The 72089-nt window shown below is 45.0% G+C and overlaps 1 pseudogene; it reads right to left on the bottom strand.

Annotated features, from left to right (window-relative positions):
- Positions 1-54756: 54756 nt before the first annotated feature.
- On the bottom strand, positions 54757-54865 carry LOC138251330 (5S ribosomal RNA; annotated as a pseudogene).
- Positions 54866-72089: the final 17224 nt, after the last annotated feature.

The raw sequence follows: 72089 nt of genomic DNA, 5'->3' as shown, positions 1-72089 counted from the left end.
GCGACAGAAATGTGAGGAACATGTGTTTTTTTAGCCAAATTTTGAGGTTTGCAAAGGCTTCTGGGTAACAGAACCTGGTCCGAGCCCCACAAGTCACCCCTCCTTGGATTCCCCTTGGTCTCTAGTTTTCAATAATGCACAGGTTTGGTAGGTTTCCCTTGGTGCCAGCTGAGCTAGTGGTCAAAATTTACAGGTAGGCACTTCGCAAAAAACACCTCTGTTTTCTTCCAAATATTTGGATGAGTCCACGTTGCGCTTTGGGGTGTTTCCTGTCGCGGGCGCTAGGCCTACCCACACAAGTGAGGTATCATTTTTATCGGGAGACTTGGGGGAACGCTGGGTGGAAGGAAATTTGTGGCTCCTCTCAGATTCCAGAACTTTCTGCCACAGAAATGTGAGGAACATGTGTTTTTTTAGCCAAATTTTGAGGTTTGCAAAGGATTCTGGGTAACAGAACCTGGTCCGAGCCCCGCAAGTCACCCCTCCTTGCATTCCCCTAGGTCTTTAGTTTTCAGAAATGCACAGGTTTGGTAGTTTTCCCTAGGTCCCGGCTGAGCTGGAGGCCAAAATCTACAGGTAAGCACTTCGCAAAAAACACCTCTGTTTTCTCCCAAAAATTTGGATGTGTCCACGTTGCGCTTTGGGGCGTTTCCTGTCGCGGGCGCTAGGACTACCCACACAAGTGAGGTATCATTTTTATCGGGAGACTTGGGGGAACGCTGGGTGGAAGGGAATTTGTGGCTCCTCTCAGATTCCAGAACTTTCTGCCACAGAAATATGAGGAACATGTGTTTTTTTAGCCAAATTTTGAGGTTTTCAAAGGATTCTGGGCAACAGAACCTGGTCCGAGCCCCGCAAGTCACCCCATCTTGGATTCCCCTAGGTCTCTAGTTTTCAGAAATGTACAGGTTTGGTAGGTTTCCCTAGGTGCCGGCTGAGCTAGAGGCCAAAATCTACAGGTAGGCACTTCGTAAAAAACACCTCTGTTTTCTTCCAAAAATGTGGATGTGTCCACTTTGCGCTTTAGGGCGTTTCCTGTTGCGGGCGCTAGGCCTACCCACACAAGTGAGGTATCATTTTTATCGGGAGACTTGGGGGAACGCTGGGTGGAAGGAAATTTGTGGCTCCTCTCAGATTCCAGAACTTTCTGCCACAGAAATATGAGGAACATGTGTTTTTTTAGTCAAATTTTGAGGTTTGCAAAGGATTCTGGGTAACAGAACCTGGTCCGAGCCCCGCAAGTCACCCCATCTTGGATTCCCCTAGGTCTCTAGTTTTCAGAAATGCAAAGGTTTGGTAGGTTTCCCTAGGTGCCGGCTGAGCTAGAGGCCAAAATCTACAGGTAGGCACTTCGCAAAAAACACCTCTGTTTTCTTCCAAAAATGTGGATGTGTCCACGTTGCGCTTTGGGGCGTTTCCTGTCGCGGGCACTAGGCCTACCCACACAAGTGAGGTATCATTTTTATCGGCAGACTTGGGGAAACGCTGGGTGGAAGGAAATTTGTGGCTCCTCTCAGATTCCAGAACTTTCTACCACAGAAATGTGAGGAACATGTGTTTTTTTAGCCAAATTTTGAGGTTTGCAAAGGATTCTGGGTAACAGAGCCTGGTCCGAGCCCAGCAAGTCACCCCTCCTTGGATTCCCCTAGGTCTCTAGTTTTCAGAAATGCACAGGTTTGGTAAAACACCTCTGTTTTCTTCCAAAAATTTGGATGTGTCCACGTTGCGCTTTGGGGCGTTTCCTGTCGCGGGCGCTAGGCCTACCAACACAAGTGAGGTATCATTTTTATAGGGAGACTTGGGGGAACGCGGGGTGGAAGGAAATTTGTGGCTCCTCTCAGATTCCAGAACTTTCTGCCACAGAAATGTTAGGAACATGTGTTTTTTTAGCCAAATTTTGAGGTTTGCAAAGGATTCTGGGTAACAGAACCTGGTCCGAGCCCCGCAAGTCACCCCTCCTTGGATTCCCCTAGGTCTCTAGTTTTCAGAAATGCACAGGTTTGGTAGGTTTTCCTAGGTGCCGGCTGAGCTAGAGGCCAAAATCTACAGGTAGTCACTTCGCAAAAAACACCTCTGCATTCTTCCAAAAATTTGGATGTGTCCACGTTGCGCTTTAGGGCGTTTCCTGTTGCGGGCGCTAGGCCTACCCACACAAGTGAGGTATCATTTTTATCGGGAGACTTGGGGGAACGCTGGGTGGAAGGAAATTTGTGGCTCCTCTCAGATTCCAGAACTTTCTGCCACAGAAATATGAGGAACATGTGTTTTTTTAGTCAAATTTTGAGGTTTGCAAAGGATTCTGGGTAACAGAACCTGGTCCGAGCCCCGCAAGTCACCCCATCTTGGATTCCCCTAGGTCTCTAGTTTTCAGAAATGCAAAGGTTTGGTAGGTTTCCCTAGGTGCCGGCTGAGCTAGAGGCCAAAATCTACAGGTAGGCACTTCGCAAAAAACACCTCTGTTTTCTTCCAAAAATGTGGATGTGTCCACGTTGCGCTTTGGGGCGTTTCCTGTCGCGGGCACTAGGCCTACCCACACAAGTGAGGTATCATTTTTATCGGCAGACTTGGGGAAACGCTGGGTGGAAGGAAATTTGTGGCTCCTCTCAGATTCCAGAACTTTCTACCACAGAAATGTGAGGAACATGTGTTTTTTTAGCCAAATTTTGAGGTTTGCAAAGGATTCTGGGTAACAGAGCCTGGTCCGAGCCCAGCAAGTCACCCCTCCTTGGATTCCCCTAGGTCTCTAGTTTTCAGAAATGCACAGGTTTGGTAAAACACCTCTGTTTTCTTCCAAAAATTTGGATGTGTCCACGTTGCGCTTTGGGGCGTTTCCTGTCGCGGGCGCTAGGCCTACCAACACAAGTGAGGTATCATTTTTATAGGGAGACTTGGGGGAACGCGGGGTGGAAGGAAATTTGTGGCTCCTCTCAGATTCCAGAACTTTCTGCCACAGAAATGTTAGGAACATGTGTTTTTTTAGCCAAATTTTGAGGTTTGCAAAGGATTCTGGGTAACAGAACCTGGTCCGAGCCCCGCAAGTTACCCCTCCTTGGATTCCCCTAGGTCTCTAGTTTTCAGAAATGCACAGGTTTGGTAGGTTTTCCTAGGTGCCGGCTGAGCTAGAGGCCAAAATCTACAGGTAGTCACTTCGCAAAAAACACCTCTGCATTCTTCCAAAAATTTGGATGTGTCCACGTTGCGCTTTGAGGCGTTTCCTGTAGCGGGCGCTAGGCCTACCCACACAAGTGAGGTATCATTTTTATCGGGAGACTTGCGGGAACGCTGGGTGGAAGGAAATTTGTGGCTCCTCTCAGATTCCAGATCTTTCTGCCACAGAAATGTGAGGAACATGTGTTTTTTTAGCCAAATTTTGAGGTTTGCAAAGGATTGTGGGTAACAGAACCTGGTCCGAGCCCCGCAAGTCACCCCTCCTTGGATTCCCCTAGGTCTCTAGTTTTCAGAAATGCACAGGTTTGGTAGGTTTTCCTAGGTGCCGGCTGAGCTAGAGGCCAAAATCTACAGGTAGTCACTTCGCAAAAAACACCTCTGCATTCTTCCAAAAATTTGGATGTGTCCACGTTGCGCTTTGAGGCGTTTCCTGTAGCGGGCGCTAGGCCTACCCACACAAGTGAGGTATCATTTTTATCGGGAGACTTGGGGGAACGCTGGGTGGAAGGAAATTTGTGGCTCCTCTCAGATTCCAGAACTTTCTGCCACAGAAATGTGAGGAACATGTGTTTTTTTAGCCAAATTTTGAGGTTTGCAAAGGCTTCTGGGTAACAGAACCTGGTCCGAGCCCCACAAGTCACCCCTCCTTGGATTCCCCTAGGTCTCTAGTTTTCAGTAATGCACAGGTTTGGTAGGTTTCCCTAGGTGCCAGCTGAGCTAGAGGTCAAAATCTACAGGTAGGCACTTCGCAAAAAACACCTCTGTTTTCTTCCAAATATTTGGATGTGTCCACGTTGCGCTTTGGGGTGTTTCCTGTCGCGGGCGCTAGGCCTACCCACACAAGTGAGGTATCATTTTTATCGGGAGACTTGGGGGAACGCTGGGTGGAAGGAAATTTGTGGCTCCTCTCAGATTCCAGAACTTTCTGCCACAGAAATGTGAGGAACATGTGTTTTTTTAGCCAAATTTTGAGGTTTGCAAAGGATTCTGGGTAACAGAACCTGGTCCGAGCCCCGCAAGTCACCCCTCCTTGCATTCCCCTAGGTCTCTAGTTTTCAGAAATGCACAGGTTTGGTAGTTTTCCCTAGGTCCCGGCTGAGCTGGAGGCCAAAATCTACAGGTAAGCACTTCGCAAAAAACTCCTCTGTTTTCTCTCAAAAATTTGGATGTGTCCACGTTGCGCTTTGGGGTGTTTCCTGTCGCGGGCGCTAGGCCTACCCACACAAGTGAGGTATCATTTTTATCGGGAGACTTGGGGGAACGCTGGGTGGAAGGGAATTTGTGGCTCCTCTCAGATTCCAGAACTTTCTGCCACAGAAATATGAGGAACATGTGTTTTTTTAGCCAAATTTTGAGGTTTGCAAAGGATTCTGGGCAACAGAACCTGGTCCGAGCCCCGCAAGTCACTCCATCTTGGATTCCCCTAGGTCTCTAGTTTTCAGAAATGCACAGGTTTGGTAGGTTTCCCTAGGTGCCGGCTGAGCTAGAGGCCAAAATCTACAGGTAGGCACTTCGTAAAAAACACCTCTGTTTTCTTCCAAAAATTTGGATGTGTCCACGTTGCGCTTTGGGGCGTTTCCTGTTGCGGGCGCTAGGCCTACCCACACAAGTGAGGTATCATTTTTATCGGGAGACTTGGGGGAACGATGGGTGGAAGGAAATTTGTGGCTCCTCTCAGATTCCAGAACTTTCTACCACAGAAATGTGAGGGACATGTGTTTTTTAGTCAAATTTTGAGGTTTGCAAAGGATTCTGGGTAACAGAACCTGGTCCGAACCCCGCAAGTCACCCCTCCTTGGATTCCCCTAGGTCTCTAGTTTTCAGAAATGCACAGGTTTGGTAAAACACCTCTGTTTTCTTCCAAAAATTTGGATGTGTCCACGTTGCGCTTTGGGCGTTTCCTGTCGCGGGCGCTCGGCCTACCCACACAAGTGAGGTATCATTTTTATAGGGAGACTTGGGGGAACGCGGGGTGGAAGGAAATTTGTGGCTCCTCTCAGATTCCAGAACTTTCAGCCACACAAATGTGAGGAACATGTGTTTTTTTAGCCAAATTTTGAGGTTTGCAAAGGATTCTGGTTAACAGAACCTGGTCCGAGCCCCGCAAGTCACCCCATCTTGGATTTTCCTAGGTCTCTAGTTTTCAGAAATGCACAGGTTTGGTAGGTTTCCCTAGGTGCCGGTTGAGCTAGAGGCCAAAATCTACAGGTAGGCACTTCGCAAAAAACACCTCTGTTTTCTTCCAAAAATTTGGATGTGTCCACGTTGCGCTTTGGGGCGTTTCCTGTCGCGGGCGCTAGGCCTACCCACACAAGTGAGGTATCATTTTTATCGGGAGACTTGGGGGAACGCTGGGTGGAAGGAAATTTGTGGCTCCTCTCAGATTCCAGAACTTTCTGCCACAGAAATGTAAGGAACATGTGTTTTTTTAGCCAAATTTTGAGGTTTGCAAAGGATTCTGGGTAACAGAACCTAGTCCGAGCCCCGCAAGTCACCCCTCCTTGGATTCCCCTAGGTCTCTAGTTTTCAGAAATGCACAGGTTTGGTAGGTTTCCCTAGGTGCCGGCTGAGCTAGAGGCCAAAATCTACAGGTAGGCACTTCGCAAAAAACACCTCTGTTTTCTCCCAAAAATTTGGATGTGTCCACGTTGCGCTTTGGGGCGTTTCCTGTCGCGGGCGCTAGGCCTACCCACACAAGTGAGGTATAATTTCTATCGGGAGACTTGGGGGAACGCTGGGTGGAACGAAATTTGTGGCTCCTCTCAGATTCCAGAACTTTCTGCCACAGAAATGTGAGGAACATGTGTTTTTTTAGCCATATTTTGAGGTTTGCAAAGGATTCTGGGTAACAGAACCTGGTCCGAGCCCCGCAAGTCACCCCTCCTTGGATTCCCCTAGGTCTCTAGTTTTCAGAAATGCAAAGGTTTAGTAGGTTTCTCTAGGTGCCGGCTGAGCTAGAGGCCAAAATCTACAGGTAGGCACTTCGCAAAAAACACCTGTTTTCTTCCAAAAATTTGGATGTGTCCACGTTGCGCTTTGGGGCGTTTCCTGTTGCGGGCGCTAGGCCTACCCACACAGGTGAGGTATCATTTTTATCGGGAGACTTGGGGGAACGCTGGGTGGAAGGAAATTTGTGGCTCCTCTCAGATTCCACAACTTTCTGCCACAGAAATATGAGGAACATGTGTTTTTTTAGCCAAATTTTGAGGTTTGCAAAGGATTCTGGGTAACAGAACCTGGTCCGAGCCCCGCAAGTCACCCCTCCTTGGATTCCCCTACGTCTCTAGTTTTCAGAAATGCACAGGTTTGGTAGGTTTCCCTAGGTGCCGGCTGAGCTAGAGGCCAACATCTACAGGTAGGCACTTTGCAAAAAACACCTCTGTTTTCTTCCAAAAATTTGGATGTGTCCACGTTGCGCTTTGGGGCGTTTCCTGTCGCGGGCGCTAGGCCTACCCACACAAGTGAGGTATCATTTTTATCGGGAGACTTGGGGGAACATAGATTAGCAAAACAAGTGTTATTGCCCCTTGTCTTTCTCTACATTTTTTCCTTCCAAATATAGGAGAGTGTGTAAAAAAGACATCTATTTGAGAAATGCCCTGTAATTCACATGCTAGTATGGTCACACCGGAATTCAGAGATGTGCAAATAACCACTGCTCCTCAACACCTTATCTTGTGCCCTTTTTGGAAATACAACGGTTTTCTTGATAGCAATTTTTTACTCTTTATATTTCAGCAAATGAATTGCTGTGTACCCGGTATAGAATGAAAACGCACTGCAGGGTGCAGCTCATTTATTGGCTCTGGGTTCCTTGGGTTCTTGATGAACAAGCCCTATATATCCCTGCAACCAGAGGAATCCAGCAGACGTAACAGTATATTGCTTTCGATAATCTGACATTGCAGGGAAAAGTTACAGAGTAAAACGTAGAGAAACATTTATGTTTTTTTCACCTCAATTTCAATATTTTTCTTTTTCAGTTGTAATTTTTTGTAGGAAACCCTTCTAGGATCTACACAAATGATCCCTTGCTGAATTCAGAATTTTGTCTACTTTTCAGAAATGTTTAGGTTTCTGGGATCCAGCATTGGTTTCATGCCCATTTCTGTCACTGACTGGAAGGAGGTTGAAAGCACCAAAAATTGCAAAAATGGGGTATGTCCCAGTAAAATGCCAAAATTGTGTTGAAAAATTGGGTTTTCTGATTCAAGTCTGCCTGTTCCTGAAAGCTGGGAAGCCGCTGAGTTTAGCACCGCAAACCCTTTGTTGATGCCATTTTCAGGTGAAAAACCACAAGCCTTCTTCTGCAGCCACTTTTTCCAATTTTTTTGAAAAAAACGAAAATTTCACTGTATTTTGGCCAATTTCTTGGCCTCCTTCTTGGGAACCCACAAAGTCTGGGTACCTCTAGAATCCCTACGATGTTGGAAAAAAAGGACGCAAATTTGGCTTGGTTAGCTTATGTGGACAAAAAGTTATGAGGGCCTAAGCGCAAACTGCCCCAAATAGGCAAAAAAAGGCCTGGCACAGGAGGGGGAAAAGGCCTGGCAGCGAAGGGGTTAACTTGAAATCAACCCTCATGCCAAATAGATAAAGGTTTTGGCACAAAAATAACATGTGCATAATATCACTGTTGGGATGATCACCTGACCAGCAGTTATGACTGTTGTCTTTAGAAAATTTCGTAAAAAGGAAAAGAGTAACTTAAACTCTTAAGAAAGAAAAAATATTTGTTTTGTAGTGGCTGTTCTAGAAACTCTATGCACTACAAGGCATATCTTGTTCCAAAATGAAATAAACCAGGTACATTGCAAATCCAACTTCCACAGAAGTTCCACTTTGACTTTAGACCTTGAATGGTTCATAAGGAAATAAATGTTAATATATAAGGAAGTGTTTGGAAGTGGCAGACAATGTGCCAGATAATCCCAAACTATTAGAATGAGTCAATGTATCCTACAATGAATAAAGAACATTCAACACAATATTTATAATGTGTGCAACTTTTGCTTGAAAGCCATCAGGACAGTTAAAGGGCTTCTGAAGTTAGGGAAAATACATTCGGGCAACTTTGTAAAACAATATCTTTCTCTCTTTAAGATTTCCAACCGGCTAGTTAATATTAGTTTGTTATACCACAAAGATGAATGCAAAATGATGATGTGTTATATGGATGAGATAGCAGATTTTCAGCAACCTACATGTGTGTTTGAAAAGTGGAAAATATCTAAGAGATGAATGGGTAGAAAAATAAATCATCCCAGGGAGAAAAGTGTTTCATTAGTAATTTCCTAATATCAAACCATAAAGGTAAACCTGGGGAAAAATCTTGATCACCCATAAGGAGGTGAACTGCAGACAAAAGACTTAATGGTAGAAGCAACAGTCTGGAAAATATGCAACATCTTATTATTATTTAGTTTTCTTGAGATTTGATAAAGAAACTCTAGATTTATTCTTCCTCAATAAAAATGTAGAAAGGATAAAATCAGTCTTTTAAAAATAAGAGCAAGGAATATTTACAAGGAGCATGGATAGAATATATATTAAAATGGCAGTAACCATCAATGTAAGTGAATGATGATGAACCCACCAAGAGAATAAGGTCACAAGGGATTCCAAGAGGAAAACAGTGATTTAACTTTAGGCTGATCTTTCTTAAGATTAATGTCAACTGCTTTTCTGATAGAGTGCGTAATCCAGATTCCCGGATATTTAATTCTAGAAGAATTCTATTGAAACCAAGAGGAAACAAAGGAGTTGTTGAGATAAAGTTTATTGAGAAGAAGATTTTCAGTCATACCAGGATCCATTTTGTACCAAGAAATAGAACAAAACACATGCAATTTCAGGAAATAAGGCTGGTATGGAACTGTCTGGCTACTAAATGAAAAAGAGAACATCATCAGCATATGCTGCTAGTTGTAACTGACAATCTACATGATATAAACATGGGTTATTATGAACTCAATAAATAAACTTTTCAAACACCAGATCCAAATAATAATTGGGAAAAAGAGCATACTTGAGAACATCTCATTGAAGACTGAAGTAGTTAGAGGCACTCCAATTAACCAAGACCAATGCTTTTGAAGAAATATATAAAAAGAAGAAATGTGAGAAGTCATTTTAGGGTTAAAGCCATGCCAGGCTAAGGGTGTATGCAAAAAGAACAAGCAATGGACAGAAAGTTTAACAATGTCAAGCATTCACCCCCAGTACAGAGATCTGGGCCAAAAATCCATTGTTTGTTTGCTACTCTTGACATTACAGTTTGGACCCAGCCATATGCAAAGGAGTTTTGACTCTGCTTCCCATGTTAACAGTCCAGCCAGAACTGCCAGGCCAGGTCATTCCTAGACTGGAAACAAGCATCCTGGGACCAGTTTCAGAATATCACCCCTCATCAGTCAGGCTAGCCTGACTCCAGAGGCATGGGGACCACAGGAACTACGTCTGGGCATATTCGTCCCACTTGTGGCAACAAATGCAAAAAAAAAAAAATGATGGAGGGAATGCTGAACAATGTCAAACATTCACCCCCAGTACAGAGACCTGGGCTCAAATCCATTGTTTGTTTGCTACCCATGCCATTCCAGTTTGGATCAAGCCATATGCAAAATAGTCTTGACCCTGCTCCGCATGGGAACAGTCCAGCCCAAACTTCCAGGCCAAGTCCTTCCTGGAACAAAAACAAGCATTCTGGGACTATTTTCAGGATATCACCTCAGCAACCAGGTTAGCTTGACTCCAGTGGCCTGGGGAGCATGGGACCATGTCTGGGCATACCCGCACCTACTTTATTTTGTGCTGAGGCTAAGGGTTTAAGCATAACATTCCAATCAATCATACCAAAAGTTTATTTTCCATATTAAGAGATATTGTTCCAATGGTATTGAACTATGGAAGACTTGTTTAAGACTAAAAAATAATCTTGTATTATCCGAAGTTAATTTGCCTTTTATAGAACCTGATTGCTCTTTTCCAATTATTGTTGACAAAAAGGGGTAAAGATAGTATTTTGTCAAAATGTTATAGTAAACATTCACAAGAGAAACTGGCTTATATTTTTTACAACAGGCAGGAACTTTAAGAATGAGACAAATTGTAACTTGTGTGCCCGGAGTCCTAAAAGTAATGGAGAAAAATCTGAAAAATTGCAAAAGTCTCTACAATAACATGTCAGAGAAAAAGAGAAAGATTTCTACCATAAATCTGTCAGGTCCAGGAGTTTTACCTTTCTTAAGTGAGATACGTTTGTTGAATATTTCTTCTACAGAAATGTCTTTATCAAGAAGAAAAAACTCAAGATCATCATTGACAGATTTTTGTATAAATCTGGTAAAGAACAATCACAATTAGATGGTCATGTAATAAATTCTGGAGAATTAAGATTGAGATAGTTAGCTAATAGTTTCCTTATGTCATTACAACCAAAATAATAAAGAGCACTCCTTTTAAGTAAAATGTGTGAGGCATTATTTGTAGAGGTTTCATTAAAATTAAATGTGACCTTAATAAAATCCTTTAAGGCAACTTCAGATTTAGATGAGTAATATTGATGTTCCTGATATTTGATAGTGGAAAATAAGTGCTTTTATTCTTTATCAAAATGATTCCTCTTTGTAAACATATAATCAATATTGAACCCACAGGCAGTAACTTTAAACATTTCCCAAAGAAGGTAAGGCAGCATATGAAAATCAAGTGTTAGAAATGGGGTCTTTGGTTGGCAGTCAGGTTACCCCCTGTCCAAGCAAGGACCCTCACTCTAGTCAGGGTAAATAAGAATCACCCTCAGCTAACCCCTGCTTACCCCCTTGGTAGCTTGTCACGAGCAGTAGGCTTAACTTCAGAGTGCTAGTTGTAAAGTATTTGTACTAGCACACACACTAACTTAATGAAAACACTACAAAATGACACAACACAGGTTTAGAAAAAATAGAGAATATTTATCTAAACAAAACAAGATCAAAACGACAAAAATCCACAATACACAAGTCAAGTTATCAATTAAAAGGCAAAAAGAGTATGCATGTAGATTTAAACACACACTAACACCGTTAGCGTGAAAATGTACCTTGGGTGCATCAAAAATAACCCCACACGGGCAAGTATGCGTCAAAAAGGGCTTGTGATGCGTTGCTTTCACTCACAAGCGATACCTTTCGCTGTTTCTCCTTTCGTCGGGTTGGGCGCGTCGTTTCTTCTCTTCGCATGTTTTTACACATCCAGTGGTACTTAATTAGGAAATCCAGCCGCACGATGATCCGAAAACCAGGCAGCGCGGGTTGCGATCTCACCAGCCTCCATCAGCGATGCTGTGCATCATTTCTCCAGCCCCCGGTGTCGATCTTTGGGTCACATTGCAGGCAAGCATCAATTTTCAGCTGCAAAGCCGGCGGTGCGTCGATTTTCCAGCCGCAAATAGGAGTCGCATGTATCTTTTCCCCACACCTTGTTCTGTGCGTGGATTTCTCACTCTTGGGCTGCCAGCTTCTCCTTTCAGGGTCCCAGGAACTGGACGGGCACCACTTGGCAGGGTAGGAGTCTCTCCAGAGACTCCAGTTGCTGGCAGAGAGAAGTCTTTGCTGTTCCTAAGACTTCAAACAACAGGAGGCAAGCTCTAAATCAAGCCCTGGGAGATCTTCACAAGATGGTAGGCACACAAAGTCCAGTCTTTACCCTCTTACTCTGGCAGAAGCAGCAGCTGCAGGATAGCTCCACAAAGCACAGTCACAGGCAGGGTAGCTCTTCTTTCTCAGCTCTTCAGCTCTTCTCCAGGTAGAAGTTCCTCTTGGTTTCCAGAAGTGTTCTAAAGTCTTTGGTTTTGGGTGCCCTTCTTATACCCATTTTCAACTTTGAAGTAGGCCTACTTCAAAGCAAAGTCTCTCTTGACTGTGAAATCCTGCCTTGCCCAGGCCAGGCCCCAGACACTCACCAGGGGGTTGGAGACTGCATTGTGTGAGGACAGGCACAGCCCTTTCAGGTATAAGTGACCACTCCTCCCCTCCCTCCTGGCACAGATGGCTCATCAGGAAATGCAGACTACACCCCAGCTCCCTTTGTGTCACTGTCTAGTGTGAGGTGCAACCAGCCCAACTGTCAAACGGACCCAGACAGGTAATCCACAAACAGGCGGAGTCACAGAAATGGTATAAGCAAGAAAATGCTCACTTTCTAAAAGTGGCATTTTCAAACACACAATCTTAAAATCAACTTTACTAAAAGATGTATTTTTAAATTGTGAGCTCAGTATCCGCAAACTCCACATGTCCATCCGCTCCCAAAGGGAATCTACACTTTAATCATATTTAAAGGTAGCCCCCATGTTACCCTACAAGAGGGACAGGTCTTGCAACAGTGAAAAATGAATTTAGCAATATTTCACTGTCAGGACATATAAAACACATTACTATGAGGGTCATTCTGACCCTGGCGGCCGGTGGCCGTCAGGGCCACCGACCACGGGAGCACCGCCGACAGGCTGGCGGTGCTCCAATGAGCATTCTGACCGCGGCGGTTCAGCCGCGGTCAGAAGCGGAAAGTCAGCGGTCTCCCGCTGACTTTCCGCTGCTCATTGGAATCCTCCATGGCTGCGGAGCGCGCTCCGCAGCCATGAGGATTCTGACCCCCCCTACCGCCATCCAGTTCATGGCGGGAAAGCCGCCATGAACAGGATGGCGGTAGGGGGGGTCGCGGGGCCCCTGGGGGCCCCTGCCGTGCCCATGCCAATGGCATGGGCACGGCAGGGGCCCCCGTAAGAGGGCCCCAAAATGTATTTCACTGTCTGCCTTGCAGACAGTGAAATACGCGACGGGTGCAGTAGCACCCGTCGCACCTTCCCACTCCGCCGGCTCGATTACGAGCCGGCATCCTCGTGGGAAGGTCGTTTTCCCCTGGGCTGGCGGGCGGTTTAACTGGAACCGCCCGCCAGCCCAGGGGAAAACTCGTAATACCCGCCGCGGTCTTTTGACCGCGGCGCGGTAATTTGGAGGGCGGGATCCTGGCGGGCGGCCTCCGCCGCCCGCCAGGGTCATAATGAGGCCCTATATGTCCTACCTTAACAATACACTGCACCATGCCCTTGAGGCTACCTAGGGCCTACCTTAGGGGTGCCTTACATGTAAGAAAAGGGAAGGTTTAGGCCTGGCAAGTGGGTACATTTGCCAAGTCGAATTTACAATTAAAAACTGCACACACAGACACTGCAGTGGCAGGTCTGAGACATGATTACAGAGCTACTTATGTGGGAGGCACAACCAGTGCTGCAGGCCCAATAGTAGCATTTGATTTACAGGCCCTGGGCACCTCTAGTGCATTGTACTAGGGACTTACTAATAAATCAAATATGCCAATCATGGATAAGCCAATTACATACACATTTTGTAAAAGAGAACCTGCACTTTAGCACTGATTAGCAGTGGTAAAGTGCCCAGAGAAACAAAAACAGCAAAATCAGAGACCAGCACACATCAAAAACCTGGGAAACAGAGGCAAAAAGTTAAGGGAGACTACACCAAGGATGAAAAGTCTAACATGAAGCAAACAAAAGAGATGAAAATGTAACATCTTGTATCAAAGAATTATTAATTCTCCATCTACTCGATTTGTATTGAGGTATTAAGTCCAAGTTAATAATCTCTGGGGCATGATCTAAAATCAAAATGGGGCCAATAGTGGTGTCCACAATGTATTTGCATAAGTGTTTACTAAGAAAAATGTGATCTAATCTAGTGAGCCGTCCATGAGTTGGACAGTAAAAAGAATATTCTTGTAATATGGGATTACAGAGTCTCCATGAATCAATCAGACCTCTTTGTGAGATGGCTGAAAGAAACTGTTTATGAATTTTGTGTGGAATGAATTTGACTGGAGATTGTAGCTTGAGAAATGGATCCATAATCTGGTTATAATCATCTCCTAAAATAAATGACCAACATCATACTATTAACATTTTTTTAAATGTTGGATCACAAATTGTAATCAGCTGGTGTGGGGCTATACGCAGTAAAAAGGTTAAAATAATTTTATTAATGATAAACTTGTATTAATCCATCTGCCTTCCTTGTCAGTTTCTTGAGAGACAATTATGAAATTAGATTTTTTATGACATAAAATGGTTATAGCATTTTTCTTCTTGGATGGTGGAGAAACTAAAACTGAAGTTACCTAGCCATGTTTGAGTTTTAAAGCTTTGAAATTTATCAATCAATCAATCAGTTATTTCTATAGCGCAGCTTCTCACCTGTGGGGTATCAAGGTGATGGTGGTGGGGCACTGATCAGTTTAAGAGCCAAGTCTTGAGGTCCTTCTAAAACTGATTCAGTGAGGGGAACTGCCTGAGGTGGAGTTACGGTGTGTTCCAGGCCTGTGCTGTGAGGTAGGAGAATGATCTACCTTGTACTGCATTCTTCTTGAATCTAGGGGTGGCAGTGAGGACCAGTTGACCAGAGCAGAGTTGTCTTGAGGGAGTGTAGAACGATAGGCAGTGGTTGAGGTAGGCTAGTTCGATGTTGTGCAGGACCTTGTAAGCGTGTGTCAGAAGTTTGAATGTGATGCTCTTGTTGATGGGGAGCGAGTGCAGATTTCTCAGGTGAGTAAAGATGAGACTGTGGCGGGGATGTCCAGAATGAGCCACTGTGTTCTGTATTCTTGTTTGAAGTTTCTTTGTGATGTCGGCATAAAGTGTGTTGCCATAGTCAAGTTAGGTGCTGATGAGTGCGTGGGTGACCGTCCTTCTTTTTTCGATGAGGATCCACTTGAAAATCTTCTGGCGCAGGCAAAGTGTGTGAAAGCACAGCGATGAGATAACCTTTACTTGGCAGGCCAGGGACAGGGAGGAGTCGAGGATGATGCCAAGGTTGTGTCCATGGTCTATGGAGGCAGGATGGTTCCAAGTGCTGTTGACCACCAGGAGTCATTCCAGGCAGTAGGAGTGGTGCCCAGGATGAGGATCTCTGTCTTGCACAAGTTGAGCTTGAGGCAGCTGTCTTTCATCCAGTCGGGGACTGCTCTAATTTCATTGTGGAAGTTGCTCTTGTCTGTTGATGGTTCGTCAGTAAGAGATAGAATTAGCTGTGTGTTGGCAGTATAGGACACGATGCTGAGGCCATGGTGTCTGATGATCTTGTTGAGTGGGGCCATATGTAGATATTAAAGAGGGTGGGGCTCAGGGAGGAGCCCTTTGGAACTCCTTAGCTGGTTTCTGTAGGTTCCGAGATGAGTGGTAGGAGTCTGACTCCTGGGATCTTCTGGTAAGGAAGGAGCGGATCCACCCCAAGGCCTTGCCGCAGATGCCTGTGTCATGTAGTCTGGTGCATAAGATGATGTGAGAGACTGTGTCGAAGGCGGCAGAGAGGTCCATGAAGATGATGGCAGCTGTTTCTCTGTGATCCAGTAGGGTGCGGATGTCATCCATGGCTGTGAGGAGAGCAGTTTTGGTGCCATGGTTGTTCCTGAATCTGGATTGGGGGGATGTGGTTAGTATCGCGGAACTCCTTGAGTTGTGGGTTGATAGCTTTTTTAATTACCTTGGCTGGGAAGGGGAGCAATGAGACTGGTCTGTAGTTTTCATATCCCTTGATGTCAGTGGAGGGTTTCTTCAGTAGAGGGTTTCTTCAGTAGAGGGTTGATCTCTGTGTGTTTCCAGGCATTCAGGAAGGTGGCAGTCTCGATAGAGCGGTTGCCTGTCCGGCACAGTTTGGGGGTGATGGTGGTGCTGGCTCTGTCCAAAATGTGATGCTTGCATGGGTCCGAGGATGCCCCTGAGTAGATAGAGCTCATGAGTTTCCAGGTGTCTTCTGTGGTGATGAGAGTCCAGGGGCTGAGGGCTGGCTGGGGTTTGGGGTTTCTGGGGGTTCTGGTAGGTGAAGGGGTTGGCTCTCAAATCCTTCATAGATGTCCTGAATTTTTCTGTGAAAAAAGATGGTGAGGTTGTTACAGAGGTCCTGGGGGGAGGTATGTCTGTGGTGTCTGTTCATGAATTCCTTAACTATGGTGAAGAGCACCTTGCTGTTGTGTGCGTTGATGTTGATACATTCCCGAATGGCTGACTTTCTGGAGGATCTAATGCGCTCGTGGTGTGAGGTGACTGAGTCTTCCGTCTGTCATGCTCTCTCCACTTTCGCTCTAGTCGTCTGCCGGTGTGCTTTGATTCTTGGAGTTCTGATGAAAACCAACTGGGTTTCCTGTTGTGCTGATTGCGGGACGGTTTTGTTAGGGGGGCTAGGAGAGTGTGTCCGGCTTAGTGTGTGGGGAAGTTGACCACTTATTTGAGTCCAGAGGACGCAAGGTTCTCCAAGAAGGATGAGGTGTTTGAGTTGTGGTTGTCAAGGTGAAAGTTAAGGTTGCTGAGAATAATGTAATTTGTTGAGGTGAGGGTGTGGGGAGTGATGAGGTTGACAAGGGCTTCGCTGAATGGGGGGCAGGATCCAGTTGGTCTATAGATGAGGGTGTTGCAGAGAATGGTGTTCGGGTCGGTCTGTGGGTATTCAGTGGCAGAAGTCTGGGCCTGGGAATTGATGATTGTTGCAATGCTGGTTGTGAGGCAGAGCATGTCCTTGTAGATTATGAGGTGAGTTTTCCAGAGGCAAAACTAAATCAGGATCATATTTGAAAAAATGAGATAAAATTCTCTGCCTTTTGATAGTATTAATAAATACTTTGACATTCCAGGAAAGTAGTATGAATTTTGTTTAAAACTAATTTTTTGTAACTTGAGAGGTCATCAGAAAAAACAAAATATCACAATGCATATGATAAAAAAGAAAAAGTAGTCCACAGAGAAAGACAGAAAGGAAAGAAACCATGAGAGAAAAGTAAAAGAGAAGAGAAAATTAATAATGGATCAACAGAGAGGAAAGAAAAGGAATGGCATCTGAGTAAAAGAGACAGAACATATCAAATGATAAATGAAACAATGTGCATTGTTATAATGAATGAAAATGTTGGGTTTGTGACAGCACAAGGTGAAGAGTGACAGCACATCAAGGGAACAAAACATACCAACAACAGAGTGTATTGAGATGAATGTGAAGAGACAGAGACAAGATACAATTAACAATTAACAGCCTTGCAAAATGAAAGTGGAAGTTAGAACACAACAAATGTCTTTAACAAGAACAAAAACATAATGGAATATACCTGAACCACGAGTAATTGACAAAGGAGAAAATTAGGACATCAACAACCTATAAGAAATAACACAAGATGCTAATTCTTAGAAAGACCAGAAGTGTCAATGGTATCAGAAGTATGAGTTCTAGGAAAGTACATGAGATCTGCAGGATTATCATAGGTAACATTTTCATCTTGATATGTCACTATGAATAGATATTGGTGAAGTCATCCATATTGAACACATAAGAAGCAAAGTTGCTGACAAATATCAAGTAATTCCTTTCTCCTGCTGAATTTTACTCTAGAAACATCTCAAGAGAAGAATATTTTCTTTCCCGACATGAATGTCACAGCAGTGAACTTAAAGAATGAAATAATAACTTACTCAAGAAAGTAAATATTAGTGAACAGTGACCCAATCTGTGTGCTCTCTGAATACTGATCTCTATAGAGGATGAAAGATTTACAGGCAAGAAGGGTATGAAGAAAGACATTGTGGCGGTCATTCTGACCTTGGCGGACGGCGGAGGCCGTCCGCCAAGGTACCGCCGTCAGAACACCGCACCGCGGTCGAAAGACCGCAGCGGTGATTCTGACATTTGCCCTGGGCTGGCGGGTGGCTGCCAAAAGGCCGCCCGCCAGCCCAGGGCAAATCAACCTTCCCACTAGGATGCCGGCTCAGAATTGAGCCGGCGGAGTGGGAAGGTGCGACGGGTGCAGTTGCACCCGTCGCGTATTTCAGTGTCTGCTGGGCAGACACTGAAATACTTTTTGGGACCCCATGGGCACGGCAGGGGCCCCCAGGGGCCCCGCGGCACCCCCTACCGCCATCCTGTTCATGGCGGGAGAGCCGCCATGAACAGGATGGCGGTAGGGGGTGTCTGAATCCCCATGGCGGCGGAGCGCGCTCCGCCGCCATGAGGATTCAGACGGGCAGCGGAAAGTCGGCGGTAGCCCGCCGGCTTTCCGCTTCTGGCCGCGGCTGTACCGCTGCGGTCAGAATGCCCGGCGGAGCACCGCCAGCCTGTTGGCGGTGCTACCGCCGACCTCCGCCCTGGCGGTAATTACCGCCAGGGTGAGAATGAGGCCCTGTATCTCTGCCTTCAATGTACTCAGGAGGACCATAAATTTGGAGATTATTTCTTCTGTTCATGTTTTCTAGTCTTCTGTCTGCAATTTTATCAGATCTACCTCCATTTCCAAAAGGACAATTTTATTTGCTTCATCTTGGACATCGCTAACTTGTTGCTATACATAAGATATTCAACTATTTGTAATCTAAAGTTTTCATGCATTTATTAGTTTCCTTGACAAATGGATGCAGGGCACTTCTTCCATCAAGCAAGAGCTCTAGAGAAATAGTCAAAGGCGATTTTACAGGAGAATTAGAATCCTGCATGAACTTTTTTTTTAAAGTAGTTTGAATTTTCAAAGATAGTGATGAAGAGGAAGCAGATTTAGGAATATCAGAAGACATCATGTCAGTGGGAGAGAGACTAGTCACCACTGAAGAGCACCCTTTTGACCCATTTGAAAATATAGATGTGTGTGACAACATCCTAAGGCCCATATTTATACCTTTTCATGCAAAACTGCGCTAATGCAGTTTAACGTGTAAAAGTATACCGCCGGCTAGCGCCATCCCAGGACGCCGGCTGGGTGTTATATTTATGGTATGACGGTAGCCGGCGGTAAGGACCGGCTAGCGTCATAAAAAAGGACACTAGCCGGGTGTGGTAGGTGTAGGGGGAACGGGGTTTTGCATCAAAGGATGATGCTAGTACGGGCAGAGGCATGAAAAATGCCTCTAACCAAACTAGTGTCATTCTTTGACAAACAACCCCCATGAACATGACTCCTGCCCTAGTAAAGACAGGAATCATGCCCACTACCCCAATGACCATGCCCAGAGGGCAAAAGTCCCCTGGGCATGGCCATTGGGACCAGTGCCATGCAGGGGGGCCAACATAGGTCCCCCATGACACTTCAAAAAATGAAGCAAAATACTTACATCTACTTACCTATACTTACCAGGGATGGTGGTCCCCCATCATCCACTGTCCCTCTGGTGTGGGTGTGGGTGTCCCTGGGGCTAGGGAAGGGCACCTGTGGGCTCTTTCCATGGTCTCTGACCATGGAAATAGGCCCACAGCTTCCCTAATGCCTGCCCTGACCCAGGCGTTAAATAATGGAAAGCTTAGTGCCATCATTTAAGCCCCCCACACCTCTGTGCTTGATTTTAGCATGGGGGATAAATATGGTGCTAAAGCCATATCATTGTTTTTTGCCCAGGAACGCCTACCTTACATCTCATTGACACAAGGTAGTTTTCCACAGGCAAAAAAATTACTTTAACTCCATAACTTTGGTGCTAGACAGTCTAGCACCAAAGTATAAATATGGAGTTAGGTTTGTGCTGAATTAGCGTAAATAAATTATGCTATTTAGGCGCAAATGAGTATAAATATGACCCTAAGTTTCTTTATTTTGCCCATGCAACAACAGAAGAGATAGGGAGTAGAGAAGGGTTTTAGGAGGAGAACGCTGCAAGAGTTCCAATTAGGAACACCATAAAAAAAACAGCCAGAGAATTGTATAAATATATAAAATAAAGCTAATCCTCATTTATCACATATACTTTATAAAAGGGGCCCTCAAGAGAGCTATTGTTTGTCTTAAAAAGAACATCACTGGTGCATAATAAAGAAAGAAGCACACTGTCACAGAAGAGCTAAGGAGAGTAAACATTTCTGTGGCAATCCACCTCTGGCACAAACCTTGCTTGCATAAAAAAAGAGTACAACAAACTTGAAAAGTGGCACCTCACTCATCAGCAGGCCTTCCAGGAATCTCTCCATTCTTGCTCTCTCAAGGATGAGGACTGGAACCAAAGCTGCTCTGCAATGGTACAGAGCTCCTGGTTAAGGTGTCCATCTTCATTGGCAGTGAAGCTCTGTCCCCTACAGTGGTACAGATTTAGATTTGGTTTAATTATAAGTATTTTAAGGACTTCATTATTCACTATGATTTGCCAGTTTTCCTGAGACTATTAAGTAGGACTAAAGCAAAGCTAGTAATACACTTTTATCAGGTGAAAACGGTTGCTTATATATATCACTGTCTATGACCAATACTGAATTACTGTCTACATTTATTGAAAGGGTTGCTCTGTTACGAATATCAATGTAACTTGCACCCATGCGAGTCTAGTTTTTTCTTTGCACACATGCATGATAGAATAGCAAGAAGAAGCTGTATTTATAGAGGATTGTGTCTCAAATCTGATTTATATTACATTTTTGTAAGAGCACATTCTGGAATTGCAAATCCAATGTATGTGAAACATGTTTTAGGACATAAACATATTTGGAATGTGTGGTCTGAAGGTGTTTTAGTATCTAAGGGCATTACACATGTAGTCTCTAAAAGAATTATATTGCACCATGTCACATGTCATTCTGTTGTAGCCACAAACCTTTCACACATGATGTGGCTGAATTAAATGTCGTTATTTTGTTGTACTTGTTTATTTTTACATGAACAGTGCACTGGTGATTGGGACACAGTGAAAAGACAGTGTAAATTGAATATGAATTTATATAAAGTGTGAAATCACACTGCAGCTAAACATAAGCAGCAGTCAGCCATCCACCTTGAGCTTCACAGACTAAATGGTTTTGTTGGACGGTGGAAGCAGCTATTGAGAGTGGTGTCAATCCCCCAAGACGTTCTGTGCTGCAAGTTCAGAAGTGTGGTAAATAAAACAAAGAGACTATAATTCTGCTATGTCAGCTTCTACAAAAAGGTTTGCCACTGAATCAGAAGATTTTGATGAATCTGGATCAACAGCATCCATACATTCTCAGGACCTAACAACTGTTAGAGGGCTGAGCTGAACTTCTACAAAGACCATGGAATTAGTCACCAAAAGATTGGAGTGAAAGTCAGCTTGAGCATATTTGTTGTATACTGTCCCTAGAGTAAACATATAACATTCTAATCACATACTCACTGTTGTAATGAAACCCAGAGGTTTAGCATGTCCCATGTTTTAACGCATTAATACGTCTTTTTGTTTCCACTGTAATCATTTTTCCGCACATTTAAAAAATGGGGAAAAAATGGGGAAAATCATGACAACAAAACAGTTTAAAAGATATGTCCTTGCTTAATGTGTCAATCTAGACACTGTGCTTGCCTAATTTGAGAATTGTGTCCAAATATAAGACAGGTCGACATCTAGCATGGCCCCAATGAAATGAAGATCATAAAATTTAGCTCACTTTGGTTACGGTGTATACTGCAAACAGTTTATGGGAATAATGAAATTGAAATTGTTGATGACAAAATAAGAATTGAGAAACAAGAAGTACATATCTGCAAAAACTATTTCACAATTCCTCAATGAGCTTCTATGTCTTCTATTGATTTCTATGGCTATTGTTCTTCTTGACCAGCATCCTCATCTTCAGTGACAACCTCCTCACCATCTTATGGTAGGGGTACTTTACATTGTGCAGCATTATTACAGAAGGTGCACTGCTTGATAATGGTTTGCCAAACTTTCTGAACGTCATCTATGATGTCAAAATCGGAAGGTAGCGAAATCTGATTTTCAACAAATCAAATAACCTTTCAACTAAATTCATTGAGTTAATATGTGCTGAATTACATTGCTGATCAGCATCAGTTTGTGCATGCAGGTTAGTGTCTACAATCATGGCTAAAGGGTATGGCCTGCCATCTATAAGCAAAGAATCGTGCTAACGCTATCTTCATGACATTGACATCTACTGAAAAGATACACAAATTAAATGTATTTAGGTTCTTCCAGAGTAGCCACTCCCCTACATAGATGAGTTCCCTTCCCTCTGGATCTATCTTCCGCTGATGTTGGAACTAAAGGATCTAAGAGTGCCTAGCGGGGTTTTGGAAATGAATGGGTGCCAATCATATCAGCCACATTTAGGATCAGCAAGTAAAAAAATAACTGTTAAGGCTGTCTTTGTTCTGCCAGGTGTCCTGCATTCATTCCAGAATGGTAATCCCTGTTTAGTGGCCAGTTGTTATCAACACTACTACCTATCTTTATCCAGAGGCCAGGTTATTGTCTTCTGGCAGGCAGAGTCAGCATCTCAAGCCAAGAATGCATATTAGCCTCTGGTTGTATGATGAATAGCAAAACTGGTATAAATTGACTTTTGTCTAAGGCAGTCCAAAGTATATTTTTGTAATATTACTTTTCCACTAACAATGTCAAATATGTTACTTCTGTGGTCTAGTGGAGGTTGTTCTGCTGGCACCGCCACGTCATCACAACACCGCCCACCATATTACAACCTTGTAATCAGCGTGGGGGTGTTGTGGTGATGGGGCAGTGCCGGCGGAGCAGGACCCATGGACCCCTTTCCTTCTTGGATGACCACAAGGTAAGGTGATCGACCGACAGGGGACTGGGGGGTGTTGAGTGTTATGTGCATGATTGGGGGTGTGTGTGAATGGAGGGGAGTGAGGGGGTGTTGTGTGTTTTTGTGTGCTTGTGTGAATGTATGTATGTGGGGGGTGTTGTGTGTGTGTGCAAGTTTCTGTGTGTTTGTGTGATTGCGTGCATGCAGGGGGTGGGGGAAATGTTGTAGCCATGTGTGTGAATGAGTGAGCGTGGATGTGTGCTTGTATGAATGTATGTGCGGATGTGTGCATGTATGTCTGTATGTGCGGTGTGAGCATGTGTGGAGCGGTGGGTCAGGATGGGGATTTGGGGAGGGGGACCATTACGGGGATCGAGGGTCAGTACTGGGATCAGGGGAGGGGGTGTCGCTGCTTGGGGGCTCCTGATGGGGTCGGTGTGGTGGGGTCCTACGGGGGGGTTGGGGAGTCCTATAGTGGTGACAGGAATTAGTATTCTTGTCACCAGTATCCTTACCGCCAGAGATTTTGTGGCGGGCTGCCACCATGGAATCCCTGGTGGTAAGGATGCTCAAAATACCGCAGGTGGTGTTAGATGGACTGCTGGGCCAAAGGTGGTCAACTTTCAGCCAGGCGGTCCTACGCCCGTGGCGGTACAGATGGAGAACTGGTTGGAATGCAGCCAGCTCACTTCCCTTGTCATAATTTGGCAGTCCTGCACTGCCGCACTGTCAGCGGTCTGGCTCCCACCGCCGGCGTGGCGGGACAGGGCCACCAGAGTCATAATGACTCCCACAGTATTCTAAAGTACATGTTTTAGGGGTAAAGTGCAGTTTCTATAATATGGTTGAGTAGTGGCATAGTGCATACAGTACTAGAGCCTGAAAAAACAAACAGGAATAAATGTGGACACCGCAATCAAAATGATATAGTTTCTTACAGTGGACAGTTCCATGACTCATAAAGGACACTTGACTCTATCTGTTCTTGGGTCTGAATATGGCTTTTGGTGACATTGATTATTTAAAGCTAGTGCAATCTTTATTAAATGCCAGGCTTCTTTGGGTCTTATTAAATTGATTCCCCAGTCACACTGTACTTATTCATAATTTATGATATTACTAAAAACACTGAAGTTTCTATATGGTTTATGCAATAGTGTTTTCTAGCCTTATTTGGTTAATATATCTATCAATGAACTCAATAGCATGCCATGGTCTATGTCAGCAAATAGTTCAACTTTGGAATGTAATAAACTGCACCATTTCCTATATGTTCATAATGCCATTCTCCTGGCTTCAAACTTGGATATATGATGAGCTTGAAACAATTCCGAGTTCTTGTTGATCCGTGTCCCTAGAGTTAAATTTCTCAAATTTAAATACTTTACAGTATTATGATATTGGCATGTGACTGATGACACTGTGCTTGAGCAAGTGGAACGCATTGACTGTCAGGTCATTCATTTTAAATGATCAGTTCAAGTAAATGAAAGTAAACTTTCAATGAGAAACTTCACCACTGCCAACAGCCGTTTTAATCATACGTTCTGGAATTGAGCAGTTTGCATCTCGAAGTCTACAAGATTACAGGCCTGATTTAGATCTTGAAGGGAATTCTGTTGTCTCTCCATGGTAGTGGTTTCAAGTACACCATTCAAGTTGATGGAGTTCCAACTGACTTATTTAGATGAATGGCAGCTGAACCTCTGTCTGCATTTACAGAGTGTAACCTGTTGAATACGCGATTTTCCGCTGCTGAACCAGCATACTCAAATGCTGGCTAACATTACTCTGTTGGCGTCAAGGTGGCTGGATTGTGCTAAGCACACTGAGATTTCCCTCTTGTGCTGATGTTATTCTTGTGCCAGATTCCTGATTGAGAGAGTTAGTTGCGTGACCTGGTCAACATTGTACTATGTCTGTGACTATTGGATGGATGCTAGCAGCACACGCATGATTACAATCAGTTAATTCTGAACACATGCATATCACACTATAAAACTCACTCCATTTCATATCATGACCCTTTGCCATTCCACTGCACAACAAAATTTTGATGCTGAATTTGTCAGACAGAAGTCAGGTTATATATTTTTTTCTCCCTCCATTTTTTTTCAGTTGTCGTTTTTCTCAACTTGTGGGCCCTCATTTCTGTTTAATTGTATTTACTAATAATGGCAGAGAGGAGGAATCCCCATTTTACAAAGGGAAAATTGTCAGTCATGGTGGATGAAATCAGAGTAGATCTGTAATTGTTTGGAGCCCAAGTGAAAAAACACAATCATATCTCAGAAAAGGCAATTGTGGTCTAGAATAGTTGACAGAGTGAATGCTGTAGCAAACAACCTGCACACACAAGAGCAAATTAGGAAGAGGTGTAACAACCTGTGGGTCAAAGTGTGTTTCCTGACCCCTAAGCATCACCTGAATGCACAGAGGACTATTGGCGGTTCTCCCAGCCCCCCATTATAATTATTTCCTTGGGAGGAGAAGGTCTTCCAAATCGTACATCCTGAAGGCTTGACAGTAATCCTTGGTGGAGTGGAGACTGGTAAATTAGACTTTTGAATGTCTCACTAAACATAAATATGGTTTTTGCTCCTAAGTTAGCTGTTTTTAATGTGTCTTCCACCTTTGGAAAACATATAAACTCAATTTTAAAATCCACAAATCTATTGTTATCATCAAATTAGTAGCATTATGGTAGCATCTCTCCTTTTGCTACTGGGTTATGTTTGTGGTCAATATGTGTGTTGTTCTTCATTGAACAATTCTAGGATTTGACTGTTTGTATTTCTGTTTGAATGTATTTTGTAACAGTTAAAATAACAGATTTCAAACTCTATCTATTGTACCATGAATGTATGGTGCTTGTGCTTTTTTTAACTTTTAGCATATTTCACAAATGTTATAATTTAGTAAATGTGTGTACATCTTCACTTCATATATTTTACTAGAGATGTTCACATTTTCCTAGTGTTGGTAATGTTAAATTGAAATGACTACAACTACCATGATGCCTTGTTTTTGTATCTAGAAAATATATTTGAAATGTGATGTTAGTCAATGTACATATATGCACATATGTTAAATGTTAGGCATTTCTCAAACACCATTTTCTTCAGTGAATAAAAATGTCATTATTATATTTAAATTTGCATGTTATCACGTTCTTATTATTTCATTGAACTGGTGTAATTATTTTCACAAATCAAAGGATGTTGACTAAAAGAATTTATTTCATGTTATGTTGTATGCAGAACAAAGCTCGTAATTATAATAAAAGTACTCTGCATTGCTCATATGATGACTAATGTGATTAATCCCACTCATTTGAATAACAGTCTGAATTTTAGCCTGCTAGGCCTTGGAATGCTTTACCTCTCATTTCTCCTCTCTACTTAGTTGGGGTGAATGTGTGGTATATGTTATGTACACTTCCTAAGTAACCTTTTTCTTTTCAGGACATCTCTTCACGCACTTTTTAAAAAGATTACATGTGTGTAATTTATAACACTTGAGTAACTACCAAAAAAGTACTGAAAGGTCTAATCATACTATTCAATCTTATATGTTTTAGTTTAGGTTGCTTCATTTGTACCTTAAAACCCATTTAATATATAATCCAGACTTTTACAATTAGTCTTTCTCGTAATTCATATCAGGTCGTACACCCAGAGTACCTGGACATCCATGTGCCAATGAGGAAAGAAAGAACGTCTTGTGGCACTCCTCTGAAAACTGATTGTGACATGCCACCAGATACTGCCACAGTGTACTGGAACGATCTTGTGGCCACAAAATGAAGTACTGCCATGACTCTATTATTGTAATTGATGTGAGATTCCTATTGGGAGGCAAAAGATCTGGTACCAACTGATGTCATAAATCAAGAATAGCTTGCCTATTCCATCTGAGTTTTTTGATGATATCCCATTATTCCATGGTGGCGAGGTCTAGAAATTAGATAAACAATTGAGGCTATCATCTTCTACTTCTCCCTGGGTTCTTATATCTGTATTTAAGGAAAAAGAAAGGTATGTATTTAAATGTGCAAATATTTCCTTGATATTCAACACACATCTCATGTCTTTGTAAAATTCCATACGGTTTTGTGACATATCTGTACACAAAATTTTTAAGTGATGTTGGAAATTAAAATAACATTTTTTACATGGCTGATATTTTTATTTAAATAATGTGTGAACATTAAATTTCAAATAGATTATTTATCCATTACTTTTGTTCTCTAAAATTCTAAAAGTAAACCATGCCATTATTGCATTTATCCACAGCATCACATTACATTAATGTTTACATTTTATAAAAATCAGCAACATTCGCATTTCGTATATGTAAACAAATTAGCCACCATTTTGAGTGGTGGTGTTGCACTTAACATTTAAAAATAAACTATTTCACATTCTAAAATGGCGAGGACCTGATCTTGCTGTCAGGACATTTGCAATCAGATAGCTGTTGGCGGAAGTAGACTGTGTAGTGGATGTAAACTCCACAACTGACATAGCCATAGGCTAACGTATGAGACTGCAAGGTACGAAAGCCAATGGATGTGTCCATCTCTATTGATGATCGTGTACCTCATGTAGGTGTAGGCGACGTATCAAACAAAGTTCACTTGCCTCTTAACACTGCAGCCAAAAACACCTCTTCTAGTTTTGCTGTTGTTTCCAACCTCTGGAAGCCAGGATGCTAGGAAGGGCAGGTGACAGGGCCTCTAACTTCTCAGCTAAAGAGATAGAATTGCTGACCACAGAGGACATGTCCCTGTACAGCCAGATATATGGCTCACCCGAGGTACAGGTACACGTTTCAAATGAAAATGTATTTCTCACTAACTTGTTTTTTAAACACAGGCTAAAATGCCCCTTTCAGTTCCTGAGTGAAGTGTTGTGAATGGAGTGTAGTCAACTCAATATGTGAGCTGCGAACAAAAAGATGCTTATCAATGCTTTTAAATGTCTTTAAATTTAAATGAATGAAAAGTTACCTTGCTGATTAAGTTAACTCTTTATTTCAATGTACTCACATTTCAAAGTTTTCCATTAACAAACTGCAAGCCCCCCTTCTCCCAGTGGCCAGTAGACACTGTGCCATACGTAGAAGTGAAAAATACGACCATATGTTGAAATGAGAGAAATATAAAGTACAGAAAAATGATTATTGTTATGAATTTGTCTGCAGAATTATTTTCTGTACTTAAAATGTGTCCCATTTTCAAAATAATGAGTATCTGTTTGTATTATACATGTAACAGTGCCACATTTGGCAAAATGTATTTCCTGCACTGCAAGTACATACGACACAGGATATCAGTCACCCAGTCAAATATATCCTATTCCTACACACACATGTTCATACATCACCAGAGACCGGGCTCTCAATGACACACATGGCAGCACTTTCATAGTGGATCAAACCATAGTATCTGGCTTTATGGACATTAGGCAATAAATCAATACAGGTGAGCGTGGCGATATATGGTAATAATGTGCAAGTTATTTAGCCTTCAGTATCTCATAATGATTTGCGCTGATCAGAAGTAACTCTCATTACAGGAAATGTTTCAGAACTGTGGCCTAGATGATGTTATTGGGCTTGATTAGTAAAATAAGGACATGAAAAGTGATGAAGGTACTCAATAGGTTTTCACAAATTTGCAGTTTCAAGTAACAAATGAATTTGCCGTACTTATGTTTTAAAAATGCTTGTGATAGATTTATTAAAATTGTGTTACATCAATAAAAAATTAACAAAACCTCACAAAACATTTTTTCTTTCTTTTTTCGTATCCATACAGGTCAACACTCAGCGGAAAAAGATCACATGGAAGGCCATTGCCAAGAAGGTTCTGACCTTGGAGGTCGACAGGCGGCTCAGCATTCACTGCTGAAAGAGGTGGGAGGACTTATTACTCTGACCCAAAACATCATTAGGAGTCCAGCTTGGCACAGCACTCTGACCCCACTAATGGGCTGAATACTTGCGGTGGTCTATCCCCAGCTTGATGAGCAGTTAAGGGCTCAACAGCAGCATCAAAGGGGTAATTTATGTTTTGAGTTCTTATTGTTAAATAACACATTTTTGTTACAGTAACAAATCATGGTATGCACTTGAACGTTGACACACGTGAAATGCACAGAAAGAGTTCTGGAAGGTGTATGTTTAACACGAGGTGTATGATGATGTGGTTTGTAAATTGTATTTCTAAACATGATACCACTATTTTTTTTTATCACTACCAAAAGACTGTTTTGAGCATACACATGCCTGCCAAATCATAAAGAAGTAAATGAATTAGTTTGATATTGTAAGGGGCAGTTGCACCAAACAGGCAACAATTCATGATTGTCTCAGGTGTGAAAGAGGTTACACTGGCCGAATTACTGGTGATAGCATAAAGTGGACTTATGATACAGTGGATGTTCCAAATGTCACATTGGTGAGTTGGTATCATAGACAAACAATAGTGAGTATGTGAGCCAAAATGACTAGAAACGTGTGAAAAATGGCAATTTCTTTTAGTTCAAACATGTTGCAGATATGTTGTCACAAAAAAAATCATTTTCAAATAAATTTATGTTCAAAGTTACTGATTGCATTGATTTCGTACTCCTTCACATATGTAAAGCAGTCTGCATTTTTCTAACATGATTTTGGTAGCAAGATGCTTTTGTAAGAAAGAGACAAGACTGTGTACATATTGGTGTCAGGGTAACACACACCCAAAAACAACTTTTTAATGGCCCTTGTTATGTCCAAGTGAGATATCAACATTGAAGAAGAAGAAGTTAGTGAAAGGGATTATTGTAGATGGACAATGTAAAATGTACATAGGCTTTTTGCTAGATGTTAATTTTTTGTGACATGAGTTCACTATTTAAAGCAACCTGTGCCGTTGATGGAGACATTTGAAACTGATTAAGAGAAATGATCAAAAATAAAATGGGACACAACCACCATATTTACCATCAGATCTACAAGCATCACAGCTACAGCCTCATCCACAAGCACACCCGCAAGCACCAGCGCCCCCACAACCACCACAACCACAACATCCACCTCATCAGCACACTCATCCAAATAATCACACACACGCACTCCTACACACAAAACAACACCCACCAAACTCAAGCACTCACAATCACCCAAATACAAAAGACTTGCTAAACCACACACATCCAAACATACACTGGACACACATGCATCAGCAAAACATACAGACATACACACCACAACCACACCAACCACCTCAACAGCACATTCATCCAAACAAACACAATCACACAAAGCACACCCACAACAACACCAACCAAATCAAAATGCATGCATTCACCTGAAAACAAAAAACCTTCCAAGAAACACATACCCAAACATATATCACAGACACCAGGTTTAGATGCAACTGCAAAACAGACAGATACACACTCATCACCCACTCCAGCTCCCTCTACCTCCCAAACCCAATCATCTCCCATCCCTCCTACCCATAATCCCATCCCTAATTAATGTCATACCTGTTCCTGACCCCTGTGAATCCCAAACCCACCCCTCATAAGAAGGATCCTTTAGGTATCTACTCTATGCCCACTAGATATCCCTTCCTGAGGAGGTTATCCCTTGGCAGTGGGATTAGTAAGAAAGGTCTTAGGCAAAAGTCCACACATTGATGATGTGCATCCAGTTTTCAGGACATTTATAGTTTCTTGTTTAATAAAGTTATTGAGATTGAGAGACAGATCTCACTTGAAAAATAAAAAAAATCTTTTCCACAAAGTTTGTCCTGACATTATTTTGTCTTTAGAAGTCATTAATTAGTAACAATGTTAATTATAAAAATGTGAGTAACATAAACTCATTTTCATTTTTGACAGTGAACAAAAAAAGTTTTTTTAGAACGTATTTGTACAGTGCACACATTAGTGATGAACATTTGTAATGGACATTGTAATTTTGGTGCAAGCATTCATCATGATGGTGGACACATACCAAAATGTAACATGTTTACTTTTTTTTCAACTTGTTAATACATGTGTATTGATTTTAAAATATTAAGTGTTAATAATAAACACATATGCATTGCATATTGATAAAGACTTGAGTTAAATGAAATTTAATGATATACAATAAACACACTAGACTCAGGTAAATGTGACATTGACAAATAATATTAATGTGTCATGCATATGATCTGATTTTATAATTTAGGGAAAATGATTAAACACACCTGTACCGACACGTTTTGTTTTAGGAATTAATTAGACTTTTTGTGTAGGTTTCCTTTAACATGTAGGCAGCTTGGACAACATTGGTAAAAGTAAATTAAATGTACAGGTGTGTTTCTTTAAATTTCTTAAACTACCACGTTACACACATATGTATTGCACATTATTGTACTATTGCTTGTAACTATTTATTAAAAATGCATGAGTCCAGGACTAATGTAAACAGACATTCTGATGGAAACAGTTAAAAATATGACACCTACCTTTGGTTCCGGCAATGGTGGGGTCAAGTAGCACCAGCAGGACTTGAATGAAATGGTTGATGGAAGAAAGGTAAGTGAAAATAAGAAAAAAGGTACGTTTCTGCCTTCTATTCCTTCTATTCCTCCAACTTAGGTGTGGAAGTTTCCACATCACAGTTACATCGGCGGGAAGGCACATCGTAATTGGCCCGGCAATAAAACTGGCTTAAGTCCTGCCACTATTGCTAATGGTGTCAATGTGGGCGTAAAATTCTGGCGGTGATAGCGGTTCACCAACTGACTTTAGTCTATGGGTCTACAAGCATCAAAATAAAGTGGGCACACTGCCTAGTCAATGGATGGATTATCCAATGAAAAAATTGTGAAGGGAGCAGATTCAGCAAGATCTAACTCAGGCCCTAAATGCAGTTGGGTCTTCTCTAGGGGCTCACAATCATACTGTAACTATACTAATTGTTAAAAATGCCTATTTAGAACTATTGTGTGTCTTCTTCTGGCTATATTATGAGAGTTGAATCAGGAGTTCAAAGCATTGGTGTGCACCCTGATTACTGACCTTTGAAAATTAATACAATATAGAGAACAAAACATCAAAAATAAAGTATAGACATACGTCTAGATTTTCTATCCCTAACTCCACATATATACATTTATAGGGTATATATAGCTTCAAGGTACACAGATGTGGAGTTAGGAATAGAAAATCTATACTTCCCTATCTGCACTTATTATTATTTTGTCCCTCAATATTCTGTTCTCGATATTCTTGCCCCATGATATTCTGAGGGTCGATATTCAGTAGTACAACCCAAAGCATTGTTCAAAGTGCAACTCTTCAACTCATAGACCCACATTTATAATTTTTTCACACAACTCAGCAAGATGGCTTGCTTCTCTGCATGAACAGGAAAGGGCAGGAATGCATCATGTTTACTATTATATGGTGCATTCCTGTCCTCAATGTTAACACTATTGGCCTGATGTGACACATTGCAGGGTCTACCAATGTTGGTAATTCAGGGAATGCCTCTGAATACATAGCTGGATGTGTGGGAACACCCATGCTCTACCCATACAATGCCTCGTCCAAGCATGGTAATGCAAGGCAGCGCTTGCCCTACCTTACATTACACCAGATTTGTCAAGCCATGCAGGGCCATGCATGATCTTGCTTGGCTTGGTAAATGATTCTAGGTTTTGCTTCACCCTACATTGCCTTGCTTGGCACATGGATGACACAAAACGTTGATAGATTTGGCACAGAGATAGGCACATTATAAGTTTGGTGGTCAGACCGTCCATACCGCCATAGTGGTGGCCACCAAAAGACTGCCATGTTGGCAGTCACACAGACCGCCGTATTATGAGTCACACAGCCAGGACCGGCAAAAGCCAGACAGTAAATCGTCACCACCAGGACTCATGAGGGCAGGAAATAAGCAGTCCAACAACCAGCACCGCCAGCCCATCAACCAACCACCGAACCTATTACAAGTTAAACATTCTTCCAATGGTGGACGAACCATGGCGGTTCATGGTCATTATAGTAATACAGAACACCACATTGAATGATTTGAAAACAATAAGGCAGACACACATTTCTACACCTGACAAACCTACAAAGCACACTATAAAACACACCCCTTCATACACCACAATCCTTTGCATTTACACAGCAAGCCCCTTCAAGACAGCTCAAAATTCCCCAAACTTAAAATATACTAAAATAGGTACCCCTTCAATTCACATCAAACACACACACCACACCCTCAACACACCCCTACCACATCCATCTGCACCTCCCTACTCTATTTACTCCCTGTCACCTGTTTACTTTCCCAGCACCCACCCATCTTTATTTAACACCACCATTTCACAAAAGAAAAATACCTGTTTCACTGAAAATTAGTTAAGAGTCATTGTGAATTAAATCATTAGAGTAGAGCCACCATTTTTTGGAGCCCAAATCCAGCAAACTACTATTGCATGGAAAATGAAAATGTGGCAAGGGATCGTGGACAGAGTCAAATCTGTAGGCCCCACCCGACACAAGGGACGACATCAGGAAGAGGTGGAGCGACCTCATGGGGAAGGTCCGTTCCATGGCATCCAGGCACTGCAGGTCCAGAAAACTGGCAGTGGTCCCTGACTTCCTCCCTTGCAACTTACATCTTGAGAAGAGATGGTCTTGGCCAACTTGCATTCTGAGGGCTTGACAGGAAGACCTGGGGGAGTGGAGTCTGGTAAGTCACAACACAAAACTATTGCACCGAACTTTATTAGCATGCATGCTCACTGCTGACCTTTGGACATCTTCACCCCAATCACCAGCTCAGTCTCCACCTGTCCAGAAAACACTGCCTGCCATCTCATATGTGAACTAAACTCACCTGGGGGAACCTTGTCTGTTTATGCTGGGGGTAGGACAAGTACTGACAGCACCACAATTTCTAGAAGGCGCTGTCCTACAATTCACAAAACCAGAACTGTGTATCATATGCAAAATTATTGAGTATTGTATAGCCCCAAACTAGTGTACTCACCTAGAAAGGAGCTTACCTGTACAGTGTGCATGTGTAGCACATGTACTGACAGAGCTGCTAAGGTAAGGAGGCACTAGTAATGTTAACCCACTCAGCCAACATAGGTGGTCATTACAACCCTGGCGGTTGGTGTTAAGGCGGCGGTAAGACCGCCAACAGGTCGGCAGTAAACAATTTGCAATTACGACCGTGGCGGAAACCGCCAACAAAGACAGCCACTTTAACACTCCGACCGCCACGGCGGTACAAACAAACAGCGTGGCGGTCACCGCCAACAGACAGGCGGGAAACAATGTACCGCCCACACTATTATGACAGGCCAATCTGCCACCTTTTCCAGGGTGGATTCACCGTGGATAAAAACACGGCGGAAACAGGAATCCCAAAGAAAAACGCTCACCTCTACACACCCAATGAGGAACGAGGACGCCATGGATCCGGAACTCTAAATTCTACCTGCAATAGTCTTCCTGCTCCTCTACCATGAGCATAAACGCCGGCGGCGAAGTCCACGGTGAGTACTGCACCTACGACACAGGGGAGGGAAAAAACAGGGACATGCAACACGCAACACCCCCACCCTCACCCACCACAACACACACACTAATGCATATCAATACATCACAGTTACAGCCCCTAAACCCCCCGGAAGAATGCAAAGGCAATATAAAATGAGTGTAACCATTGTAATATATTAAAAGCAAGTAGGCAGAAACATATATATACACCATGTACAAAATATATACCAAGCATAGTAGTCCAGGTAGTGCTCTAATAAAGTCCGTGGAACACTGGGACCACACAGTTTGGGCGAGGCCCCCACAAGATCCCCGACCATGACAGAGAGAACACTGCAGGGGCATCAGAGAGCTACTAAACAGGCACCTCAGGGGGAGGGAAAGGGGGGGCACCTCAGCCGCTTGAGTGCACAACGCCAAATCAACGAGAGGGCCACATGCCCACTGTTCAATCCTGGGGAGTGCAAAACCACAGTCTCACAAATCTCTCCAGTGGGTGGTTTGCCCACTGATCAATCCTGGGGAGTGCAAAGCCACAGTCTCACAAGTCTCTACAGTGGGTGGGTTGCTGTAGGAGGCTGGACTGGCTTGTAGTGAGTACCAAGGGGTACTTACACCTTGCACCAGGCCCAGTTATCCCTTATTAGTGTATAGGGTGTCTAGCAGCTTAGGCTGATAGATAATGGTAGCTTAGCAGAGCAGCTTAGGCTGAACTAGGAGACGAGTGAAGCTCCTACAGTACCACTGGTGTCATATGCACAATATCATAAGAAAACACAATACACAGATATACTAAAAATAAAGGTACTTTATTTTTATGACAATATGCCAAAACTATCTCAGTGAGTACCCTCAGTATGAGGATAGCAAATATACACAAGATATATGTACACAATACCAAAAATATGCAGTATAGTATTAGAAAACAATGCAAACAATGTATAGTTACAATAGGATGCAATGGGGGCACATAGGGATAGGGGCAACATAAACCATATACTCCAAAGTGGAATGCGAACCACGAATGGACCCCAAACCTATGTGACCTTGTAGAGGGTCGCTGGGACTGTAAGAAAACAGTGAGGGTTAGAAAAATAGCCCACCCCGAGACCCTGAAAAGTGAGTGCAAAGTGCACTAAAGTTCCCCAAAGAGCATAGAAGTCGTGAAAGGGGAATTTTGCAGGAAAGACACAAATCAGCAATGCAACAACGATGGATTTCCAAACGAGGGTACCTGTGGAACAAGGGGACCAAGTCTAAAAGTCACAAGCAAGTCGGAGATGGGCAGATGCCCAGGAAATGCCAGCTGTGGGTGCAAAGAAGCTGCTACTGGACAGTAGGAGCTGAAGATTCTGCAGAAACGACAAGGGCTAGAGACTTCCCCTTTAGAGGATGGATCCCGCATGCTGTGGAGAGTCGCGCAGAAGTGTTTACCTGAAGAAAGACTACAAACAAGCCTTGCTAGCTGCAAGTCATGCAGTTAAGGTTTTTGGATGCTACTGTGGCCCAGGAGGGACCAGGATGTCGGCAATTGTGTCAGTGGACAGAAGGGGCGCCCAGCAGGACGAGAAGCCCTCTCAGGAGCAGGCAGCACCTGCAGAAGTGCCAGAACAGGCACTACGAAGAGGAGTGAAATGGTGCTCACCCGAAGTTACACAAAGGAGTCCCACGTCGCCAGAGGACAACTCAGGAGGTCGTGCAATGCAGGTTAGAGTGCCGTGGACCCAGGCTTGGCTGTGCACAAAGGATTTCCGCCGGAAGTGCACAGAGGCCGGAGTAGCTGCAAAAGTTGTGGTTCCCAGCAATGCAGTCTGGCGTGGGGAGGCAAGGACTTACCTCCACCAAACTTGGACTGAAGAGTCACTGGACTGTAGGAGTCACTTGGACAGAGTTGCTGGATTCAAGGGACCTCGCTCGTCGTGCTGAGAGGAGACCCAGGGTACCGGTGATGCAGTTCTTTGGTGCCTGCGGTTGCAGGGGGAAGATTCCGTCGACCCACAGGAGATTTCTTCGGAGCTTCTAGTGCAGAGAGGAGGCAGACTACCCCCACAGCATGCACCACCAGGAAAACAGTCGAGAAGGCGGCAGGATCAGCGTTACAGAGTTGCAGTAGTCGTCTTCGCTACTTTGTTGCAGTTTTGCAGGCTTCCAGCGCGGTCAGCAGTCGATTCCTTGTTAGAAGGTGAAGAGAGAGATGCAGAGGAACTCTGATGAGCTCTTGCATTCGTTATCTCAGGAAATCCCCAAAGCAGAGACCCTAAATAGCCAGAAAAGAGGGTTTGGCTACTTAGGAGAGAAGATAGGCTAGCAACACCTGAAGGAGCCTATCAGAAGGAGTCTCTGACGTCACCTGCTGGCCCTGGCCACTCAGAGCAGTCCAGTGTGCCAGCAGCACCTCTGTTTCCAAGATGGCAGAGGTCTGGAGCACACTGGAGGAGCTCTGGGCACCTCCCAGGGGAGGTGCAGGTCAGGGGAGTGGTCACTCCCCTTTCCTTTGTCCAGTTTCGTGCCAGAGCAGGGCTGGGGGGTCCCTGAACCTGTGTAGACTGGCTTATGCAGAAATGGGCACCATGTGTGCCCATGAAAGCATTTCCAGAGGCTGGGGGAGGCTACTTCTCCCCTGCCTTCACACCATTTTCCAAAGGGAGAGGATGTAACACCCTCTCTCTGAGGAAGTCCTTTGTTCTGCCTTCCTGGGCCAAGCCTGGCTGGACCCCAGGAGGGCAGAAACCTGTCTGAGGGGTTGGCATCAGCTGCAGTGAAACCCCTGAAAAGGCAGTTTGGCAGTACCCGGGTCTGTGCTACAGACCCGTGGGATCATGGGATTGTACCAACAATGCCAGGATGGCATAGAGGGGGCAATTCCATGATCTTAGACATGTTACATGGCCATATTCGGAGTTACCATTGTGAAGCTACACATAGGTAGTGACCTATATGTAGTGCACGCGTGTAATGGTGTCCCCGCACTCACAAAGTCCGGGGAATTGGCCCTGAACAATGTGGTGGCACCTTGGCTAGTGCCAGGGTGCCCACACACTAAGTAACTTAGCACCCAACCTTTACCAGGTAAAGGTTAGACATATAGGTGACTTATAAGTTACTTAAGTGCAGTGTAAAACGGCTGTGAAATAACGTGGACCTTATTTCACTCAGGCTGCAGTGGCAGGCCTGTGTAAGAATTGTCAGAGCTCCCTATGGGTGGCAAAAGAAATGCTGCAGCCCATAGGTATCTCCTGGAACCCCAATACCCTGGGTACCTCAGTACGATATACTAGAGAATTATAAGGGTGTTCCAGTATGCCAATGTAAATTGGTAAAATTGGTCACTAGCCTGTTAGTGACAATTTGAAAGAAATGAGAGAGCATAACAACTGAGGTTCTGATTAGCAGAGCCTCAGTGAGACAGTTAGTCATAACACAGGTAACACATACAGGGCACACTTATGAGCACTGGGGCCCTGGCTGGCAGGGTCCCAGTGACACATACAACTAAAACAACATATATACAGTGAAATATGGGGGTAACATGCCAGGCAAGATGGTACTTTCCTACACAACCCCCCCCCCCAAACGAAGGACAATAAGACTAGCCATGACCTGATGAGTCTTCATTGTCTAAGTGGAAATATCTGGAGAGTCCATCTGCATTGGAGTGGGTACTCCCAGGTCTATGTTCCACTGTATAGTCCATTCCCTGTAGGGATATAGACCACCTCAGCAATTTAGGATTTTCACCTTTCACTTGTTTTAGCCAAAGTAGAGGTTTGTGGTCTGTCTGAACAATGAAGTGAGTGCCAAACAGGTATGGCATCAACTCTATGGCAGACCAACGCTTTTCTCTAGGGGTCAACCTCCTGCTGATAAAATCAACAGGTTGATCCTGGCCCTCAGAATTAAGTTGTGAAAGGACTGCCCCTACCCCTAATTCAGATGCATCAGTTTGGACAATGAATTTCTTGGAGTAAGAGGGGCTTTTTAGGACAGGTGCAGAGCACATGGCCTGCTTCAGCTCCTCAAAAGCTTTCTGAAAGCTAGCTGTCCACAATACCTTTTTAGGCATTTTCTTTGAAGTGAGGTCATTAAGAGGGGCTGCAATGGAGCCATAGGGCCTGATTCTAACTTTGGAGGACGGTGTTAAACCGTCCCAAAAGTGGCGGATATACCACCTACCGTATTACGAGTTCCATAGGATATAATGGACTCGTAATACGGTAGGTGGTATATCCGCCACTTTTGGGACGGTTTAACACCGTCCTCCAAAGTTAGAATCAGGCCCATAGTTCTTTATGAACTAAGAAGGCTCTCACCTGGGTCTGAGTAGTAGGGGGAACCCAATCTATAATAGTTTGGATTTTCCCCTGAAGTGGTGCAATCTGTTCTCCACCTACCAGGTGTCCCAGATAAACCACCTTCCCCTGCCCTATCTGGCACTTTGAAGCCTTGATAGTGAGGCCTGCCTTTTGCAGGGCCTCCAAAACTTTCCATAGGTGGACCAGGTGATCATCCCAACTGGAGCTAAAGACAGCTATATCGTCCAGATATGCTGCACTAAAAGCCTCCAGCCCTCGCAGGACTGTATTCACCAACCTTTGAAAAGTGGCAGGTGCATTTTTCAATCCAAAAGGCATTACTGTCAATTGGTAATGGCCTCCAATGATTGAAAATTCAGTTTTTGCTTTTGCATCTTCTGATAATTTGATCTGCCAATACCCTGCAGTCAAGTCAAAAGTGCTTAGATACTTGGCAGATGCCAGTGTATCTATGAGCTCATCTGCCCTGGGTATAGGGTGAGCATCAGTTTTGGTTACTTGGTTACTTTGGTTACTTTGGTTACTTGGTTGAGACCTCTATAGTCTACACAAAACCGCATTTCCTTCTTTCCATCCTTGGAATGAGGTTTTGGTACAAGTACCACAGGAGAGGCCCATGGACTTTCAGAGTGCTCAACCACTCCCAGTTCTAACATTTTCTGCACCTCTTGTTTTATGCAGTCTCTGACATGGTCAGGCTGCCTATAGATCTTACTTTTGACAGGCAAGCTGTCTCCAGTATCTATAGTGTGCTAACACCAAGAAGTGGTGCTTGGCACAGTAGAAAAGAGTTCAGAAAACTGCCCCAGGAGATTTATGCAGTGGTCTTTCTGCTCAGCAGTAAGACAATCTGCTAGTACTAAACCTTCCACTAGAGCATTTTGTTCTGTGGAAGAGAAGAGATCAGGGAGAGGGTCACTCTCTTCTTTCTGTCCCTCATCTGATGCCATGAGCAGGGTGAGATCAGCCCTGTCATAGTAGGGTTTCAGGCGATTGACATGGAGCACCCTAAGGGGACTCCTGGCAGTGCCTAAGTCAACTAAGTAGGTGACTTCACCCTTCTTCTCAACAATTGTGTGGGGTCCACTCCATTTATCTTGGACTGCTCTTGGGGCCACAGGCTCCAAGACCCAAACTTTCTGCCCTGGTTGGTACTGAACCAAAACAGCCTTCTGGTCATGCCATTGCTTTTGGAGCTCTTGGCTGGCCTGAAGGTTTTTACTGGCCTTTTTCATGTACTCAACCATTCTTGATCTTAGGCCAAGTACATAGTCCACTATGTCTTGCTTTGGAGCTTTTAAAGGTTGTTCCCAACCCTCCTTAACAAGTGTTAGAGGACCTCTCACAGGGTGCCCAAATAGGAGTTCAAAGGGGCTGAAGCCCACTCCTTTCTGGGGTAACTCCCTGTAAGCAAAAAGGAGGCATGGTAAAAGGATATCCCATCTCCTGCGGAGTTTTTCAGGGAGTCCCATAATCATGCCTTTGAGAGTTTTGTTAAATCTCTCCACCAGTCCATTTGTTTGTGGATGATAGGGTGTAGTGAACTTGTATGTAACACCACACTCCTTCCACATGGCCTTTAAGTAAGCAGACATGAAATTCTTCCCCTGTCTGATACCACCTCTTTTGGGAAGCCCACCCTGGAACATTTCCCAGGAGGGCCTTTGCCACTGCAGGAGCTGTAGTGGTCCTTAGAGGAATTGCTTCAGGATATCTGGTGGCATGGTCCACTACCACCAAGATAAACCTATTGCCTGAAGCAGTAGGAGGGTCAAGGGGGCCAACTATGTCAACCCCTACCCTTTCAAAGGGAACCCCAACCACAGGCAGTGGAATAAGGGGTGCCTTTGGAGTGCCACCTGTCTGGCCACTGGCTTGACAGGTTTCACAAGACTTACAAAATTCCTTTGTGTCCTCTGACATTCGAGGCCAATGAAACAAGGGAACAAGCCTGTCCCAAGTTTTCATTTGCCCCAAATGTCCAGCTAAGGGAATGTCGTGGGCTAGAGTTAGGAGGAACTTTCTGTACTCCTGAGGAATCACCAATCTCCTGGCAGCTCCAGGTTTTGGATCCCTTGCTTCAGTGTACAGAAGATTGTCCTCCCAGTAAACTCTGTGAGAGTCACTGACATCCCCATTTGCTTATTTGACAGCTTGCTGCCTTAGACCCTCTAGTGTGGGACAGGTTTGCTGTGCCACACTCAGCTCCTCCCTGGCAGGCCCCCCTCCACCCAAAAGCTCAGCAGTGTCTGCTTCCAGCTCCTCTGGTGTAGGTTCTGCACAGGGTGGAAACTCTTCTTCCTCAGAAGTAGAATCCACTGTAGAGGGAGGGATAGTAGGTAGTGCTTTACTTCTACTAGCACTTGGTCCATTCTTCCACGATCCAAGTCACCCTGTCCTTTTTGCTTTTTGGCCTGAGCCCTTGTCAAAGCAAAAATATGCCCTGGGATGCCCAGCATTGCTGCATGGGCCTCCAACTCCACATCTGACCAAGCTGATGTCTCTAAATCATTTCCAGGTAGACAGTCTACAGGTAAATCTGAGGCAACCACAACTTTCTTTGGACCAGTAACCCCCCCCCCCCCCAGTTGAGATTTTTCAACAGCCATGGGGTGGCTAAGTGTGTTGTTATGAGCATCGGTTACTTGGTACTGGTGACCAAGTAGGTGTTGTTCAGGATGGACCAGTTTCTCTATTACCATTGTAACACTGGCACCTGTGTCCCTGTAGGCCTGAACCTCAACACCATTTATTAGGGGTAATTGCTTGTACTTATCCATGTTAAGGGGGCAAGCAACTAAGGTGGCTAAATCAATAGCCCCCTCAGAGACTAACACAGCCTCTGTGGTCTCCCTAACAAGACCAACCCCAACTAAGTTACCAAAAGTGAGCCCAGCTACTCCCTTGGATTGGCTATTAGTAGGTTTGCTCCCACCACCACTGCTATTAGTAGGGACACTAGGTGTAGCAGTAGGGGTTGTAGTGGTAGGGGGCTTGGTGCTTTTCTTTGGACAACTGGGATCTGTTGTCCAATAGCCTTTTATTTTACATAAATAGCACCATGGTTTCTTTTCTTTGTTTTGATTTGAAGAGGATTTGGACCCACCACCCTCACCAGAGTGTTTTTGTGGGCCTGATGAAGACTCATTTTTAGATTTGTCCCCACCCGTGTCAGAAGACTTACCATCCTTCTTCTTGTTGCCATCTTTGTCACCCCCTGTATGAACTTTTCTGTTCACCCTTGTTCTGACCCATTTGTCTGCCTTCTTTCCCAATTCTTGGGGAGAGGTCAGATCAGAGTCCACCAGGTACTGGTGCAACAAATCAGACACACAGTTATTAAGTATATGCTCTCTCAGGATTAAGTTATACCGGCTTTCATAATCAGTAACTTTACTGCCACGTAACCACCCCTCCAAGGCCTTCACTGAATGGTCAACAAAGTCTACCCAGTCTTGTGAAGACTCCTTTTTGGTCTCTCTGAACTTCATCCTGTATTGTTCAGTGGTTAAGCCATAACCATCTAGGAGTGCATTCTTAAGAACTGCAAAATTATTGGCATCACTTTCTTTCACAGTAAGGAGCCTATCCCTACCCTTTCCACTAAATGATAGCCATAGGATAGCAGTCCACTGCCTTTGAGGGACATCTTATACAACACAGGCCCTCTCAAGTGCAGCAAACCACTTGTTAATGTCATCCCACTCCTTATAAGGGGGAACTATCTTGTGCAGATTCCTGGAATCATGCTCTTTTGCAGGATGACTATGGGGAATACTGCTGCTGCCACCATGGGTTTCTAAACCCAATTTCTGTCTTTCTCTTTCCACTTCTAAGGACTGCCTATCCAAATCCAGCTGTTGCTTCTTGAGCTTCAGTCTGGTTTGTTCCACTCTCAATCTATTGAGCTCCCTTTCTAACACTCTGTCATCAGGGTGGGTGGGGGAAGCATGTCTAGAGACATAAGTATGCTGAGATAGAACAGAAGGAGACCTGGCCCTAACAGATGGCACCCTAATAGCTTGACTAACAGAAACAGCACTTCTACTATGATGAGAAGGGATACTCTTACTGTGATGTGAGACAACACTATCAGTATGGTGTGACTCTACATCAGTACCAGCTATGCTAGGTGGCTTGCTAGGGGGCAGGCTTGGAAGTTTCCCTCCCACATCTTTTGCTAGGGGTGCCCCAGAATCAGAGTGTGAACCATCAGCTAACTTGTCAACAGAATTGCCACCTTTGGCCTTATCCTGTTCAACAAGCATATTTACCAACGGTTCCCTAGAGGGATTCTTCCTTACACTTAAACCTCTTTCTATGCAGAGACTCCTTGCTTCTTTCCAGCTAAGGTGATCATAAGCAAGTTTGGACAGATCAACAGTTTGGCCTGTGCCAGACATTTTAGAAAGTGTTTAAGTGATAGAAAAAAGGAAGAAAAAGTTTTTCAGAACTTTTAGAAAGACAGAAAAAAACTTTTTAAACTTTTAAAGAACTTTTTAGAAAGTTAGAGTTACTTTTCAGCACGTTAGAAAAGAAGTGAGAAAATAAATGCAAAACTTTTTGGTTAGGTGTACATACACTGAACTTGTTTTGTATATTTTTCTTTTATGAAAAGTACAATGACAAAAGTGGTAAGTAGTTACAAAGCACTTATCCCACCACTGCACAACCAATGTAGGAGGCTGGACTGGCTTGTAGTGAGTACCAAGGGGTACTTACACATTGCACCAGGCCCAGTTATCCCTTATTAGTGTATAGGGTGTCTAGCAGCATAGGCTGATAGATAATGGTAGCTTAGCAGAGCAGCTTAGGCTGAAGTAGGAGACGAGTGAAGCTCCTACAGTACCACTGGTGTCACATGCACAATATCATAAGAAAACACAATACACAGATATACTAAAAATAAAGGTACTTTATTTTTATGACAATATGCCAAAAGTATCTCAGTGAGAACCCTCAGTATGAGGATAGCAAATATACACAAGATATATGTACACAATACCAAAAATATGCAGTATAGTATTAGAAAACAATGCAAACAATGTATAGTTACAATAGGATGCAATGGGGGCACATAGGGAGAGAGGCAACACAAACCATAAACTCCAAAAGTGGAATGCGAACCACGAATGGACCCCAAACCTATGTGACCTTGTAGAGGGTCGCTGGGACTGTAAGAAAACAGTGAGGGTTAGAAAAATAGCCCACCCCAAGACCCTGAAAAGTGAGTGCAAAGTGCACTAAAGTTCCCCAAAGAGCACAGAAGTCGTGATAGGGGAATTCTGCAGGAAAGACACAAATCAGCAATGCAACAACGATGGATTTCCAAACAAGGGTACCTGTGGAACAAGGGGACCAAGTCCAAAAGTCACAAGCAAGTCAGAGATGGGCAGAAGCCCAGGAAATGCCAGCAGTGGGTGCAAAGAAGCTGCTACTGGACAGTAGGAGCTGAAGATTCTGCAGGAACGACAAGGGCTAGAGACTTCCCCTTTGGAGGATGGATCCCGCATGCTGTGGAGAGTCGCGCAGAAGTGTTTTCCTGAAGAAAGACCACAAACAAGCCTTGCTAGCTGCAAGTCATGAGGTTAGGGTTTTTGGATGCTGCTGTGGCCCAGGAGGGACCAGGATGTCGCCAATTGTGTTAGGGGACAGAGGGGGCGCCCAGCAGGACGAAGAGCCCTCTCAGGAGCAGGCAGCACCTGCAGAAGTGCCAGAACAGGCACTACAAAGAGGAGTGAAATGGTGCTTACCCAAAGTTACACAAAGGAGTCCCACGTCGCCGGAGGACAACTCAGGAGGTCGTGCAATGCAGGTTAGAGTGCCGTGGACCCAGGCTTGGCTGTGCACAAAGGATTTCCGCCGGAAGTGCACAGAGGCCGGAGTAGCTGCAAAAGTTGCAGTTCCCAGCAATGCAGTCTGGCGTGGGGAGGCAAGGACTTACCTCCACCAATCTTGGACTGAAGAGTCACTGGACTGTGGGAGTCACTTGGACAGAGTTGCTGGATTCAAGGGACCTCGCTCGTCGTGCTGAGAGGAGACCCAGGGTACCGGTGATGCAGTTCTTTGGTGCCTGCGGTTGCAGGGGAAAGATTCCGTCGACCCACAGGAGATTTCTTCGGAGCTTCTAGTGCATAGAGGAGGCAGACTACCCCCACAGCATGCACCACCAGGAAAACAGTTGAGAAGGTGGCAGGATCAGCGTTACAGAGTTGCAGTAGTCGTCTTCGCTACTTTGTTGCAGTTTTGCAGGCTTCCAGTGCGGTCAGCAGTCGATTCCTTGGCTCTGGGGAGGTGCAGGTCAGGGGAGAGGTCACTCCCCTTTCCTTTGTCCAGTTTCGCACCAGAGCAGGGCTAAGGGGTCCCTGAACCGGTGTAGACTGGCTTATGCAGAAATGGGCACCATGTGTGCCCATGAAAGCATTTCCAGAGGCTGGGGGAGGCTACTCCTCCCCTGCCTTCACACCATTTTCCAAAGGGAGAGGGTGTAACACCCTCTCTCTGAGGAAGTCCTTTGTTCTGCCTTCCTGGGCCAAGCCTGGCTTGACCTCAGGAGGGCAGAAACCTGTCTGAGGGGTTGGCAGCAGCAGCAGCTGCAGTGAAACCCCTCAAAAGGCAGTTTGGCAGTACCCGGGTCTGTGCTACAGACCTGTGGGATCATGGGATTGTACCAACAATGCCAGGATGGCATAGAGGGGGCAATTCCATGATCTTAGACATGTTACATGGCCATATTCAGAGTTACCATTGTGAAGCTACACATAGGTAGTGACCTATATGTAGTGCACACATGTAATGGTGTCCCCGCACTCACAAAGTCCGGGGAATTGGCCCTGAACAATGTGGGGGCACCTTGGCTAGTGCCAGGGTGCCCACACACTAAGTAACTTAGCACCCAACCTTTACCAGGTAAAGGTTAGACATATAGGTGACTTAAAAGTTACTTAAGTGCAGTGTAAAATGGCTGTGAAATAACGTGGACGTTATTTCACTCAGGCTGCAGTGGCAGGCCTGTGTAAGAATTGTCAGAGCTCCCTATGGGTGGCAAAATAAATGCTGCAGCCCATAGGGATCTCCTGGAACCCCAATACCCTGGGTACCTCAGTACCATATACTAGGGAATTATAAGGGTGTTCCAGTATGCCAATGTAAATTGGTAAAATTGGTCACTAGCCTGTTAGTGACAATTTGAAAGAAATGAGAGAGCATAACCACTGAGGTTCTGATTAGCAGAGCCTCAGTGAGACAGTTAGTCATAACACAGGTAACACATACAGGGCACACTTATGAGCACTGGGGCCCTGGCTGGCAGGGTCCCAGTGACACATACAACTAAAATAACATATATACAGTGAAATATGGGGGTAACATGCCAGGCAAGATGCTACTTTCCTACAGTTGCCCACTGTTCAATCCTGGGGAGTGCAAAGCCACAGTCTCACAAGTATCTACAGTGGGTGGTTTGCCCACTGTTCAATCCTGGGGAGTGCAAAGCCACAGTCTCTCAAGTGGATGACAGTCTCCACTGGTTCTGGAGGGGGCCTTGTGCCCAGAGTGCTTCATCCTGCCAAGGACAGAGGTAGTGGATCTGATACTCCACTGGTTCTGGAGGGGTCTTTGTGCCCAGAGTGCTTCATCCTGCTGAGGACAGAGGTAGTGGATGACAGTCTCTACTGGTTCTGGAGGGGGCTTTGTGCCCAGAGTGCTTCATCCTGCTAAGGACAGAGGTAGTGGATGTGATACTCCACTGGTTCTGGAGGGGGCTTTGTGCCCAGAGTGCTTCATCCTGCCAAGGACAGAGGTAGTGGATGTGATACTCCACTGGTTCTGGAGGGGGCATGGTGCCCAAAGTGCATCATTCACCCCGTGACGGACTCAGTTGCATCAGTGCCCTTGCCCCTCATGGGCCAGCGGTGCTTGAGCCGGCGGTGCCCTGTGCAGCGGTGCTTGAGACGGCGGTGCCCTGCTCAGTGGTGCTTGAGAGGGCGGTACCCTGTGCAGCGGTGCTTGAGGCGGCGGTCTCCATTGCAGGGACTCAGCTGCTGGCGGTCCTTCATGGCCCAGCGGGGCTTTTGCTGGCGGTGGCCTCCTGGGCAGGTGGGCTTGTGCTGGCGGGCCCGTCCTGGGCAGCTGGGCTTGTGCTGGCGGTCCTGTCCTGGGCAGGTGGGCTTGTGCTGGCGGTCCTGTCCTGGGCAGCTGGGCTTGTGCTGGCGGTCCTGTCCTGGGCAGCTGGGCTTGTGCTGGCAGTCCTGTCCTGGGCAGCTGGGCTGGTGCTGGAGGTGGCCTCCTGGGCAGCGGGGATGATGGCGGTCTTCTCCGCCTTGCTGCTCTTCCCAGACTTTCCTGGTTTCTTGTGGCCCTTCCCCACCTTGGAGGGTGTCACAGCTGAGTCCACACTCCCACCGGGACCCCTGGGAGCGGCTTTGGTGGCTGGAGTCTTCCCCCTCTCCCGCCGGGCACTGGGCAACTTCTGATGCTTCACAGGTAGGGGACTGTCTGTGCTGTGGCTCCGTGCCACACTGGCTGCCCTGGTGGCCGGTGCACTCCAGATTCTGGTGACTACAGGCACCACTGGTCCTGGAGATGTTGTGGCTGAGGTGCTAGTTCGGGACCTAGGAGACGGACAGGGTGGGGGAGGTGTGGGAAAGAGGTCAAGGTTGGACAGGAAAAGTTTTTTTGACACACTGGGACGGGTAGCTGGAGGGGGTTTGGGAGTGGAGGAAGAGGTGGTGGTTGCAGGTGGTGTTCGTTTGCTGACTTTGGGTGAAGGTGCATGCGCTGGAGGCTGTCGTGAGGTGGATGGCTGTTGGGTGGGTGTGTGCCTGCGTTTGTGTATCTTGGGAGGGGGCGTCACAGACACACTGGGAGAGGACACAGGGGACGTGTGAATGGTTGTGGGGGTGGTGACTGCACGTGAGCGGGGTGTGCTGGTGGGTGTGCTGGTGAGGGACGTAGTGGCTGTAGAGGTAGTGCATGCAGGTGTGAGTGTAGACGAGACTGGGAGGGAGGAGGGAGACGAGGAGGAGGGGGACACAGTGGAGGCAGTGGATGTTGGTGTGTCTGCATGTGTGTGATGCTTGCGTGAGAGCCTGTGGGATGTGTGGTGCTTATGTTTGCCTGAGCTTCCCTTGTGTGTTGAGGTGTGTGCATGCTGGTCTGTAGGTGTGCTTGGGATAGGCTGAGGTACAGGGGATTTGGTCGGGGTGGAGGAAGTTGGAGGGGGGAAGCTAGACACAGGGAAAATGGCTGCCATCAGTGCTGATGCCAGAGTCTGAAAAGCTCACTAAAGGGCCGCCTGACCAGAATGAATGCCCTCCAGGAATGCATTTGTTTGTTGAAACTGCCTTTCTACACCCTGGATGGTATTCAAAATGGTAGACTGCCCAACAGTGAGGGACCTGAGGAGGTCAATGGCCTCTTCACTGAGGGCAGCAGGGGTGACTGGGGCAGGGCCTGAGGTGCCTGGGGCGAAGGTGATGCCCACCCTCCCGGGTGAGCGGGCACGGGCGAAGGCTGAGGGGCTGCTGGGAGGGCAGTGCTGGAAGGGGGGGTGGCGGCTGTACCTGTAGATGGGGGGGCACAGATGTTGCCGCCACCACAATGGAGCTCCCATCAGAGGACGAGTCCGTGTCACTGGTCTCAGCTCCTGTCCCCGCCATGGAGCTCCCCTCGCCCTCCGTCCCACTGGTGAAGTCCGAGTCTGTAGTGTGGCCCTCCATGGCCATGTGGGATGCAGCCCCCTAGTGCTCCGGTGCCACTGCTCCTCCGCCTGATGATGCTAATGCACACAAGAACAGGGAGACCACAAAAAGGGGGGGGACGATAGAAGAAAGACATGTTGAGTGCATGCATTACCGCTACCGTTGGCGGACACACCAGACACCGAAGCCCCGTGCACTACGCTGCGCTCTTGGGCTCCACTGTTCAATTCCTGGGAAATGCCCTACAAGGCTGTGGACGACATAGATGACACAGGGGCATGACTAGGTGTACTTGGCACTCTACAGAGGTGGGGTTGGGTATGGCATGGCCTGCCTTACGGAGGGACCTTGCCTACGGAACTCGCCCTGGCCTAGGGAAACCCACAGCCCACCTCCCCCACCCAGACCCCTCCACTGCGCGCAAAGTCAGCAGAATGAGAGTGTACTCACCCCCTTGTGTCTGCTGTGATGCTCTCAAGCGCCCATCCAACTCCGGGTAGGCCACCGCCAGGATCCTGAACATCAGGGGGGTCATGGTGCGAAGGGCACCCCTCCCACGTTGAGAAGCCATCCCCAGCTGAGCCTCCGCCGTCTTCTTGTTCCAGCGGCGAATGTCCTCCCATCTTTTCCAGCAGTGGGTGCTCCGTCTGTGGTAGACCCCCAGGGCATGCCAAATATGTTTTTTCTGGTGGGCGCTGACCTACATGAAATGTACAGTGGGAAGAGTAAGTTATTACCAATTGCACCATCAAAGTGATTGGCCCCCATCCCTACCCTTGCCATGTGGCACATGCATTCACCGTCGTTTCATGCACGCCGCACTCTCCCCCCTTCCTTCTCACATCCAGCCCTCTCCACACAGGCATAGCCCATACAGCATGCTCCCAGTGTACTTACCTGTTTGTCTGGAGGACCGTAGAGTAGCGTGTACTGGGGGAGGACCCCATCCACGAGTTTCTCCAACTCCTCCGATGTGAAGGCCGGGGCCCTTTCCCCAGACACTCGAGCCATTGTCTCTTCCAGACCGAGGTCACAACAGCACTTGCAGTGTAGGTCCTCTCCTGTCGAAGATCAGGTATCGAGTGATTGAACAGATAGAAAATGGCGGTCACGGCCGCAGCGGTGCGTACCGTCACCGCCGGCGTACATCGTCATTGGCTCCTGGGACCCATAGGGTCCAATGCTAACCAATGCAACATTGCGCCGCGGTCTTCGACCGCCTACCGCGACGGTGTACAATGCCAGCGCAGATACCTCACATCCCATTGTCCCACTTTACAGGTCAGGCAGCCGCCATTTCAGGGGCCCACATGGCTTAATTTTTAACTGCCTCACACATACCTAGGCCTTGCCTAAACATTCATACAGGCCAAATTTCGGATTAGGATTTGTGTTCTTTGTAAACTGTGGGTACGTACCTCTGAGTTGGTTGACTCTGTGCTCGCTGTTGTCCTTCATAGGCACCGTCCGCTGGGACATGTAAGGAGATGGCGGCATCCTCCGGTGTACTGACCGTTGGTTGACCTGTCGACAATGGAGGAGCGACATGGGATTATCACACACAGGCTTGATCGTGCCACAATCCAGGAACTGTGTACCCAGTTGGAGCCAGACCTGATGTCAGCAATCAGCCATCCCACAGGAATCCCCCCTCAAGTGCAGGTGCTGTCAGTGCTCCATTTCCTTGCAAGTGGGTCATTTCAAACAACAGTGGCCATAGCATGAGGGATTTCTCAGCCTATGTTTTCCAACGTGTTGTCCAGAGTGTTGTCTGCCCTTCTAAAACACATGCGGAGCTACATCGTTTTCCCTCAGGTGGAGGATTTGCCTACAGTGAAAGGTGATTTCTATGCCCTGGGACATATCCCCAACATCATAGGTGCCATTGATGGGACCCATGTGGCTTTGGTCCCCCCCCACGGGAGTGAACAAGTGTACAGAAACAGGAAGAGTTATCATTCAATGAATGTACAGATGGTATGTTTGGCCGACCAGTACATCTCCCATGTGAATGTCATGTTCCCTGGCTCAGTGCATGACACCTACATCCTGCGGAATAGCAGCATCCCTTATGTGATGGGGCAACTCCAGAGGCACCGTGTGTGGCTATTAGGTGAGCACCTGGGAGCAAGACAGTGGGAATGGTTGTCTGGGTCTGGGGATATCCCTACAGGTTAGTGGGTGTCTAACAGTTGTCCCTCGCCATTTGCAGGTGACTCTGGTTACCCCAACCTGTCATGGCTACTGACCCCAGTGAGGAATCCCAGGACAAGGGCAGAGGAACACTACAATGAGGCCCATGGGCAAACTAGGAGGGTGATCGAGCGGACCTTCAGGCTCCTGAAGGCCAGGTTCCGGTGCCTCCATATGACAGGTGGATCCCTATTCTACTCACCAAAGAAGGTGTGCCAGATCATCGTGGGCTGCTGTATGCTTCACAACTTGCCTTTTCTGCAGGAGAATGGTCCAGATGGCGGTGTTGTGGCAGCTGTGGAGCCTGTGGACAGTGAAGACGAGGAAGCAGAGGAAGAAGACATGAACAACAGGGACTCAGTGATCCAGCAATATTTCCAGTGAGACACAGGTAAGAGTACAGACCTGCCTACTACATGTACTTTAACACTACTACCTCTCTACTGTCTGTCCTTTTCACCCAGTGTGTTGGCACTGAGTTGTCACTTTCCCTTACGATTTCACAGATGTGGGTCCCACTGTGTGACATCTGCTTAGATTCCTCATGGACTAGAGCTGTGTGACATAGGTATGTTGACATTACAATTGTAGGACCATTTTGTCATTGTAATTGCTAATACACTATTTCGAAATCACAGACAGACTCCAGATTGTTTTGTGCTTGAAGTGTGTTTATTTAAGTGCTCAATATTGGAGGGGGTAGTAAAATGTTGAGGGGTGATGGCGGAGGAATGTCCATGGCAGAGTCCAGTCTATTAGTCTCGCAGGTGCATTGCCCATATGGGCATAGGAAGTGGAGCTGGGGCAGTTTAAGTATGGACAGGGTGACAAAGTGGGACAGTAAGATGACAATCAGGGTGGTCTCATTTCTTGGCGGGGGTGTTGGCATCGTGCTCTGTCTTTGTCCTGGATCTCAGGGACCGTTTGCAGGGTGGTTCTCCCTCTGCAGGAGGTAAGGTGCTGTTGTGGTGGTCCTGTGGCGGGGCGTCCTGTCCACCACCGGCGGAGGTGGTGGACATTTCATCGTCCATGCTAGGGTCAGGGGCCCCTTGTAGTGCCACAGTGTCCCTCCTGGTGTTCATGAGTTCCTTCAGCACCCCTACGATGGTGCCCAGGGTGGAGCTGATGGTTCTGAGTTCCTCCCTGAAGCCCATATACTGTTCCTCCTGCAGGCGCTGGGTCTCCTGATACTTGGCCAGTACAGTTGCCATCGTCTCCTGGGACTGGTGGTAGGGCCTCTCTCACGCTAACTCTTGTGGTTATTGTCCTTGCAGTTATGCTGATTTTTCACTAGTGATGCACCCTCAAATTGCCTGCCCCCTTATGAAACACATTCATCACCTTCAGTCCTCTGGTACTTAAAAGGAATTCTGGCAATGAATTTATTTAAAATGCGTATTGATACCTGATTATAGCTGTTTATTCCATATAAAAAATGTATGCATGTGTTAAGCTCTATCTTTTATCAACTGTTGATTCAGTGGTATATCTTGAGCTTGGGTGATGTTGGTTCATCTCGATGGCCAACTATTCCAGGAATACAAGCAGTGTTGTATGCATATGAGGTATTATGTAAAGTAATGCCTAATACCTTTGGTGTGCCTAGCAAAAGAGAAGTAGGTGAGGTCAAATGTAGAGATCGGTGCACATTTCGGATTTACCAGTCAATGGCTCATAATCACGCACTGAGGAAAGCATAAATAGTTTAGGCTTCAGCAATACAGTACAGTGCTTAAAAGATTTTCATTTAGACGCAGCGCACATTGACTATGTGAAGAACAACAATTTCACATGTGTGATGTTTTGATGCATAGATAATGCATGCTTAGCTTCTGATTGTGTGTGGGAGGACACAAACAATGTTGGCAAGAGAAAACATGTTCCTTGTCTGCACTGAAGGAGGTACTCCTCCACTGCTCTTGTGGTAATCTAATGGTGGGGCACCACTTTACGTTTGCGACCCCAGTTTAGAGTTGGAAATCTAGGTATTGAGAGGAGCAGGCATAGGAACAGGCACTTTATAACCATACTTATAAATTCTGCTCGAATGTCTGGTGTGGTTAAGGGTATGGACACCTTCTGACATGTGGAAGCAGCTTTCGCCAGATCCATGTAGCTCATGAAAGGCAATGCAATATAGGAAAGAGGGTATGCACTTGCTGCTTTTTAGGTCGAGCGTTAGCGTTCGGCCTGCTGTATACTAAAGTATACAATAGAGTGAGTTCCAGCATTTTGATTTGTCAGTTGCTTTCCCCTTCAAAAATCCTTGCTTGCTAGTGGTCAGTTCTGCCTCTTTGTCCTGCCTTTTTTCACTTTGGGAGCAGCAGAAAGTACTGTGTAATTACGCTATGTCCTGTTTATCTCTTCTGTAAGGGACTTTTTTTTGGCATTTGCCTGTTTCACCTCAACAGTGTGGGTGCTTGTTCAGTCCCTCCTCCCCACCAGCTCCCTCTGTAAACATAAACCAACTTCAGAGGGGGGCTTTTCCAGGGCCAGCTCGCCCTCGCTCTCTTTATTTTCAGTCTGTGTGGCAAAAAAAGTCCACTCAGTAATTTACAACACGAGGCGCTCTAACTCGAGCAAACACAAGAGCATTGCATTCCCCGACCCCACCCCCAGCTTTGTAAACTCCTAACCAGACTTTTCTTGCCACACAAATGAAAAAAAAACGCAGCGCGATCAAGCTGCGTTTTCTTTTCTTTTCATCTGTGTGGCAAGAAAAGTTGGGTTAGGAGTTTACAACGGTAATAGCTCTAACTTCAGCAAATGCGTGACCCGTTGTATTGAAAATGCTCGTTAAATGCTCTGGGTTACGTCCGATTCTCTCATCTTCACAGGCTGCAGCAGCCCCTTCCCAACCTAGCACGACTATCAGACGGCCCCTCATACACACTCAATTACAATGGACAACCCTGACCTGACACATCATGTGCTGCGCTCCTTGGACCCATCCTTAAGGCATGACAAGGAGGAGTCACCGGGGGAGATGCTGCTTCTGAACAGCAGCGTTCATTCTACCCTCCCAAGGACGATTAGTTGCTGCTATGGAAGAGTTCTCTCTTCGTTATCCCACTGAGTGGTGACACCTCCATTCCCTTTGGCCAGGAGAAATATCTCTTCTACACTACCTTAACAAATCCAGAAATGAACGGGAAGGCAAGCCCTCTTCTTGCACTTTTTTCACTTAATGGAGAGGCTCTGTCACTCTATAAGTGCCATCTGCAACATATTCGCCATGCCTTACAGGCAGAGGGTGGCCAGTCTTTTCTTTACTTTTGTCAAACCAGGGTCCCACAGAAAGTATTTAGGAGTTGTTGAAAAAATCACATCTTTCATCATAGAAACCTTTCTCAAACAACATGCAAAATAATGCCCCTTCTTACAATACAAGTGAAACTGAAAGAGACAGAGGTCTGTAGTTTAAAGCTTAGGACGCAACAGTGAGTAATGTGCTGTCTGCTGGGATGTTTTCCTATGTTGAACAGGTTTTAGTCTGCACACGCCCTGCTCACCCATTCTTTCTGTAGTCGATAAATGGATCGTTAAGTTAATGACACCTCTTACAGTGCCATGAAATGCATGAAAATGCTTTTACAACGACTCAAATTGTACGCACCTTTCCTCTTTTTATTCCCTGTTTCTGGAATGCTCTGCTTTTGGACTCTGTTACACTAGTGTCTGCAACTTATTTCATTCTTCCACACCGAATACATCATCGTCCTTTTATCACATTTCCGACACGCTGTGCTGATTTTTTCCATTTGGTTGCCAATAGTGGGCTCAAGCACTATTTCTTGGGGGTTAAGGCTTATTCATGGCAAAAGTCTTAAAGAAAATAGGTGGGGTGTCTGACCAAGTTAGACACTATGCAAGTGTCATCACGGCACATGACATCACGGCGTGTGAAATCGCACCTGGAATCACAAGTAGTGGCGTCACAACCCATGACCTGACAGGAAATGACATCACAAGAAGTGAGATCTGGTCTTAAGACCTCACGCCTATGCTTGCCGCAAGAAAGCAAAGCCTTAGCTAGGGATCCCTTTGCCCGTCGTGGAGCAAATGTTTTCTTAAGCTTGGGCCGAGTGTAAAGTGCAGAATAATTGCAAGTTTTTCTTTGGAAAGTGTGTATTTTAGTGTTATTCCTGTTCTTTTTTATTTCTTTTTTTAAGACAGGAAAAAAAAGAGTGCAGGAAATAAAAAGTGGGAAATGAAATTAGCGAGGAAGCTGTGTAATTGAGCTAAGACGTGCAGCACCTAGTGTCTGTGAGAGGCAAAATGCCTACAGCACCTGGTATTCCCAGGCAGTCTCCCATCCAAGTACTGACCAGGCCCGACCCTGCTTAGTTTCCGAGATAGGGCACATTCAGGGTGGTATGACCATAGGCAGGAAAAGCTGCAGTTTCAGCTCTCTTCTGCTCACCAAGCCCACCGCCCGGAGCCTGCTGCTCTTAATCGCAGCTGCACAGGCTTCCCTTGGGAAGTCGGACATGCGCTCACTGCTGGAGGCCCAATGCCCCAACCCACAGGGAACACCATTTTTAGGGTTGAGACTGCGTCGCATGCGGTTGTGCATGTGTTTTGCTTCTGAGGCGCATTAGTAGTTAGAAAAGGGCTTGGAGCCCCGCCCATGTCACTTCAGTGTCTTTCATTGGTTCGTGGGCTTGCCTTTCAAAATCTGCTTGCTCTCATTAGTGGAAGGCATGTATACGTCATGCCTTTTCCGGTGGTTAGCCCTCCTCAAGCACACCGACCATGTACTGAAAACATGCGAGGCTCGCTGTTTTCCGTCCGGTTTGTGGACTACTTTTTTTTCTTTTTTCGCAGCGTGATCTCGCTCGGCAGAAGTCGAGCGCTTTGCATGACATCGACCCTTTTACATAGTTAATTGCACTTTTGCCTGTTACGTAGATAATTGCACTTTTACCGATAGGTTTAATGTGGCAAGAAAAGTCAGGTTGGAAGTTTACAACTGCTAATAGCTCTAACTTGGAGAAATGCGAGACCTGTTGCATTGCAAATGCTTTTTTATGTGCAGTCGGCCAGATCGGAAGGGCGAATGGAGCATGTGCTTGCTGGTCTTCTCATTGGCCACAGATCCCTTTTCTAAATTAAGAACTGTGGGAAAAGGAAAGACATGGATACATTTACGAGGGGCACCTACTTTTCTTAACTTTGGCCCTTTCGTGTAAATACAAGGACAGGCAAGCACCCAGGGTCACAAAAAGTGGGCCCCACAATTGCTAGGGTCAAAATTTCCCTCGCCAATGTGTGGCAACATTTTTTGCCGTAGTTCACAATTCACAAATGGGATCTGCAGGCTGTTTGGGGGCTGCTTAGAAAATACATATTGGCGCAACATGCACAACAAAGCAATGATCATGCATGTTGCTGTTTTGTTATGCATTAGCTCACATGAGCCACCTGGCTGTGATAATGAGGGGCTGCTGATGTCAAAAGACTCCCACCTCCATGGATTACAATGGGCCCGTTGTAGTCAATACTGACTCTATTTTCAATTCTGAATTAGGATCGGGCATGTAAATTGGTACTTTCCTCTTCGGCAGCATATGAGCAGTCGAGTATGGGTCTGCAATGCAGGATGTATTTTATTTTTCTTTCCTGAACTGATATTTTCTCAGTAATGCCATATACTAGGCCACGACAGCCACAGGGGAATGTTCAGTGACTGTAAAGTCTTTGCAGAGGTAAAATGGATGGGGGCAAAATAATCTGTACACATGGTTCACAATTTGTACAAGTGCAAGTTCACTTTTGTAATTTGTTAATGTAGAAAATGTGTCCTTTTTGTGTACCGGCGCACATTCATTCAAAGGGTGTGTGAAACTTGCTTAGTGTGCTTTAAGCTTCATGTCCATATCGCTGGTGGGCTAAAAACATTTTCCTTCCCTGTGCTATTATGTCTGAAGCATTGTTTAACAAGCCGTCCAAAATGCACAGCACCCAAAAATAACATAAAATAATAAAGCACATTTTATAAAATACAATAGGGTACATTTAGTAATCTAACTAGCAGCAGCCAAGGTACACGGAGAAGATTAAATACATTCACAGGAGATTATTAATTGTTTTGAGACCGGTACTAGAGTTCTGTTCGTGTCACCATGGCTTCCATTTCTTTAGAACACGCTGTGCTGCTCTAATTTTGCATGGGCAAGGCACCCATGGAAATGGTGAAGGTGTGATGTTTCAAGAGGGCATATTATGAGCTCAAGTAACATTATCGTCCTTTATAGTGCTCAAAACATGCTGTTGCTTTGTCTGGTTCTCTATGGTCTGAGATAGAAGCGCTTTGAGCTACGTTGATTGAAGAATGACGTGTTTATGATACCAGATGGAGCTGAACGTTTTATTCTTGTCGGCCCGTAGACTACTATAAACCATTATTAGACTTAGCGACAATGACGCACTTTCAAAAATATGATTATTTAATTTTATAAGTAGGAGGTGGAAATCGCAAGAAATCTATTTGGATAAGTGCATTTGTGATAAATAAAATAAACTGTAGGATGACCAAGACTGTTTTATGCATTTTATTCATCCAGAATTTATAAAGTAGATTTCTTAATTTGTTTGTATTTATGTTGTTGGAACATGGTGGTGGATGCTGCTGGACACATAAGCCCTGGCAAAGTCAATAGATCTTGGATCTAAAAGGTTGAGCTGTTGGCTTTGCCAATGTTTGTTAGCACTGTTATGAGAAATGTTAGACCTGTAATCCTTGATGTGGTTTTCCCCTACCTTTTTGTCTTCAGACCTCCTGTTTTAGCTGACTTTGTTTTTGAGGTCTTACAACTGCACACTTTACCACTGCAAACAGTGCTAAAGTGCTTGTGCTCTCTGTTCAAAACATGGTAACAGTGAATTATATCTAATTGGCATATATAATTTATGTATAAGCCCATAGTTAAGTGCACCACATGTGCCACGGGCCTGTAAATTAAATGGTACTAATGGGTCTTCAGCACTGATTGTGCTACCCACTTAAGTAGCCCATTAAACATGGCTCAGGCCTTTGCAGAGAATGTGTGTGCAAATTAGACTACCATTTCAATGTGGTAAAATAAACCTTTTGCTAGGCCCAAACCTTCCTTTTTAATACATATAAGTCAATACTAATATAGACCCAGGACAGCCCTAAAGGCAGGGTACAGTGCATTTAAATGCTTGGGCATGACTTTTAAGGTGTACCTGCCCTGGTAGTAAAAAACTTGTATATTCCTTTGTCACTACAGCAGATCTCTTCCATAGAATAATATTGGAGTTGTCTTATTAGATATTAAACAGGTGATTTCCAATGAGAAGAGATAACTGTTTCATATTTGATGTCTCTGGAATCCTAAAGTGAAATCTTAACTTATGGCTAAATTGAATTCTAAATTACAATTCTGAAAATGCCACTTTTAAAAAGGGTGTATTTGGCAGTTGGGCTTTGTGTATTTCTCCTACACAGCTGAACATAATGAGAGCTTAGGTGTGACTGAATGGGTCATCACTGGCAAGAAGGGAGGAAGGAGCTGAGCCAAACCTCACTTACACCTGAATAGACCCTGTGTACATTTCGGAACCGAGGCATACCCTCAGCGGCGCGACACATCTTTGATAAGGATCCACACAACGTTCTACAAACCATGACTTAAAGTACTCTGTTGCCAGTCTGCACTCCATCATGGGCAGCCTGAACTGATGACTTAGTCCTGGTTCCACATGACCAGACACCCACAGTTGGCGCTTTACACCTTTTTTCTGTAAAATCTTAAAATTCAATATCTCTGCTTCTACTAATTGGATTTTTGCCATTTTGGTGTTTTTTCATTAATTAACTTACATTCTATGTATAACATGATGTGGGATCTTTTTGTGCAGTGTTTTTAATGCTTTATTATCTAATTGTTGCATACATTCTTTACACAAGGCTGCTAAGCCTGACTGTTTGGTGCCGAGCTACCGGGGGATTGAGCACCGGTTAAATTGGGGTTGCTTGTGCCTCACCCTGATTAGAACTGTGGTTTTTGTTTGTGCAGGGCTCATATCCCAGTCAACCAGTAATTCAATTTCTAACAAGAACGCATGATTCAATTCAATGGCAATATTGGAATGGGTTTTCTAGTAAAGGATATCCTTTCAAAGGTGTTGTCTGATGCGCACAAATGCATTGTGATGCATGCCCATGTGTGTTTCATGGTGCATAGTGGCCATTTTTAATTTACAGTTTTAACATGCCGGAGAGTGCAAAAAGAACTGTATATTAAAATACAGTGGCAGCCGGTAAATTTAGGAGGGAGGGGGCGGGAGACACATGCACACTCACAGTCACTCAAATATTGCAAACATACACACATGCACCAAACATTCATTTAAAAAAAACACACAGACTTACCTTAAGGTCTGCCTCGGATATCCCAGGAGGGTTGGGACTGCTACCTTCCCTCATTGGCTGACATTGGGCAGTCCCAACTTCGTCACAGAGTAGGATAGGGTCAGTAAGACTTCTGACCCTACCCTACTCTGTGACAAGGTGTCACAGTTTGACAATTGCCCTGGGTGCTTCAGGGCTTAAACCTTAAGCGCCGAGGTCAGAGTAAATAGGTGACACTTCCCCTCATCACCAAGGAGGAGGACCTTTGCTGAGTTGAGGAGGTCACACCCACAGGAGCTGTGAATTCTTCAGCCCAGCAAAGTTCAGCTCATACAGCCAGGAGCCTGCACAAATATTGCATGTCTAGCTCCTGGCTGCCTGATCTGAAAATGAAGAGTGTCTGTCAGGCTGACCTTTTCTCAGCCTGACAGTCACTCTTCTTGAGGGACAAAAGGTAGGGGGGCATGGCCTCACAGCCCCAAAGGACAGACTGTGACTGTTAAAATGTTAAAAAAACAAAAAGGTATGCAAGGTATGAGAAAGGAAGGGGCATATTTATACTCTGTTTGTGCCGGATTTGCGTAGTTTTTTTTTACGCAAATCCGACGCAAAGCTAACTCCATATTTATACTTTGACGCTAGACCCGTCTAGCGTCAAAATTCTTGGAGTTTGCATCATTTTATTGCGTGGACACCTGCCTTGCGTTAATGAGATGCAGGGTAGGCGTTTCCACGCTAAAAATGACGCACAGGAGGGGGCTGGCCTTAAAAAATGACGCGCAGCCGCATTCACGTCATTTTTTTACGGCACAAATGCGGCTGCGCGTCAGGGCAGGCGTTAAGGGATCTGTGGGCTCGGAAGGAGCCCAGAGGTGCCCGGTCATGTCCCCAGGGACACCCCCTGCCACCCTCGCCCACCCCTGGAGGACACCCATGGATGGGGGGACCCATCTCAGGTAAGCAGAGTTAAGTATTTAAAAAAAAAAAATTAAGTGGCATAGGGGGGCCTAACTTGGGCCCCCCTACATGCCACTGTGCCCAATGGCCATGCCCAGGGGACAAAAGTCCCTTGGGCATGGCCATTGGACAGTGGGGCATGACTCTTGTCTTTGCTAAGACAGGAGTCATGTCAATGGAGGTTGGGCGTAAAAAGAAAATGGCGCAAATCCGGTTTGAGGCCATAAAATGACGCGAGTCAGGTTAGCGTCAAAATTTTTGACTCTAACCTGACTTGCACCATTTTTTGAGGCACAACCCCCATTATTCCCTACGCCAGCACTGCCCGGTTCGCGTCATTTTTTTTGACGCTCACCAGGCAGCAGCGCTGGCTAGCGTCATTCCATAAATATGACGGCCGGCTGGCTCGTTGGAATGGAGTTAGCCTGCGTTAAATTTTTTGACGCAAAACTGCGTTAGCGCAGTTTTGCGTCAAAAAGTATAAATATGGCCCGAAGTGAGCACTCAGTAGTTTTTTACAACTGCTGGGCATTGTGAAAAATAAGTAAACAAAAAAAAAAGAAAAATGTTGCAAGACCAGTGAGAAGGGGGAAGGGGCTAGGAAGGAAGCAATGGGGGAAAACAAAAAGATAGTGCACCAGTTGGTTGTGAATAAATAGGAACAAGCATTGGCAATGCCAAAAGAGCTGGCTTATAAATACACTGCCAAACCAGACATAAAAATCTATGCAGATGAATGACTGCCCTCCTCCAGTCTGACCTGCAGAAAACCACCATACATTATGTAGTTATTTAAGACACTTTGGGGCATATTTATACTCTGTTTGCGCCGAATGTGCGTCAAAAATGTTGACGCACAATCGGCGCAAACCCTGCCCCATATTTATACTTTGACGCCCGACCCCGCGGGCGTCAAAATTCCACCATGTGCTTCATTTTTTGGAAGGGGGAACCAGCCTTGCATTAATTATATGCAAGGTAGGCGTTCCCTTCCAAAAAATGACCTTAAGGCCTGTGCCCCTTTTTTATACTCTGGCGTCATTTTGACGCACAGGAGGGGGTGGGCCTTAAAAAACGGCGCACAGCCTGATGTGCGCCGTTTTTTAACGCCTGGGTCAGGGCAGGCGTTAAGGGACCTGTGGGCTCGGAAGGAGCCCAGAGGTGCCCTCCCCTGCCCCCAGGGACACCCCCTGCCACCCTTGCCCACCCCAGGAGGACACCCAAGGGTGGAGGGACCCATCCTAGGGAAGTAAAGGTAAGCTCAGGTAAATATTTGTTTCTGATTTTTTTTGTGGCATAGGGGAGCCTGATTTGGGCCCCGCTACATGCCACTATGCCCAATGACCATGCCCAGGGGACATAAGTCCTCTGGGCATGGCCATTGGGCAAGTGGGCATGACTCCTGTCTTTGCTAAGACAGGAGTCATGTCAATGGAGGTTGGGCGTAAAAAGAAAATGGCGCAAATCCGGTTTGAGGCCTGAATGTTGCCTCAGACCTGACTTGCACCATTTTGTGATGCACATCCCCCATTTTCCCATACGCCGGCGCTGCCTGGTGTGAGTCATTTTTTTTTACGCACACCAGTCCGCAGCGCCGGCTAACGTCATTCCATTAATAAGGCGCCCGCAAGGCGCGTTGGAATGGCGTTAGCCTGCGGTAAAGATTTTTACGCACAACTGCGTTGGCGCAGTTGTGCGTCAAAAAGTATAAATATGGGCTTTTAATTGCCTTATAATGCCATCTGTGTGCCCCTGAAAATTCAACTTCAGGCAGTTAGATAAACAAAATAATCACAGATGTGTGGAAGGCAAGCAGTGTTTGTGTGGAAGCTTACGACTTTCATCCCATCAAAGCATGTACTCCTGGCACCCAGCTTTTGGGTAGAGTCTAAGCCCCTCCCTCGTGATGATCACATAATTGTCTGGCAACAGCTACTCTGTCAAGCCAATAAATAAAAAGGGGGAGATGGAACGTAAGCAGTCACCTCAAGTATCCTGTGGAAAAATACATTTCACTCAATTAGAGCCCAGTGCGGTTGAAATGCTCCTGGGAAAGACACGCAGGTGAATAATTAAATCAGGATCAGAAAACTGACATAAACAACACAGCTATTCACTCACAAGAAAGTGGAAAATCCAAATATATCTCTAAAAATATGTTGTGTATTTGAAAGAATAGATGTGCCTACAAACAGCCAAAGCTGTCTGCAACCTAGTCCTGAAAAGTTAAAAATAGTTATTGATTTGTGTGCCAAACAATGTTGTATTTTTCTTGATGGAACCTGCAAATGACTACACTATATGCAAGTTCTCTATTTCCTGCCCTCGTCATATTCATAAATGGTTGGTGGAAATACTGTTTTAGTTTAATCTACAACTCACAGTTGACAAATACATATGTTCAAATACATAAGATGCGCAACGTAGTCCTGAAACACAAAGATGTTGCAGTGAGAGGTTTGGCTTATTTTTGTAACACTCTTGACATGTTCCTAAATTCCAGGAGCAAGACAGACATACTTCTAGTTTGCTTCTGCCTAACTACTTTAATTCAAGAGTAAGCAAGAAGAACTTCAAGAATGAGTACCAGCAAAATCATTGTGAATTAGGCCCTTGTTCTTCTGCGAATGTACTTGTTTCACAATACTATTGTAGCAAGAATTCGATTTTTCATGAACCTCTTCCTTTGCATCTTAACTTGTGCAATCTAGTAAGTAGATCATTCAGAAGTGACGTATATACATTTCTTGTCAGAAGGACCAGACAGTACCATTTTATCTTCCCTATGCCATCCTTCCTGGCCTGAGCTGGTTTCTCCTATGTTCTGGTGTCCCAGAAAGGGTGTTGTGTTCAGAAAAGATTGCTGTGTCCATAGCTCTGAGCTTTTAGGAACACTTTATGTGAACTGTCAGTTTATGTATTGTGTGAGAAAGCTATGATGAGCTTGGAGGTATTTGTGATACACTGCCTAGATGTGAAAATATCTGAACTCTCATTGTATTTTGGGGATGGCGAGACAGGAGCCTCTGACACTGGGGCACACTCTCTTACTGCGCAGGCCCCCAAGCTTAGATCCATAGGTTCAATAGGAGGTTATAATATATAGGACACCCTGAGGTTGTCAAAGTAGGAATAGTACATTGAACAATTCAATTGGATTGACTGTGTGTGTCAGGTAAATGTCTAGGAGTAGGCTGCATGAATATCCAGGGGTCACAAAATAGGTTCTGTCATGCCCAAAAATGTGGCAGCATAATACATGTGCTGACCCTGTCAAAAATCCATGTTGAACCAGCACCAACCGATGGAGCTGATGGGAAAGAACCCCAACTATGGCTGAACAATTCATCTGCTGGTTCAGTGCTTCAGTTTTATTTTGCAGCACGCGAGATACACGTAACTGAACATGTAATCCAGAATATGGTTGTACTGGGAGCACACATACAGCTCATTCAAAAGTAATAAAATCATCTCATATAGTCATGTAATTAAAGTGTGGAGCATTGACCTTAATCATGTGTGTTTGTGTGTGCATAGCCAAATACACTCTGGAGAGCCTAAAAAGTGTACCATGAGTTTATTGCAAAAATGACCAATATGGAAGCAAAATAATGGCCCTCATTATGTGATTGGCGGCAAATGCCGCCTACCGCCACGGCGACGGCTGCCAACATACCCTTGCTGTCGCTACCGACCGTCCATGCCATTATGACCGTAGACTGAGTACCGCCAGAAGGCTGGTGGAATTCCATCGACGGTCATGGCGTTGTACAGCGGTAAGGTGGCGCTGCTGCCAGCAGCAGCGCCACGCCAGCAAAACACCGCCTACCGTATCATGTTCCATGATATAGCCTGGTGGTGTTTTGCTGGCGGACAAGCAGGTAAGTTGGGTACTCCAACAGGAGAGGGGGATGGGGGGGTTGTGTGCATGTGTAGGGGTGTGTGTGAGTGTGTGTGAATGCGTCTATGCGTGTGTAATGCGTGTGTGCATGAGTGTACGTGCATGTTGTGTCATGTAATTGTGTATGTGCTTGGATGTATGTTCGTGAGTGTTGTTGTGAGTCTGTATAAATGTATGAATGCGTGGGTGAATGTGTGTATGCGTGTGTGTATGCATGTGCGTGTATGTGTGTAAATGTCCAAGGGTGTCGGGAGAGGGAGGGGGAGGCTGGGAAAGGATCCTGGAGAAGGGGAGCGGGAGGGGGCAGGGGAGACCCCTATCAGTGCCAGGGAAGGAATTCCCTGGCACTGATAGTGCCTACCGCCATGGTTTCAGTGGCGGTACAGAAACCACTGAAACCATGGTGGAGGGCGGGGTCATAATGCCATGGGCGGCCTAGTGACAGCCGCCAGGCTGGAGACTGTAGTCTCCAGCCCGGCAGTCGTTACCGCCGTGGCTGTCGGTGTGGTACATTGGCAGTTTGGCTTTGACAATGTCATAATAGTGGAGGTAGGTACCCCCAGCCTGTTGGCGGTAATACCTCCACTATTCCACCAACCGCCAGGGTTGTAATGAGGGCCTATGTGTAGCACATTTTCTTTCAATGGACCAGTGTTTCCACACTCATTCAATTGGAGTGTATAATGCTAAAATCCATACATTCAGTGCACAGTTGGATACAGTTTTTCATAAATGCACATAAATGGGAACAAGAATATGTGTCGATACTCATGCAGGTGAAATTAAATAAAGAGCGCGTGCCATGATCTTTTCACAAGAAGGAATGCAAGAAAACCACAAAGAGATACTGAAGACAAGCGCTGACTACACTTTTTTCTAAAGTTCATGCTTCATGGTGCAAATCCTCAGAATGAGGCTATGATTAGTGGAGAAAATGTGCCATTGTACAATTCTATTTTCAATTCATGTGAAATACATGCAACTTATCTGAAAAAAGTTGGATTTATTTGTTAATAAAAAATCAACATTACAATTACATTTTTAAATATTTTAACCCCTTAACTCCTCCCCAGTGCACCTGTTGGCCATTGGCAGACACTGGGGAGGCGTATAAAGGCCACTCTGGTGATTTGCACCAGAGGGATCAATGACGTTCAATGTGCAGGGAGCACTGACATTGTCACAGTAAAGTGAAAGTACCACCAGCCGAAGAGCTCATTTTACTTTCAGCACATCATTGCGGAGGAAACACATCTCATCCCTCCAAGCTCTTATTCTCTTGGAACAGCTATAGTTGAAAAGTAGACACTCCCCCCGTTTTAACAGTATCCTCACCAAGTAGACCCCTGCTTGAGGTTTGAAACAGGAGAGCGATCAACAAACAGGCATCCACCTACTACGCACTAGGGATAGATGTGGTGGCCTCTTAGGCAAGGGCTTGGTCTGCCCCCTTAAAAATGTCAGTCATTCTGCCCCCTGGGGGCATAGATGTGGGTAATTACCCAGACCCCCCGGTGGGACAGAAAGCCCACTAGACCCGAGGGGTTTCCTTAAAACAATATAGGTTTGTGTGCTGCTCAATATGGGCATGGCCATGACCCCACCCTACATAAATATAGCGATAATCTTTCTGCCCCAATGCCCTTTTGGGACAGTTGAGTTGATTACCCCCAATGTGCCCCCTGTGGGGCGGAAAGCCCACTGGACACCAAGGGAAATTAAAAAGAAATATGTAGCTGTGGGGGCTGCTCACCATAGGTATATACATGGCAATATCCACAATAAATGTGCCAACAATCTTTCTCCCCCCCAGGGGTAAATGGGGGTGAATACACACAATCTGCCCCCAGGGTGGCAGAAAGCCTACTAGACACATGGGCAATTTAAAAAAAAAATAGGGGGCTGACCACAATGGGCATGGCTATGGCCCCAACACAATTAAATGAGACAACAGTCTTTATGCCCCTCTGGGGGACAGATTGGGTTATTATCCCCCTGGGGGGAGATAGGAAACTTGTGCCAATTGGCAAGATTGCCCAAATCTGTCCAATGGAGGTAGAAAGACCATTAAACACCAGGTACTTTGCATTTGGGACAAAAGGATGGGATAGAGGCATCACCCTCTGACATTAGGCCATATTATCCCACCCAAAGGAGAGAACCTAGGCCCTGATTTATACTTTTTCATGCAAAACTGCGCTAACGCAGTTTTACATGAAAAAGTATACCGCCGCCTAGCGCCATCCCAAGATGCCGGCCAGGCGTCATATTTATGGTGTGACGGTTAGCCAGCGGTAAGGACCCGCTAGTGTCATAAAAAAGGATGCTGGCCGGGTGGAGGAGGCATAAGGGACCAGGAGGTTGTGCGTCAAAGGATGACGCTAGTATGGGAAGAGGCATAAACAATGCCTCTAACCGCGAAGACTATCTTGCATCTCATTGATGCAAGGTAGTTTCCCGCTAGCAAAAAATGACTTTAACTCCAAAACTTTGGTGCTAGACAGGTCTAGCTCCAAAGTATAAATTTGGAGTTAGGTTTGCACCAAATTTGCACCAAAAAAGAATGACGCAAATTTTGCACAAATGGGGTATAAATATGCCCCCTAGAATTTCAGCCTCCCTAGAGGGCAGAGAGGGAGTTTGGCCCCAATGCGCTCACTGGGAGCAGAAATCACACTGGATGACAGGGCTATTTTTTGTATAAAATAATGGGGTGGGTCTCTCTCATCCTGACATCAGCCCCCACCCTCACCACTAAAGCCTCAACAGACTTGCTGATCCCCTGCAGTCTACAAAATCCTAACCCAACAGCAGACGAAAGGACATTTGAATATTGTCAGTGTTGTTTTTCCATGTGGGCCAGTAGAATGTGAATAATTCTAATATAGTCCCTCATGACATGGTAAATGGCTGCACATTTTGGGTTTGGGAAAGCCACCACCAGGAGAAAACTACCAGACCAAGACATTTCAGAAAACTTGGCATTGAGAGGTGTTACAGGGATCCACATTCCTACTGCCTAACATTTCCACACTTATTCCAATAAAAACACTTCCCTTCTCACATAGGTGGGCTTGGCATCCACAGCAGGTGAAAAAAGTGAAACCATCATCATTTCTTGCCAAAATGTAAACATGGTTTGGCAATAGGAATAACAGCGTTAACTGGGCCCAGGACGGCCGCCACCTAGGGAATCCTAACAAAGGTACACATTTCTGAAAACTGGAAACACCTGTGGAAGTCTGGATGACGTGGTTCTAGTGAACCCCATGAGGTCTTCTTGCCCACAATGCCAAGAAATCCATAAGCGTTGCCTGAAATCATGAATTTTCCTTGCATTTATGTGAAAGGGTCAGTTCTCAGTGGAAAAATGTAATGCGTCCATGTTGGGCCCTTTTCTGTCATAGGCAGTAGGGTTAGCCACACAAGTGAGGTACCATTTTGATCTGGAGACTCGGAGGAATGTTGGGTGGTAGGAAAACCGTGGTGCTCAAGAAATTGTTCTCACAAAAATGTGTGGAAAATGAGCTGTTGTAGTCAAAGATTGCAAGGGCGTCTGGGCAAACAAATCTGGTGAGGGCCACAGAAGCCACCATACCCTGGATTTCTCTAGGTGTCTAATTTAAAAAAATTAACAGGCTTTCTTTTTTTCCTGAGGTGCCAACTGAACTAGGACCCAAATCCACAGCTTCTGACATTGCTAAAACAGGGTCAGTTTTCGATGGAAAAATATGATATGTTTATCTTGCATTTTGGGTAGTTTACTGTTACAGACACTAGGCCTACCCACACAAGTGAGGTACCATTGCTATTAGGAAACTTGGGGAAATGCTTGGTGATAGTAACTTTGTGGCTTCCCATAGATTACAGAAGTTTTCCTCACAGAAATGTGAGAGAAATGTTTTTTTATTAGTCAAAGTATGAAGTCAAAGGCGTCTGGGTAAGAAAACCTCAGAATAGCTATGAAAGTCACTCCAGCCTGTGTGTCTAGTTAAAAAAAATATTAAGGTTTTCTAGGTTGCCCTAGTGTTGGCTGAGTTAGGGTCCAAAATCCACAACTACGCACACTGCATAAAGAGTAAGTTTTCAGTTTTCAGTGGAAAAAATTGAAGTGTCAATGTTGCGTTTTGAACAGGTACCAGTTGCGGGCTCTAGACCTAGCCACACAAATGAGGTGCTATTTTTATTGGAAGACATGTGGAAACACAAAATAGTAGAACATTTGTTTTTTTGCTGAATTTGTACCTTCCAAATTTTATCAGTGTGTAATGAAGAAGGCAGTTTGAAAAATGCCCTCTAAATCACATGGCTTGTATGGGTACCCGGAAATTCAAAGATATACACATATAAATTCTTGCTGAATTCAGAAATGTGTCTACTTTTCAAGAATCTATAGCTTTTCATGGATCACTGTGAGGGATTGGGTTATTAGTTGAGGGGAGTTGAACCCTACTCAAGCAACAAAAAACAACAGTTCCTGTCAAGGTGAAATACAAGCAGACCCTAAATTAACCTGTGCTTATCCTCTGGTAGCTTGGCACAAAGCAGTCAGGCTTAACTTGGTGGCAATGTGAAAAGTGTTTATGCAGCACTTCTTCAAGCAGTAATAAAGTAGATTTTTGCCACAAGAAAAATCCCACAGCAGTAAAAAAATACATCAAAATTGAATAGGTTATTTGACACCAAAATGACAAAAATGCATTCAGGACAGTCCGAAATTAGCAGTTTAAAAGGTTTTGAAGAAAAGTAGTGCTAAGAAGCAAGAAGCACCAATAGTGGTTAACTGGTAGTGGTGAATCTGATCAAAGTCACTAATAGGCATGGGAGCTACTTGCTGAGTTTTGCTCCATGGAATTCCGTGGAGTTCCAAAAAAACTCTGAGAGATTCTGCGGAAATCTGAGTATGGGCTGAAGCATTCTTGTCTGCCCATTCATGCTACATTTTCAAGGCAGTAGCTCTTTCCGTCCAAGAAAAATCAGTGTTAATGGTACCACATGGTCTGCATGGGTGTGTCCATTTTGTTTTACCTGCATTCTGTTCTCTGCATAGGGCTGATCCTGATTTTTTGTATCACTTCAATTTCTATTTAATCCTTCCTCATCTGACTCATCCATCCTACATTTACCTTATTTTTATCAGTGTGTGTCTCTGTGTTTGTGTATTTTATGCTTCTTTTACTTTTTCCATGTCTCCTTTTCTGTGTCTCTTTGTACCTTATTTGTTTCCCCTTTCTAATTACTAAGTTCTTCCTTTCGGCTTCTCTGTTTCCTTCCTTCTTACTTCTTGTACCTACGCAGCATCATGTTGGAGGATCAGCGACAGGCGGGAAGTAGCAGTGACAGTACAGTTGCTACACGCCACACACCCTGCGGTCTCCAGCACCACCAAGGGGTGCAGCCATGCCCCATTTTTTCTCAAGTACAGGTGACCTCACTTGTTTTTTATGTGCAGCACTACCTCTCCTCCATGTCTGGGAGGAGGTGTACCCTTCAGAAGTATTGACTGTTGTGGGGGGAGAGAGCACCAGTGCATGGGGTCTAGCGCTGGGCTGACAGACTGGATAGGGAACAGGACCTGTTCAACCTGCTGGCCTTCAAGGTTGAGGGGCTTGGTATGTAATTATTTATTTTGTGTTCTACAATGCTATTTCTTTTTAAGTAGCATGCTACTCACACTCAGAGGTAAATTAAGATTACGTTACGAATATTATGTGATTCAGCTTGATCTAGACAGGTGCTCAGGTTTACCTAATTATACTCATTGGCACTCACTTGGGTTGATTATTTAAGAAGCCATGCAGACCCAACTGTCCTGTCACTAAGATAGTGGTAATAGTAAGATCAGTGAGTTAGCGTTCTCTGTTACTTTCTTTATGTAGCTCATACAGGCACAATCACCCAGCGATGTGTATTGTGCATTTATGGATTGAAAAGGGAGACTGAGTTGGCCCATCAAAGGGGGTGAGAAGCAAAGATCGTTCATTGCACTGCATTAGTAGTTCCAAATGTAGTTTAGGAAAGTAGGAGCAGGTGTGGAAATACGGTTTATGAATGGACGAAAGCTCCTCCATTTTGTGTTTCCCAGTCACCATTTTGTGTTAGCCCTTTTCTAGTTTGCCACCTCAGCACATATAAATCTGCTCCATCTGCACAAAGAAATGCTGATACATTAAATGACCCCAGAGCATATGTTTGTTCTTTTCTTTTCTTGATGGCGTACAAATAGAGCAGGGCACATTGACACAAGGTCAATGACTCATTTGTTTAACTTTCCTATCACATGTATTACAGCTAACAAAAGAATGCTGATGGTAACAGATTATTGTTGACACAAGAAATGTGACCTTTTGTTCCATATCCAGATGATTAATGATGTGAGCGCCTGACTCTGTAACCACAGGCATATCTATGTTTATAATTTGTCACAAGTTATACTCAGTTCTGCTTTATATGTGTTCTCCACAGAAAAACTGATGATTGATGGAATTTAGTGAGTAATCTTATATTTGTGCTCTGTATGCCACGTCTACACATCTGCATAGGAACTGGTCCTGACCAGTTCATGATACTGTCCTGAGATCATTAATCATCTTTGGCAGTTGCTAATCCTTCATACCTACTCCCAACCACTTTTGTTCCAGCACGACCATATATAAGGCCACCTGTGACTGTGTAAGTTGGCCACTTCTCTCATAGCCACATAGAGCTGTGAGGTGGTGTACCCGCTTGAGTGAAATAAATCTTTTTATATTTCAGTTACCTCTGACTGCTGGTCTTCCTTGTTGTAAGCGTACCTGGGTGAAGTAAGAAAAGATTCACTTTCACAAATTGGCGACTCTGGTGGGACCTCTCCGTGGGACATCCAACGGCTAGTTACGTCCGTGGTTGAAGGGCGACCGAGGACAGAATGATCGTGGGCGCCCCTGCACGAAGGAGACAGCGTTTCTCCGCAGCAGGTGCCATCTGAAGTCCCGACAGGCCTCTCGATACAGGATTCCCTGGCAGAGGTCCACGAGCTGATCCCTTCTGAGACAGACGTGTTGTCAGAAGACCAACAGTCTGACGATCCAAGGACCATAAGGAACACCACAGATTGGTGAGATTGTTCGGTTGCATATTATTGTTACAGGTTTTGGTCAATTAAGTCTGTTAAAGACTGTGGTAAAGGAATAGTTATAACTAGAAATAGTAGGAACAATGAAGAAATGCATTTCTAAAACGTTTTGTTGTATACTTTCAGATTATAGGTTGGACGAAAGTATCCCCACTCCTGTTGAAGATAGTCCTGGTTGGATATTAATGATAAAGAAAGGAGTGAATGTGAACTTATACAACAAAATATGGCACGAGTACACAAAAAAGGATAAGGAATTACAGTTTCCTATTGATGGTACCTTTGATTTAGCTAAATTACAGTATCTACAACAATGTATGATGGAACGAAAGGTTCGACCTGCTATGTTTGAGGTATTTCAAACATGGGAAAAATCCGCCAGAACACGGAATATGAAGCAGAAAAAAGATAGGGAAAGAGAACAAAATAAAACACCTATGGCCAAGGTAGCAGAACATAATAATATGCAGATAAATGAAAATATTGAACAGCATGACAGAGAATTTAGGATGAAAACAGAAAAATGTTTTGTTGCAATAGAGAAAAGAAAGTGCCCCCCAGTCGATGAGGTATTGGAGGATTTGTTAGATAAACCACCTCCGTATAATATTGTCCAAATACCTGCACCCCCAGGACCAGGGCCTGCGGGTCAACAAGCGAATGTTATTGCTCAGCAAGCTCAGCAGGTGATCCCTCCTGTTGTACCGGTTCCCCAATTAGCCACTTCCGTTGTACAGACTCAACAGGTAACCACTCCTGGTACACAAACTCAACAGATAAACACTCCGGTCACTAATAGACAGGGTACTCTAGGACCTCTATGCTATACCACAACGCCTTCCGCTCCTCCACCAGTATCTTTAAGCACAATGACACAATGTACCACGCAATGTAATTCCCCCGCAATAAATTCACAAAGAACACACCACTGGATGGATTCCCCTTACTCTTGCTCACTAACTAGGGATAGTTCGTCATCAAATAAGTACGTCAGACAATCCCGACTAGGTCACTCAGAAAAAGATATCATAAAAAAAATGACAAGAAAATGGATGGACCTAGGAGACATAACTAAAAGAGAAGCCAATTAAACGTTTGAAGGAATGCAAGAATTAAGAGTTAAAAATGTTGTCAGTAATACTATGGTGGAACGACTGTTTGATCACTGTAATATTTTATCAGAGGTCTGTAACATCAGTTTCGATATGACGGACAGGTTGAATAAATTATGGAAAGATAGCGACCAGTCCATATTAACAC

Source organism: Pleurodeles waltl, chromosome 8 (genome assembly GCF_031143425.1).
Source record: "Pleurodeles waltl isolate 20211129_DDA chromosome 8, aPleWal1.hap1.20221129, whole genome shotgun sequence".
In the NCBI taxonomy this organism is placed as follows: Eukaryota; Metazoa; Chordata; class Amphibia; order Caudata; family Salamandridae; genus Pleurodeles; species Pleurodeles waltl.
Note: the sequence above shows the minus strand (reverse complement) of the source record. Positions and strands in the feature narration are given on the sequence as shown.